The following is a 72089-nucleotide window of genomic DNA, read 5'->3' as shown; positions in this document are numbered from 1 at the left end:
GTGTGCTAGGTTGAAATTAAAATGGAAAATAGAATTTTTAGTGAACTTTGAATTTTCACGATATTACAGACTCTATTGTGCTAATTATTAACACTTCATGGAAATAATTTTATTTGGTAGTGTTGTCTTTAGTTTGGAAGTATTCAAGTTCTAATAATGGACTAACGGTGGACTTTTCCATCTGCAGGTTATATTGCATGGCCAGCAGAGGCAGTGTTGCAGAGGAGAATCTCTCTGCGTTGCTGAGACAAAAAAAAAAAAGAAATCAAACTCATCAGCCTTCTGCATGCCTCTATCAATTTATATGGTAAGTCAAACTCGCTTTTAATCGTTTTGCTCTCACTAAAAGAAGTTCATAACGTCTGATGGCTCTCAGGACCTTTTAGTTGGGTCTTCCGCATAATATAACTTTTCAAGACGGTAGCAATATTGGTTAACTGATAGGGTTGTGATAAAATGAAGATGTTAGAATCTGTTACTCGTAGTTTTTATTATTTCCATTAACTGTAGCATAAACCTTCCTCCCTTAACTTATCAGATCACTGAATTGCTATTGGTGTACCATAACCTAAAAGAATTCTAGTGAGAAGGGTTCGCTGTCACTCAGCTGGTAAAGAGATCTTTCTATCTACGTCCTCATATAGGTGCTAGAGTCGTGTAGAGAGTGGTAGCAAATGAGGCATAGGATTGAGAGAAGTGTGCTAGGTTGAAATTAAAATGGAAAATAGAATTGAGTGAACTTTGATTTTTCACAATATTACAGACTCTATTGTACTAATTATTAACGCTTTATGAAAATAATTTTATTTGGTAGTGTTGTCTTTAGTTTGGAAGTATTCAAGTTCTAATAATGGACTAACGGTGGACTTTTCTATCTGCAGGTTATATTGCATGGCCAGCAGAGGCAGTGTTGCAGAGGAGAATCTCTCTGCGTTGCTGAGACAAAAAAAAAAAGAAATCAAACTCATCAGCCTTCTGCATGCCTCTATCAATTTATATGGTAAGTCAAACTCGCTTTTAATCGTTTTGCTCTCACTAAAAGAAGTTCATAACGTCTGATGGCTCTCAGGACCTTTTAGTTGGGTCTTCCGCATAATATAACTTTTCAAGACGGTAGCAATATTGGTTAACTGATCGGGTTGTGATAAAATGAAGATGTTAGAATCTGTTACTCGTAGTTTTTATTATTTCCATTAACTGTAGCATAAACCTTCCTCTTTTAACTTATCAGATCACTGAATTGCTATTGGTGTACCATAACCTAAAAGAATTCTAGTGAGAAGGGTTCGCTGTCACTTAGCTGGTAAAGAGATCTTTCTATCTACGTCCTCATATAGGTGCTAGAGTCATGTAGAGAGTGGTAGCAAATGAGGCATAGGATTGAGAGAAGTGTGCTAGGTTGAAATTAAAATGGAAAATAGAATTTTTAGTGAACTTTGAATTTTCACAATATTACAGACTCTATTGTACTAATTATTAACACTTTATGGAAATAATTTTATTTGGTAGTGTTGTCTTTAGTTTGGAAGTATTCAAGTTCTAATAATGGACTAACGGTGGACTTTTCCATCTGCAGGTTATATTGCATGGCCAGCAGAGGCAGTGTTGCAGAGGAGAATCTCTCTGCGTTGCTGAGACAAAAAAAAAAAGAAATCAAACTCATCAGCCTTCTGCATGCCTCTATCAATTTATATGGTAAGTCAAACTCGCTTTTAATCGTTTTGCTCTCACTAAAAGAAGTTCATAACGTCTGATGGCTCTCAGGACCTTTTAGTTGGGTCTTCCGCATAATATAACTTTTCAAGACGGTAGCAATATTGGTTAACTGATAGGGTTGTGATAAAATGAAGATGTTAGAATCTGTTACTCGTAGTTTTTATTATTTCCATTAACTGTAGCATAAACCTTCCTCCCTTAACTTATCAGATCACTGAATTGCTATTGGTGCACCATAACCTAAAAGAATTCTAGTGAGAAGGGTTTGCTGTCACTTAGCTGGTAAAGAGATCTTTCTATCTACGTCCTCATATAGGTGCTAGAGTCATGTAGAGAGTGGTAGCAAATGAGGCATAGGATTGAGAGAAGTGTGCTAGGTTGAAATTAAAATGGAAAATAGAATTTTTAGTGAACTTTGAATTTTCACGATATTACAGACTCTATTGTGCTAATTATTAACACTTCATGGAAATAATTTTATTTGGTAGTGTTGTCTTTAGTTTGGAAGTATTCAAGTTCTAATAATGGACTAACGGTGGACTTTTCCATCTGCAGGTTATATTGCATGGCCAGCAGAGGCAGTGTTGCAGAGGAGAATCTCTCTGCGTTGCTGAGACAAAAAAAAAAAAGAAATCAAACTCATCAGCCTTCTGCATGCCTCTATCAATTTATATGGTAAGTCAAACTCGCTTTTAATCGTTTTGCTCTCACTAAAAGAAGTTCATAACGTCTGATGGCTCTCAGGACCTTTTAGTTGGGTCTTCCGCATAATATAACTTTTCAAGACGGTAGCAATATTGGTTAACTGATAGGGTTGTGATAAAATGAAGATGTTAGAATCTGTTACTCGTAGTTTTTATTATTTCCATTAACTGTAGCATAAACCTTCCTCCCTTAACTTATCAGATCACTGAATTGCTATTGGTGTACCATAACCTAAAAGAATTCTAGTGAGAAGGGTTCGCTGTCACTCAGCTGGTAAAGAGATCTTTCTATCTACGTCCTCATATAGGTGCTAGAGTCGTGTAGAGAGTGGTAGCAAATGAGGCATAGGATTGAGAGAAGTGTGCTAGGTTGAAATTAAAATGGAAAATAGAATTGAGTGAACTTTGATTTTTCACAATATTACAGACTCTATTGTACTAATTATTAACGCTTTATGAAAATAATTTTATTTGGTAGTGTTGTCTTTAGTTTGGAAGTATTCAAGTTCTAATAATGAACTAACGGTGGACTTTTCCATCTGCAGGTTATATTGCATGGCCAGCAGAGGCAGTGTTGCAGAGGAGAATCTCTCTGCGTTGCTGAGACAAAAAAAAAAAGAAATCAAACTCATCAGCCTTCTGCATGCCTCTATCAATTTATATGGTAAGTCAAACTCGCTTTTAATCGTTTTGCTCTCACTAAAAGAAGTTCATAACGTCTGATGGCTCTCAGGACCTTTTAGTTGGGTCTTCCGCATAATATAACTTTTCAAGACGGTAGCAATATTGGTTAACTGATCGGGTTGTGATAAAATGAAGATGTTAGATTCTGTTACTCGTAGTTTTTATTATTTCCATTAACTGTAGCATAAACCTTCCTCCCTTAACTTATCAGATCACTGAATTGCTATTGGTGTACCATAACCTAAAAGAATTCTAGTGAGAAGGGTTCGCTGTCACTTAGCTGGTAAAGAGATCTTTCTATCTACGTCCTCATATAGGTGCTAGAGTCATGTAGAGAGTGGTAGCAAATGAGGCATAGGATTGAGAGAAGTGTGCTAGGTTGAAATTAAAATGGAAAATAGAATTTTTAGTGAACTTTGAATTTTCACAATATTACAGACTCTATTGTACTAATTATTAACACTTTATGGAAATAATTTTATTTGGTAGTGTTGTCTTTAGTTTGGAAGTATTCAAGTTCTAATAATGGACTAACGGTGGACTTTTCCATCTGCAGGTTATATTGCATGGCCAGCAGAGGCAGTGTTGCAGAGGAGAATCTCTCTGAGTTGCAGAGGAGAATCTCTCTGCGTTGCTGAGACAAAAAAAAAAGAAATCAAACTCATCAGCCTTCTGCATGCCTCTATCAATTTATATGGTAAGTCAAACTCGCTTTTAATCGTTTTGCTCTCACTAAAAGATGTTCATAACGTCTGATGGCTCTCAGGACCTTTTAGTTGGGTCTTCCCCATAATATAACTTTTCAAGACGGTAGCAATATTGGTTAACTGATAGGGTTGTGATAAAATGAAGATGTTAGAATCTGTTACTCGTAGTTTTTATTATTTCCATTAACTGTAGCATAAACCTTCCTCCCTTAACTTATCAGATCACTGAATTGCTATTGGTGTACCATAACCTAAAAGAATTCTAGTGAGAAGGGTTCGCTGTCACTTAGCTGGTAAAGAGATCTTTCTATCTACGTCCTCATATAGGTGCTAGAGTCATGTAGAGAGTGGTAGCAAATGAGGCATAGGATTGAGAGAAGTGTGCTAGGTTGAAATTAAAATGGAAAATAGAATTTTTAGTGAACTTTGAATTTTCACAATATTACAGACTCTATTGTACTAATTATTAACACTTTATGGAAATAATTTTATTTGGTAGTGTTGTCTTTAGTTTGGAAGTATTCAAGTTCTAATAATGGACTAACGGTGGACTTTTCCATCTGCAGGTTATATTGCATGGCCAGCAGAGGCAGTGTTGCAGAGGAGAATCTCTCTGAGTTGCAGAGGAGAATCTCTCTGCGTTGCTGAGACAAAAAAAAAAGAAATCAAACTCATCAGCCTTCTGCATGCCTCTATCAATTTATATGGTAAGTCAAACTCGCTTTTAATCGTTTTGCTCTCACTAAAAGAAGTTCATAACGTCTGATGGCTCTCAGGACCTTTTAGTTGGGTCTTCCGCATAATGTAACTTTTCAAGACGGTAGCAATATTGGTTAACTGATAGGGTTGTGATAAAATGAAGATGTTAGAATCTGTTACTCGTAGTTTTTATTATTTCCATTAACTGTAGCATAAACCTTCCTCCCTTAACTTATCAGATCACTGAATTGCTATTGGTGTACCATAACCTAAAAGAATTCTAGTGAGAAGGGTTCGCTGTCACTTAGCTGGTAAAGAGATCTTTCTATCTACGTCCTCATATAGGTGCTAGAGTCATGTAGAGAGTGGTAGCAAATGAGGCATAGGATTGAGAGAAGTGTGCTAGGTTGAAATTAAAATGGAAAATAGAATTTTTAGTGAACTTTGAATTTTCACAATATTACAGACTCTATTGTACTAATTATTAACACTTTATGGAAATAATTTTATTTGGTAGTGTTGTCTTTAGTTTGGAAGTATTCAAGTTCTAATAATGGACTAAAGGTGGACTTTTCCATCTGCAGGTTATATTGCATGGCCAGCAGAGGCAGTGTTGCAGAGGAGAATCTCTCTGCGTTGCTGAGACAAAAAAAAAAAGAAATCAAACTCATCAGCCTTCTGCATGCCTCTATCAATTTATATGGTAAGTCAAACTCGCTTTTAATCGTTTTGCTCTCACTAAAAGATGTTCATAACGTCTGATGGCTCTCAGGACCTTTTAGTTGGGTCTTCCGCATAATATAACTTTTCAAGACGGTAGCAATATTGGTTAACTGATAGGGTTGTGATAAAATGAAGATGTTAGAATCTGTTACTCGTAGTTTTTATTATTTCCATTAACTGTAGCATAAACCTTCCTCCCTTAACTTATCAGATCACTGAATTGCTATTGGTGTACCATAACCTAAAAGAATTCTAGTGAGAAGGGTTCGCTGTCACTTAGCTGGTAAAGAGATCTTTCTATCTACGTCCTCATATAGGTGCTAGAGTCATGTAGAGAGTGGTAGCAAATGAGGCATAGGATTGAGAGAAGTGTGCTAGGTTGAAATTAAAATGGAAAATAGAATTTTTAGTGAACTTTGAATTTTCACAATATTACAGACTCTATTGTACTAATTATTAACACTTTATGGAAATAATTTTATTTGGTAGTGTTGTCTTTAGTTTGGAAGTATTCAAGTTCTAATAATGGACTAACGGTGGACTTTTCCATCTGCAGGTTATATTGCATGGCCAGCAGAGGCAGTGTTGCAGAGGAGAATCTCTCTGAGTTGCAGAGGAGAATCTCTCTGCGTTGCTGAGACAAAAAAAAAAAGAAATCAAACTCATCAGCCTTCTGCATGCCTCTATCAATTTATATGGTAAGTCAAACTCGCTTTTAATCGTTTTGCTCTCACTAAAAGAAGTTCATAACGTCTGATGGCTCTCAGGACCTTTTAGTTGGGTCTTCCGCATAATGTAACTTTTCAAGACGGTAGCAATATTGGTTAACTGATAGGGTTGTGATAAAATGAAGATGTTAGAATCTGTTACTCGTAGTTTTTATTATTTCCATTAACTGTAGCATAAACCTTCCTCCCTTAACTTATCAGATCACTGAATTGCTATTGGTGTACCATAACCTAAAAGAATTCTAGTGAGAAGGGTTCGCTGTCACTTAGCTGGTAAAGAGATCTTTCTATCTACGTCCTCATATAGGTGCTAGAGTCATGTAGAGAGTGGTAGCAAATGAGGCATAGGATTGAGAGAAGTGTGCTAGGTTGAAATTAAAATGGAAAATAGAATTTTTAGTGAACTTTGAATTTTCACAATATTACAGACTCTATTGTACTAATTATTAACACTTTATGGAAATAATTTTATTTGGTAGTGTTGTCTTTAGTTTGGAAGTATTCAAGTTCTAATAATGGACTAACGGTGGACTTTTCCATCTGCAGGTTATATTGCATGGCCAGCAGAGGCAGTGTTGCAGAGGAGAATCTCTCTGAGTTGCAGAGGAGAATCTCTCTGCGTTGCTGAGACAAAAAAAAAAAGAAATCAAACTCATCAGCCTTCTGCATGCCTCTATCAATTTACATGGTAAGTCAAACTCGCTTTTAATCGTTTTGCTCTCACTAAAAGAAGTTCATAACGTCTGATGGCTCTCAGGACCTTTTAGTTGGGTCTTCCGCATAATATAACTTTTCAAGACGGTAGCAATATTGGTTAACTGATAGGGTTGTGATAAAATGAAGATGTTAGAATCTGTTACTCGTAGTTTTTATTATTTCCATTAACTGTAGCATAAACCTTCCTCCCTTAACTTATCAGATCACTGAATTGCTATTGGTGTACCATAACCTAAAAGAATTCTAGTGAGAAGGGTTCGCTGTCACTTAGCTGGTAAAGAGATCTTTCTATCTACGTCCTCATATAGGTGCTAGAGTCATGTAGAGAGTGGTAGCAAATGAGGCATAGGATTGAGAGAAGTGTGCTAGGTTGAAATTAAAATGGAAAATAGAATTTTTAGTGAACTTTGAATTTTCACAATATTACAGACTCTATTGTGCTAATTATTAACACTTCATGGAAATAATTGTATTTGGTAGTGTTGTCTTTAGTTTGGAAGTATTCAAGTTCTAATAATGGACTAACGGTGGACTTTTCCTTCTGCAGGTTATATTGCATGGCCAGCAGAGGCAGTGTTGCAGAGGAGAATCTCTCTGCGTTGCTGAGACAAAAAAAAAAAGAAATCAAACTCATCAGCCTTCTGCATGCCTCTATCAATTTATATGGTAAGTCAAACTCGCTTTTAATCGTTTTGCTCTCACTAAAAGAAGTTCATAACGTCTGATGGCTCTCAGGACCTTTTAGTTGGGTCTTCCGCATAATATAACTTTTCAAGACGGTAGCAATATTGGTTAACTGATAGGGTTGTGATAAAATGAAGATGTTAGAATCTGTTACTCGTAGTTTTTATTATTTCCATTAACTGTAGCATAAACCTTCCTCCCTTAACTTATCAGATCACTGAATTGCTATTGGTGTACCATAACCTAAAAGAATTCTAGTGAGAAGGGTTCGCTGTCACTTAGCTGGTAAAGAGATCTTTCGATCTACGTCCTCATATAGGTGCTAGAGTCGTGTAGAGAGTGGTAGCAAATGAGGCATAGGATTGAGAGAAGTGTGCTAGGTTGAAATTAAAATGGAAAATAGAATTTTTAGTGAACTTTGAATTTTCACAATATTACAGACTCTATTGTACTAATTATTAACACTTTATGGAAATAATTTTATTTGGTAGTGTTGTCTTTAGTTTGGAAGTATTCAAGTTCTAATAATGGACTAACGGTGGACTTTTCCATCTGCAGGTTATATTGCATGGCCAGCAGAGGCAGTGTTGCAGAGGAGAATCTCTCTGCGTTGCTGAGACAAAAAAAAAAAGAAATCAAACTCATCAGCCTTCTGCATGCCTCTATCAATTTATATGGTAAGTCAAACTCGCTTTTAATCGTTTTGCTCTCACTAAAAGAAGTTCATAACGTCTGATGGCTCTCAGGACCTTTTAGTTGGGTCTTCCGCATAATGTAACTTTTCAAGACGGTAGCAATATTGGTTAACTGATAGGGTTGTGATAAAATGAAGATGTTAGAATCTGTTACTCGTAGTTTTTATTATTTCCATTAACTGTAGCATAAACCTTCCTCCCTTAACTTATCAGATCACTGAATTGCTATTGGTGTACCATAACCTAAAAGAATTCTAGTGAGAAGGGTTCGCTGTCACTTAGATGGTAAAGAGATCTTTCTATCTACGTCCTCATATAGGTGCTAGAGTCATGTAGAGAGTGGTAGCAAATGAGGCATAGGATTGAGAGAAGTGTGCTAGGTTGAAATTAAAATGGAAAATAGAATTTTTAGTGAACTTTGAATTTTCACAATATTACAGACTCTATTGTACTAATTATTAACACTTTATGGAAATAATTTTATTTGGTAGTGTTGTCTTTAGTTTGGAAGTATTCAAGTTCTAATAATGGACTAACGGTGGACTTTTCCATCTGCAGGTTATATTGCATGGCCAGCAGAGGCAGTGTTGCAGAGGAGAATCTCTCTGAGTTGCAGAGGAGAATCTCTCTGCGTTGCTGAGACAAAAAAAAAAAGAAATCAAACTCATCAGCCTTCTGCATGCCTCTATCAATTTATATGGTAAGTCAAACTCGCTTTTAATCGTTTTGCTCTCACTAAAAGAAGTTCATAACGTCTGATGGCTCTCAGGACCTTTTAGTTGGGTCTTCCGCATAATATAACTTTTCAAGACGGTAGCAATATTGGTTAACTGATAGGGTTGTGATAAAATGAAGATGTTAGAATCTGTTACTCGTAGTTTTTATTATTTCCATTAACTGTAGCATAAACCTTCCTCCCTTAACTTATCAGATCACTGAATTGCTATTGGTGTACCATAACCTAAAAGAATTCTAGTGAGAAGGGTTTGCTGTCACTTAGCTGGTAAAGAGATCTTTCTATCTACGTCCTCATATAGGTGCTAGAGTCATGTAGAGAGTGGTAGCAAATGAGGCATAGGATTGAGAGAAGTGTGCTAGGTTGAAATTAAAATGGAAAATAGAATTTTTAGTGAACTTTGAATTTTCACGATATTACAGACTCTATTGTGCTAATTATTAACACTTCATGGAAATAATTTTATTTGGTAGTGTTGTCTTTAGTTTGGAAGTATTCAAGTTCTAATAATGGACTAACGGTGGACTTTTCCATCTGCAGGTTATATTGCATGGCCAGCAGAGGCAGTGTTGCAGAGGAGAATCTCTCTGCGTTGCTGAGACAAAAAAAAAAAAGAAATCAAACTCATCAGCCTTCTGCATGCCTCTATCAATTTATATGGTAAGTCAAACTCGCTTTTAATCGTTTTGCTCTCACTAAAAGAAGTTCATAACGTCTGATGGCTCTCAGGACCTTTTAGTTGGGTCTTCCGCATAATATAACTTTTCAAGACGGTAGCAATATTGGTTAACTGATAGGGTTGTGATAAAATGAAGATGTTAGAATCTGTTACTCGTAGTTTTTATTATTTCCATTAACTGTAGCATAAACCTTCCTCCCTTAACTTATCAGATCACTGAATTGCTATTGGTGTACCATAACCTAAAAGAATTCTAGTGAGAAGGGTTCGCTGTCACTCAGCTGGTAAAGAGATCTTTCTATCTACGTCCTCATATAGGTGCTAGAGTCGTGTAGAGAGTGGTAGCAAATGAGGCATAGGATTGAGAGAAGTGTGCTAGGTTGAAATTAAAATGGAAAATAGAATTGAGTGAACTTTGATTTTTCACAATATTACAGACTCTATTGTACTAATTATTAACGCTTTATGAAAATAATTTTATTTGGTAGTGTTGTCTTTAGTTTGGAAGTATTCAAGTTCTAATAATGGACTAACGGTGGACTTTTCTATCTGCAGGTTATATTGCATGGCCAGCAGAGGCAGTGTTGCAGAGGAGAATCTCTCTGCGTTGCTGAGACAAAAAAAAAAAGAAATCAAACTCATCAGCCTTCTGCATGCCTCTATCAATTTATATGGTAAGTCAAACTCGCTTTTAATCGTTTTGCTCTCACTAAAAGAAGTTCATAACGTCTGATGGCTCTCAGGACCTTTTAGTTGGGTCTTCCGCATAATATAACTTTTCAAGACGGTAGCAATATTGGTTAACTGATCGGGTTGTGATAAAATGAAGATGTTAGATTCTGTTACTCGTAGTTTTTATTATTTCCATTAACTGTAGCATAAACCTTCCTCTTTTAACTTATCAGATCACTGAATTGCTATTGGTTTACCATAACCTAAAAGAATTCTAGTGAGAAGGGTTCGCTGTCACTTAGCTGGTAAAGAGATCTTTCTATCTACGTCCTCATATAGGTGCTAGAGTCATGTAGAGAGTGGTAGCAAATGAGGCATAGGATTGAGAGAAGTGTGCTAGGTTGAAATTAAAATGGAAAATAGAATTTTTAGTGAACTTTGAATTTTCACAATATTACAGACTCTATTGTACTAATTATTAACACTTTATGGAAATAATTTTATTTGGTAGTGTTGTCTTTAGTTTGGAAGTATTCAAGTTCTAATAATGGACTAACGGTGGACTTTTCCATCTGCAGGTTATATTGCATGGCCAGCAGAGGCAGTGTTGCAGAGGAGAATCTCTCTGCGTTGCTGAGACAAAAAAAAAAAGAAATCAAACTCATCAGCCTTCTGCATGCCTCTATCAATTTATATGGTAAGTCAAACTCGCTTTTAATCGTTTTGCTCTCACTAAAAGAAGTTCATAACGTCTGATGGCTCTCAGGACCTTTTAGTTGGGTCTTCCGCATAATATAACTTTTCAAGACGGTAGCAATATTGGTTAACTGATAGGGTTGTGATAAAATGAAGATGTTAGAATCTGTTACTCGTAGTTTTTATTATTTCCATTAACTGTAGCATAAACCTTCCTCCCTTAACTTATCAGATCACTGAATTGCTATTGGTGCACCATAACCTAAAAGAATTCTAGTGAGAAGGGTTTGCTGTCACTTAGCTGGTAAAGAGATCTTTCTATCTACGTCCTCATATAGGTGCTAGAGTCATGTAGAGAGTGGTAGCAAATGAGGCATAGGATTGAGAGAAGTGTGCTAGGTTGAAATTAAAATGGAAAATAGAATTTTTAGTGAACTTTGAATTTTCACGAAATTACAGACTCTATTGTGCTAATTATTAACACTTCATGGAAATAATTTTATTTGGTAGTGTTGTCTTTAGTTTGGAAGTATTCAAGTTCTAATAATGGACTAACGGTGGACTTTTCCATCTGCAGGTTATATTGCATGGCCAGCAGAGGCAGTGTTGCAGAGGAGAATCTCTCTGAGTTGCAGAGGAGAATCTCTCTGCGTTGCTGAGACAAAAAAAAAAAGAAATCAAACTCATCAGCCTTCTGCATGCCTCTATCAATTTACATGGTAAGTCAAACTCGCTTTTAATCGTTTTGCTCTCACTAAAAGAAGTTCATAACGTCTGATGGCTCTCAGGACCTTTTAGTTGGGTCTTCCGCATAATATAACTTTTCAAGACGGTAGCAATATTGGTTAACTGATAGGGTTGTGATAAAATGAAGATGTTAGAATCTGTTACTCGTAGTTTTTATTATTTCCATTAACTGTAGCATAAACCTTCCTCCCTTAACTTATCAGATCACTGAATTGCTATTGGTGTACCATAACCTAAAAGAATTCTAGTGAGAAGGGTTCGCTGTCACTTAGCTGGTAAAGAGATCTTTCTATCTACGTCCTCATATAGGTGCTAGAGTCATGTAGAGAGTGGTAGCAAATGAGGCATAGGATTGAGAGAAGTGTGCTAGGTTGAAATTAAAATGGAAAATAGAATTTTTAGTGAACTTTGAATTTTCACAATATTACAGACTCTATTGTGCTAATTATTAACACTTCATGGAAATAATTTTATTTGGTAGTGTTGTCTTTAGTTTGGAAGTATTCAAGTTCTAATAATGGACTAACGGTGGACTTTTCCTTCTGCAGGTTATATTGCATGGCCAGCAGAGGCAGTGTTGCAGAGGAGAATCTCTCTGCGTTGCTGAGACAAAAAAAAAAAGAAATCAAACTCATCAGCCTTCTGCATGCCTCTATCAATTTATATGGTAAGTCAAACTCGCTTTTAATCGTTTTGCTCTCACTAAAAGAAGTTCATAACGTCTGATGGCTCTCAGGACCTTTTAGTTGGGTCTTCCGCATAATATAACTTTTCAAGACGGTAGCAATATTGGTTAACTGATAGGGTTGTGATAAAATGAAGATGTTAGAATCTGTTACTCGTAGTTTTTATTATTTCCATTAACTGTAGCATAAACCTTCCTCCCTTAACTTATCAGATCACTGAATTGCTATTGGTGTACCATAACCTAAAAGAATTCTAGTGAGAAGGGTTCGCTGTCACTTAGCTGGTAAAGAGATCTTTCTATCTACGTCCTCATATAGGTGCTAGAGTCGTGTAGAGAGTGGTAGCAAATGAGGCATAGGATTGAGAGAAGTGTGCTAGGTTGAAATTAAAATGGAAAATAGAATTTTTAGTGAACTTTGAATTTTCACAATATTACAGACTCTATTGTACTAATTATTAACACTTTATGGAAATAATTTTATTTGGTAGTGTTGTCTTTAGTTTGGAAGTATTCAAGTTCTAATAATGGACTAACGGTGGACTTTTCCATCTGCAGGTTATATTGCATGGCCAGCAGAGGCAGTGTTGCAGAGGAGAATCTCTCTGCGTTGCTGAGACAAAAAAAAAAAGAAATCAAACTCATCAGCCTTCTGCATGCCTCTATCAATTTATATGGTAAGTCAAACTCGCTTTTAATCGTTTTGCTCTCACTAAAAGAAGTTCATAACGTCTGATGGCTCTCAGGACCTTTTAGTTGGGTCTTCCGCATAATGTAACTTTTCAAGACGGTAGCAATATTGGTTAACTGATAGGGTTGTGATAAAATGAAGATGTTAGAATCTGTTACTCGTAGTTTTTATTATTTCCATTAACTGTAGCATAAACCTTCCTCCCTTAACTTATCAGATCACTGAATTGCTATTGGTGTACCATAACCTAAAAGAATTCTAGTGAGAAGGGTTCGCTGTCACTTAGATGGTAAAGAGATCTTTCTATCTACGTCCTCATATAGGTGCTAGTCATGTAGAGAGTGGTAGCAAATGAGGCATAGGATTGAGAGAAGTGTGCTAGGTTGAAATTAAAATGGAAAATAGAATTTTTAGTGAACTTTGAATTTTCACAATATTACAGACTCTATTGTACTAATTATTAACACTTTATGGAAATAATTTTATTTGGTAGTGTTGTCTTTAGTTTGGAAGTATTCAAGTTCTAATAATGGACTAACGGTGGACTTTTCCATCTGCAGGTTATATTGCATGGCCAGCAGAGGCAGTGTTGCAGAGGAGAATCTCTCTGCGTTGCTGAGACAAAAAAAAAAAGAAATCAAACTCATCAGCCTTCTGCATGCCTCTATCAATTTATATGGTAAGTCAAACTCGCTTTTAATCGTTTTGCTCTCACTAAAAGAAGTTCATAACGTCTGATGGCTCTCAGGACCTTTTAGTTGGGTCTTCCGCATAATATAACTTTTCAAGACGGTAGCAGTATTGGTTAACTGATGGGGTTGTGATAAAATGAAGATGTTAGAATCTGTTACTCGTAGTTTTTATTATTTCCATTAACTGTAGCATAAACCTTCCTCCCTTAACTTATCAGATCACTGAATTGCTATTGGTGTACCATAACCTAAAAGAATTCTAGTGAGAAGGGTTCGCTGTCACTTAGCTGGTAAAGAGATCTTTCTATCTACGTCCTCATATAGGTGCTAGTCATGTAGAGAGTGGTAGCAAATGAGGCATAGGATTGAGAGAAGTGTGCTAGGTTGAAATTAAAATGGAAAATAGAATTTTTAGTGAACTTTGAATTTTCACAATATTACAGACTCTATTGTACTAATTATTAACACTTTATGGAAATAATTTTATTTGGTAGTGTTGTCTTTAGTTTGGAAGTATTCAAGTTCTAATAATGGACTAACGGTGGACTTTTCCATCTGTAGGTTATATTGCATGGCCAGCAGAGGCAGTGTTGCAGAGGAGAATCTCTCTGAGTTGCAGAGGAGAATCTCTCTGCGTTGCTGAGACAAAAAAAAAAAGAAATCAAACTCATCAGCCTTCTGCATGCCTCTATCAATTTATATGGTAAGTCAAACTCGCTTTTAATCGTTTTGCTCTCACTAAAAGAAGTTCATAACGTCTGATGGCTCTCAGGACCTTTTAGTTGGGTCTTCCGCATAATGTAACTTTTCAAGACGGTAGCAATATTGGTTAACTGATAGGGTTGTGATAAAATGAAGATGTTAGAATCTGTTACTCGTAGTTTTTATTATTTCCATTAACTGTAGCATAAACCTTCCTCCCTTAACTTATCAGATCACTGAATTGCTATTGGTGTACCATAACCTAAAAGAATTCTAGTGAGAAGGGTTCGCTGTCACTTAGATGGTAAAGAGATCTTTCTATCTACGTCCTCATATAGGTGCTAGAGTCATGTAGAGAGTGGTAGCAAATGAGGCATAGGATTGAGAGAAGTGTGCTAGGTTGAAATTAAAATGGAAAATAGAATTTTTAGTGAACTTTGAATTTTCACAATATTACAGACTCTATTGTACTAATTATTAACACTTTATGGAAATAATTTTATTTGGTAGTGTTGTCTTTAGTTTGGAAGTATTCAAGTTCTAATAATGGACTAACGGTGGACTTTTCCATCTGCAGGTTATATTGCATGGCCAGCAGAGGCAGTGTTGCAGAGGAGAATCTCTCTGCGTTGCTGAGACAAAAAAAAAAAAGAAATCAAACTCATCAGCCTTCTGCATGCCTCTATCAATTTATATGGTAAGTCAAACTCGCTTTTAATCGTTTTGCTCTCACTAAAAGAAGTTCATAACGTCTGATGGCTCTCAGGACCTTTTAGTTGGGTCTTCCGCATAATATAACTTTTCAAGACGGTAGCAATATTGGTTAACTGATAGGGTTGTGATAAAATGAAGATGTTAGAATCTGTTACTCGTAGTTTTTATTATTTCCATTAACTGTAGCATAAACCTTCCTCCCTTAACTTATCAGATCACTGAATTGCTATTGGTGTACCATAACCTAAAAGAATTCTAGTGAGAAGGGTTCGCTGTCACTCAGCTGGTAAAGAGATCTTTCTATCTACGTCCTCATATAGGTGCTAGAGTCGTGTAGAGAGTGGTAGCAAATGAGGCATAGGATTGAGAGAAGTGTGCTAGGTTGAAATTAAAATGGAAAATAGAATTGAGTGAACTTTGATTTTTCACAATATTACAGACTCTATTGTACTAATTATTAACGCTTTATGAAAATAATTTTATTTGGTAGTGTTGTCTTTAGTTTGGAAGTATTCAAGTTCTAATAATGGACTAACGGTGGACTTTTCTATCTGCAGGTTATATTGCATGGCCAGCAGAGGCAGTGTTGCAGAGGAGAATCTCTCTGCGTTGCTGAGACAAAAAAAAAAAGAAATCAAACTCATCAGCCTTCTGCATGCCTCTATCAATTTATATGGTAAGTCAAACTCGCTTTTAATCGTTTTGCTCTCACTAAAAGAAGTTCATAACGTCTGATGGCTCTCAGGACCTTTTAGTTGGGTCTTCCGCATAATATAACTTTTCAAGACGGTAGCAATATTGGTTAACTGATCGGGTTGTGATAAAATGAAGATGTTAGATTCTGTTACTCGTAGTTTTTATTATTTCCATTAACTGTAGCATAAACCTTCCTCTTTTAACTTATCAGATCACTGAATTGCTATTGGTGTACCATAACCTAAAAGAATTCTAGTGAGAAGGGTTCGCTGTCACTTAGCTGGTAAAGAGATCTTTCTATCTACGTCCTCATATAGGTGCTAGAGTCATGTAGAGAGTGGTAGCAAATGAGGCATAGGATTGAGAGAAGTGTGCTAGGTTGAAATTAAAATGGAAAATAGAATTTTTAGTGAACTTTGAATTTTCACAATATTACAGACTCTATTGTACTAATTATTAACACTTTATGGAAATAATTTTATTTGGTAGTGTTGTCTTTAGTTTGGAAGTATTCAAGTTCTAATAATGGACTAACGGTGGACTTTTCCATCTGCAGGTTATATTGCATGGCCAGCAGAGGCAGTGTTGCAGAGGAGAATCTCTCTGCGTTGCTGAGACAAAAAAAAAAAGAAATCAAACTCATCAGCCTTCTGCATGCCTCTATCAATTTATATGGTAAGTCAAACTCGCTTTTAATCGTTTTGCTCTCACTAAAAGAAGTTCATAACGTCTGATGGCTCTCAGGACCTTTTAGTTGGGTCTTCCGCATAATATAACTTTTCAAGACGGTAGCAATATTGGTTAACTGATAGGGTTGTGATAAAATGAAGATGTTAGAATCTGTTACTCGTAGTTTTTATTATTTCCATTAACTGTAGCATAAACCTTCCTCCCTTAACTTATCAGATCACTGAATTGCTATTGGTGCACCATAACCTAAAAGAATTCTAGTGAGAAGGGTTTGCTGTCACTTAGCTGGTAAAGAGATCTTTCTATCTACGTCCTCATATAGGTGCTAGAGTCATGTAGAGAGTGGTAGCAAATGAGGCATAGGATTGAGAGAAGTGTGCTAGGTTGAAATTAAAATGGAAAATAGAATTTTTAGTGAACTTTGAATTTTCACGATATTACAGACTCTATTGTGCTAATTATTAACACTTCATGGAAATAATTTTATTTGGTAGTGTTGTCTTTAGTTTGGAAGTATTCAAGTTCTAATAATGGACTAACGGTGGACTTTTCCATCTGCAGGTTATATTGCATGGCCAGCAGAGGCAGTGTTGCAGAGGAGAATCTCTCTGCGTTGCTGAGACAAAAAAAAAAAAGAAATCAAACTCATCAGCCTTCTGCATGCCTCTATCAATTTATATGGTAAGTCAAACTCGCTTTTAATCGTTTTGCTCTCACTAAAAGAAGTTCATAACGTCTGATGGCTCTCAGGACCTTTTAGTTGGGTCTTCCGCATAATATAACTTTTCAAGACGGTAGCAATATTGGTTAACTGATAGGGTTGTGATAAAATGAAGATGTTAGAATCTGTTACTCGTAGTTTTTATTATTTCCATTAACTGTAGCATAAACCTTCCTCCCTTAACTTATCAGATCACTGAATTGCTATTGGTGTACCATAACCTAAAAGAATTCTAGTGAGAAGGGTTCGCTGTCACTCAGCTGGTAAAGAGATCTTTCTATCTACGTCCTCATATAGGTGCTAGAGTCGTGTAGAGAGTGGTAGCAAATGAGGCATAGGATTGAGAGAAGTGTGCTAGGTTGAAATTAAAATGGAAAATAGAATTGAGTGAACTTTGATTTTTCACAATATTACAGACTCTATTGTACTAATTATTAACGCTTTATGAAAATAATTTTATTTGGTAGTGTTGTCTTTAGTTTGGAAGTATTCAAGTTCTAATAATGGACTAACGGTGGACTTTTCCATCTGCAGGTTATATTGCATGGCCAGCAGAGGCAGTGTTGCAGAGGAGAATCTCTCTGCGTTGCTGAGACAAAAAAAAAAAGAAATCAAACTCATCAGCCTTCTGCATGCCTCTATCAATTTATATGGTAAGTCAAACTCGCTTTTAATCGTTTTGCTCTCACTAAAAGAAGTTCATAACGTCTGATGGCTCTCAGGACCTTTTAGTTGGGTCTTCCGCATAATATAACTTTTCAAGACGGTAGCAATATTGGTTAACTGATCGGGTTGTGATAAAATGAAGATGTTAGATTCTGTTACTCGTAGTTTTTATTATTTCCATTAACTGTAGCATAAACCTTCCTCCCTTAACTTATCAGATCACTGAATTGCTATTGGTGTACCATAACCTAAAAGAATTCTAGTGAGAAGGGTTCGCTGTCACTTAGCTGGTAAAGAGATCTTTCTATCTACGTCCTCATATAGGTGCTAGAGTCGTGTAGAGAGTGGTAGCAAATGAGGCATAGGATTGAGAGAAGTGTGCTAGGTTGAAATTAAAATGGAAAATAGAATTTAGTGAACTTTGATTTTTCACAATATTACAGACTCTATTGTACTAATTATTAACGCTTTATGAAAATAATTTTATTTGGTAGTGTTGTCTTTAGTTTGGAAGTATTCAAGTTCTAATAATGGACTAACGGTGGACTTTTCCATCTGCAGGTTATATTGCATGGCCAGCAGAGGCAGTGTTGCAGAGGAGAATCTCTCTGCGTTGCTGAGACAAAAAAAAAAGAAATCAAACTCATCAGCCTTCTGCATGCCTCTATCAATTTATATGGTAAGTCAAACTCGCTTTTAATCGTTTTGCTCTCACTAAAAGATGTTCATAACGTCTGATGGCTCTCAGGACCTTTTAGTTGGGTCTTCCCCATAATATAACTTTTCAAGACGGTAGCAATATTGGTTAACTGATAGGGTTGTGATAAAATGAAGATGTTAGAATCTGTTACTCGTAGTTTTTATTATTTCCATTAACTGTAGCATAAACCTTCCTCCCTTAACTTATCAGATCACTGAATTGCTATTGGTGTACCATAACCTAAAAGAATTCTAGTGAGAAGGGTTCGCTGTCACTTAGCTGGTAAAGCGATCTTTCTATCTACGTCCTCATATAGGTGCTAGAGTCATGTAGAGAGTGGTAGCAAATGAGGCATAGGATTGAGAGAAGTGTGCTAGGTTGAAATTAAAATGGAAAATAGAATTTTTAGTGAACTTTGAATTTTCACAATATTACAGACTCTATTGTACTAATTATTAACACTTTATGGAAATAATTTTATTTGGTAGTGTTGTCTTTAGTTTGGAAGTATTCAAGTTCTAATAATGGACTAACGGTGGACTTTTCCATCTGCAGGTTATATTGCATGGCCAGCAGAGGCAGTGTTGCAGAGGAGAATCTCTCTGAGTTGCAGAGGAGAATCTCTCTGCGTTGCTGAGACAAAAAAAAAAGAAATCAAACTCATCAGCCTTCTGCATGCCTCTATCAATTTATATGGTAAGTCAAACTCGCTTTTAATCGTTTTGCTCTCACTAAAAGAAGTTCATAACGTCTGATGGCTCTCAGGACCTTTTAGTTGGGTCTTCCGCATAATGTAACTTTTCAAGACGGTAGCAATATTGGTTAACTGATAGGGTTGTGATAAAATGAAGATGTTAGAATCTGTTACTCGTAGTTTTTATTATTTCCATTAACTGTAGCATAAACCTTCCTCCCTTAACTTATCAGATCACTGAATTGCTATTGGTGTACCATAACCTAAAAGAATTCTAGTGAGAAGGGTTCGCTGTCACTTAGCTGGTAAAGAGATCTTTCTATCTACGTCCTCATATAGGTGCTAGAGTCATGTAGAGAGTGGTAGCAAATGAGGCATAGGATTGAGAGAAGTGTGCTAGGTTGAAATTAAAATGGAAAATAGAATTTTTAGTGAACTTTGAATTTTCACAATATTACAGACTCTATTGTACTAATTATTAACACTTTATGGAAATAATTTTATTTGGTAGTGTTGTCTTTAGTTTGGAAGTATTCAAGTTCTAATAATGGACTAAAGGTGGACTTTTCCATCTGCAGGTTATATTGCATGGCCAGCAGAGGCAGTGTTGCAGAGGAGAATCTCTCTGCGTTGCTGAGACAAAAAAAAAAAGAAATCAAACTCATCAGCCTTCTGCATGCCTCTATCAATTTATATGGTAAGTCAAACTCGCTTTTAATCGTTTTGCTCTCACTAAAAGATGTTCATAACGTCTGATGGCTCTCAGGACCTTTTAGTTGGGTCTTCCGCATAATATAACTTTTCAAGACGGTAGCAATATTGGTTAACTGATAGGGTTGTGATAAAATGAAGATGTTAGAATCTGTTACTCGTAGTTTTTATTATTTCCATTAACTGTAGCATAAACCTTCCTCCCTTAACTTATCAGATCACTGAATTGCTATTGGTGTACCATAACCTAAAAGAATTCTAGTGAGAAGGGTTCGCTGTCACTTAGCTGGTAAAGAGATCTTTCTATCTACGTCCTCATATAGGTGCTAGAGTCATGTAGAGAGTGGTAGCAAATGAGGCATAGGATTGAGAGAAGTGTGCTAGGTTGAAATTAAAATGGAAAATAGAATTTTTAGTGAACTTTGAATTTTCACAATATTACAGACTCTATTGTACTAATTATTAACACTTTATGGAAATAATTTTATTTGGTAGTGTTGTCTTTAGTTTGGAAGTATTCAAGTTCTAATAATGGACTAACGGTGGACTTTTCCATCTGCAGGTTATATTGCATGGCCAGCAGAGGCAGTGTTGCAGAGGAGAATCTCTCTGAGTTGCAGAGGAGAATCTCTCTGCGTTGCTGAGACAAAAAAAAAAAGAAATCAAACTCATCAGCCTTCTGCATGCCTCTATCAATTTATATGGTAAGTCAAACTCGCTTTTAATCGTTTTGCTCTCACTAAAAGAAGTTCATAACGTCTGATGGCTCTCAGGACCTTTTAGTTGGGTCTTCCGCATAATGTAACTTTTCAAGACGGTAGCAATATTGGTTAACTGATAGGGTTGTGATAAAATGAAGATGTTAGAATCTGTTACTCGTAGTTTTTATTATTTCCATTAACTGTAGCATAAACCTTCCTCCCTTAACTTATCAGATCACTGAATTGCTATTGGTGTACCATAACCTAAAAGAATTCTAGTGAGAAGGGTTCGCTGTCACTTAGCTGGTAAAGAGATCTTTCTATCTACGTCCTCATATAGGTGCTAGAGTCATGTAGAGAGTGGTAGCAAATGAGGCATAGGATTGAGAGAAGTGTGCTAGGTTGAAATTAAAATGGAAAATAGAATTTTTAGTGAACTTTGAATTTTCACAATATTACAGACTCTATTGTACTAATTATTAACACTTTATGGAAATAATTTTATTTGGTAGTGTTGTCTTTAGTTTGGAAGTATTCAAGTTCTAATAATGGACTAACGGTGGACTTTTCCATCTGCAGGTTATATTGCATGGCCAGCAGAGGCAGTGTTGCAGAGGAGAATCTCTCTGAGTTGCAGAGGAGAATCTCTCTGCGTTGCTGAGACAAAAAAAAAAAGAAATCAAACTCATCAGCCTTCTGCATGCCTCTATCAATTTACATGGTAAGTCAAACTCGCTTTTAATCGTTTTGCTCTCACTAAAAGAAGTTCATAACGTCTGATGGCTCTCAGGACCTTTTAGTTGGGTCTTCCGCATAATATAACTTTTCAAGACGGTAGCAATATTGGTTAACTGATAGGGTTGTGATAAAATGAAGATGTTAGAATCTGTTACTCGTAGTTTTTATTATTTCCATTAACTGTAGCATAAACCTTCCTCCCTTAACTTATCAGATCACTGAATTGCTATTGGTGTACCATAACCTAAAAGAATTCTAGTGAGAAGGGTTCGCTGTCACTTAGCTGGTAAAGAGATCTTTCTATCTACGTCCTCATATAGGTGCTAGAGTCATGTAGAGAGTGGTAGCAAATGAGGCATAGGATTGAGAGAAGTGTGCTAGGTTGAAATTAAAATGGAAAATAGAATTTTTAGTGAACTTTGAATTTTCACAATATTACAGACTCTATTGTGCTAATTATTAACACTTCATGGAAATAATTTTATTTGGTAGTGTTGTCTTTAGTTTGGAAGTATTCAAGTTCTAATAATGGACTAACGGTGGACTTTTCCATCTGCAGGTTATATTGCATGGCCAGCAGAGGCAGTGTTGCAGAGGAGAATCTCTCTGCGTTGCTGAGACAAAAAAAAAAAGAAATCAAACTCATCAGCCTTCTGCATGCCTCTATCAATTTATATGGTAAGTCAAACTCGCTTTTAATCGTTTTGCTCTCACTAAAAGAAGTTCATAACGTCTGATGGCTCTCAGGACCTTTTAGTTGGGTCTTCCGCATAATGTAACTTTTCAAGACGGTAGCAATATTGGTTAACTGATAGGGTTGTGATAAAATGAAGATGTTAGAATCTGTTACTCGTAGTTTTTATTATTTCCATTAACTGTAGCATAAACCTTCCTCCCTTAACTTATCAGATCACTGAATTGCTATTGGTGTACCATAACCTAAAAGAATTCTAGTGAGAAGGGTTCGCTGTCACTTAGATGGTAAAGAGATCTTTCTATCTACGTCCTCATATAGGTGCTAGAGTCATGTAGAGAGTGGTAGCAAATGAGGCATAGGATTGAGAGAAGTGTGCTAGGTTGAAATTAAAATGGAAAATAGAATTTTTAGTGAACTTTGAATTTTCACAATATTACAGACTCTATTGTACTAATTATTAACACTTTATGGAAATAATTTTATTTGGTAGTGTTGTCTTTAGTTTGGAAGTATTCAAGTTCTAATAATGGACTAACGGTGGACTTTTCCATCTGCAGGTTATATTGCATGGCCAGCAGAGGCAGTGTTGCAGAGGAGAATCTCTCTGAGTTGCAGAGGAGAATCTCTCTGCGTTGCTGAGACAAAAAAAAAAAGAAATCAAACTCATCAGCCTTCTGCATGCCTCTATCAATTTATATGGTAAGTCAAACTCGCTTTTAATCGTTTTGCTCTCACTAAAAGAAGTTCATAACGTCTGATGGCTCTCAGGACCTTTTAGTTGGGTCTTCCGCATAATATAACTTTTCAAGACGGTAGCAATATTGGTTAACTGATAGGGTTGTGATAAAATGAAGATGTTAGAATCTGTTACTCGTAGTTTTTATTATTTCCATTAACTGTAGCATAAACCTTCCTCCCTTAACTTATCAGATCACTGAATTGCTATTGGTGTACCATAACCTAAAAGAATTCTAGTGAGAAGGGTTTGCTGTCACTTAGCTGGTAAAGAGATCTTTCTATCTACGTCCTCATATAGGTGCTAGAGTCATGTAGAGAGTGGTAGCAAATGAGGCATAGGATTGAGAGAAGTGTGCTAGGTTGAAATTAAAATGGAAAATAGAATTTTTAGTGAACTTTGAATTTTCACGATATTACAGACTCTATTGTACTAATTATTAACACTTTATGGAAATAATTTTATTTGGTAGTGTTGTCTTTAGTTTGGAAGTATTCAAATTCTAATAATGGACTAACGGTGGACTTTTCCATCTGCAGGTTATATTGCATGGCCAGCAGAGGCAGTGTTGCAGAGGAGAATCTCTCTGCGTTGCTGAGACAAAAAAAAAAAGAAATCAAACTCATCAGCCTTCTGCATGCCTCTATCAATTTATATGGTAAGTCAAACTCGCTTTTAATCGTTTTGCTCTCACTAAAAGAAGTTCATAACGTCTGATGGCTCTCAGGACCTTTTAGTTGGGTCTTCCGCATAATATAACTTTTCAAGACGGTAGCAATATTGGTTAACTGATAGGGTTGTGATAAAATGAAGATGTTCGAATCTGTTACTCGTAGTTTTTATTATTTCCATTAACTGTAGCATAAACCTTCCTCCCTTAACTTATCAGATCACTGAATTGCTATTGGTGTACCATAACCTAAAAGAATTCTAGTGAGAAGGGTTTGCTGTCACTTAGCTGGTAAAGAGATCTTTCTATCTACGTCCTCATATAGGTGCTAGAGTCATGTAGAGAGTGGTAGCAAATGAGGCATAGGATTGAGAGAAGTGTGCTAGGTTGAAATTAAAATGGAAAATAGAATTTTTAGTGAACTTTGAATTTTCACGATATTACAGACTCTATTGTACTAATTATTAACACTTTATGGAAATAATTTTATTTGGTAGTGTTGTCTTTAGTTTGGAAGTATTCAAATTCTAATAATGGACTAACGGTGGACTTTTCCATCTGCAGGTTATATTGCATGGCCAGCAGAGGCAGTGTTGCAGAGGAGAATCTCTCTGCGTTGCTGAGACAAAAAAAAAAAGAAATCAAACTCATCAGCCTTCTGCATGCCTCTATCAATTTATATGGTAAGTCAAACTCGCTTTTAATCGTTTTGCTCTCACTAAAAGAAGTTCATAACGTCTGATGGCTCTCAGGACCTTTTAGTTGGGTCTTCCGCATAATATAACTTTTCAAGACGGTAGCAATATTGGTTAACTGATAGGGTTGTGATAAAATGAAGATGTTAGAATCTGTTACTCGTAGTTTTTATTATTTCCATTAACTGTAGCATAAACCTTCCTCCCTTAACTTATCAGATCACTGAATTGCTATTGGTGTACCATAACCTAAAAGAATTCTAGTGAGAAGGGTTTGCTGTGACTTAGCTGGTAAAGAGATCTTTCTGTCTACATCCTCATATAGGTGCTAGAGTCGTGTAGAGAGTGGTAGCAAATGAGGCATAGGATTGAGAGAAGTGTGCTAGGTTGAAATTAAAATGGAAAATAGAATTTTTAGTGAACTTTGATTTTTCACAATATTACAGACTCTATTGTACTAATTATTAAAGCTTTATGAAAATAATTTTATTTGGTAGTGTTGTCTTTAGTTAATAAGGCAGTGCCACGAGCCCCCACCTCGAGTAAACCGTAAGTATGCCATTGCCACACCAACGCTGTTTCTGTATTTTTTAGCTTGGTGGCGTGACGCCGGTCACTGTGGTGGTAGCTCCGTCGGCTTCACAAAAGTCCATGTTGCACTACTGCAGTGCCTGCCCTGGCCTAGTAGAGGCCCGTGACCGTCGATCGTACAAATTATAATATCCAAATGATCTTGTGGAAGGCCCCCAAACACTAAGATCACTCGCGCCTGTAAAAGACCAGTAAAGAGTTGTGCCGTCACGGGGTCCGCCCTTCAAAGTGGCACCATGAGGATTGTGCCAACCGCTGTGTAGTACACCAAGCTCACAGGAGGTGGTCCGTAGGAGGATTTACTGCTGCTGCGGAGGACGACACAGAACGGGTCAAGAGACAAACCTTTAACTTGACTGTGTCTCTCCTTACCCGAAGAAATTATTTCAATTTTACAGTAAGCTCTTTTATTTAGGGGGATCGGTGCTGTGGAGGTCTCTCTGGCTGGCACAGATTGCAGCCGGGTGAACAGCACGCAAAAATGATGTGCCACTACCGGCCAGTCAGGTAGAATAAAGCACTTCTAAGCGAAAACAGGTGCTGCTTAGCAGGCTCCAGAGACGTCTGTTCAGGCACACTCTTTAACTGCCGCCAGGCCTGCTGTTGGAACTTGTGCCCTCATGGCCCCCGTGCCCAGCCAACCGAAGAGTTCAGGCCCAAGACAAAACCAAGCGGTGAAGCGCTCAGTATGGAGCATACACTCCCCAGCGCCTGTTTACCAGCAGCAGTCAGGTGAATCATTCATGCATTCTCGGTCTACAGACTCTGTACTGATCTCTGCAGCATTTGATTAATTCTAGATCGCAATGTCAGTTAGTGCACACCATTCATTTCAGACTGAGCCTGGCAGTTAAGCGGTGAAGCGCTCAGTATGGAGCATACACTCCCCAGCGCCTGTTTACCAGCAGCAGTCAGGTGAATCATTCATGCATTCTCGGTCTACAGACTCTGTACTGATCTCTGCAGCATTTGATTAATTCTAGATCGCAATGTCAGTTAGTGCACACCATTCATTTCAGACTGAGCCTGGCAGTTTATTTCTTCACACACTGGACAAATTATATTTATGTTGTAACTGCGATCAATTGTCAGTCAATCTCCAGCGCAGAATAGCTGTAACCAGAGAGGAACAGAAGTTTGGCCTTCTTGGCTCAGTAGTGGCTAGTTACTTCTATATTGTAGTGCTACGAGGACCCAGCCTGCGACTGTAGGTACATGAATTTTCACATTGTTTAAAATTTTATTCCACACAGTATATACTATCCTACCACAACATTTACAGACATAGTTCATTATAAAGCAAGTGTAAACTTTCATTTCAGGGGTTTTGCTCCAGTTGCAGGATATTATTAGAACTTGTGGATAAGTTCTGATATTTAACTGTTTCCGTGCACCTCATTACATAGTTTTTCTCATCAGAAAGTGTTACTCTAAATGTCACACAGTTAGCAGTTAAATGTCATTCACAAGTCCACTAATACCTTCCATTTCTAGTGCTTCGCAGCAGTTTTAAAATCTTCTTAGACTTTCTCGTTGCTCAAATGGGTGTAATTTCTACTATATAGAGGGAACCATGGCAACCTGATACAGCAGGTTGCCAGTTGCCGATCCATGGCGAGATTATAGGAAAAGGTTGTTTTTAACACAAAAATGATTGATTACGCTTCCACCGTGAGGATGTGCTTTTATTGTTACTTTTACAGTGTCAGCATAATGCATTTATGCATACGTACCTATTGGGGATTAATAACACTCGCCAATAGTGCCCGCAATGCGCGTTATCGCCTTTTGTCTGTTTTTATGTAAAAATGGATGACCTCATTAATAATACAGAGGAGGTCGTTAAACGCCGATTTACGGCGATAATGTATGAAATGGTAGTAAAACATAATCATTATTAGGGTCATTTCATAATGAATTGCTTGTGTTTTTATCATATTGAACGATTATAATGTATAGCACTTGCATTGAAAACTGTGTAACAACCAATATGCATAAAATTACAAGATGGCGCCCACGATACGTGTGCTGCCATCCCTCGTTTGTTTCTTTGCCTGAAAGTATGACGTTAAAAGATGGTGCCTCTCAGTGCTAGTTGTGAAACACTGACGAAGGAGTTAATCCGAAATGCATCTGTTACTATAAAATAAAACCACCGCTGTGATTGAAAACCCCATGAGTGCTGGTATCCTTCCCGGAGTGGAAAGGGTTTTGGAGCTTAGATATATATATATATATATATATATATATATATATATATATATATATATATATATATGTTTCCCTAGTCTTCATTGCTTGATTTTGCTCGCGAATAAGTGTCACTCACAGTCGGTGAAATGTCACTCATAATTACTCTAAAATTATGAAAATGTCACACACAGCAATCTGAAACCTTGGCAGCTATGCAAATAGCTATTCTACACATGGTTTTAAGCAGCATCGAGGCAGAAAGGCCAAATCGGCTTGACGTTGGTTTGATTGATACTTTGAGAGGTCAGAGTCCAAACAGGCACAGTAGAAGATGTGTGATTTCATTTTGCATAGGCTCCCGTAGTATGTGTAAACTTAATTTAGGGCTGAGGAGCGGTTAACTTAAGGCCCTGCCAAGGGCTGGAATCTGGATTATTTAGTTCTGCATGCGGCAGGCAGCCTGTGCAGATTTGTTTTCAGATTGCCACGTCTTGCAATGATTTTAATTGTCTACATAGCCACTGACTAGCCCTTACAGTTAAATATAATCAATTCGCAGCGGGATGGTGAAGAGAACGTTCTCTTTACAAGACGAGCACAAAGCCATTTTATGAACATAAAACATTTGCAGCGACGTGAAAACACATCCAGTCCTATTTGTAAGGTCGCTTTTCATACTTGACTCCACTCCTAAAGCCGCGGGAAGGTCGTACAATCTGAGAAGATAACTTCGAGAATTACAAGTGTAAAGACATGTCAGCACCTGGAGGGTCACAATTTTGAGGCCTGGTGGGTGTCACAGCCTTTTGTGATCCTGCAGTTTAACAAGTTAATATTTTCATGTTAAAGTAATAACTGTTATTAACGTGATATGAAGCCAAATGGTAAATACTATTAAAATGTCATAAAGTACTGGTATTTCCTGCTCTGCATCAGGCACTCCCTCCTCTAGGAATACAGCACACAAAGATACCTTTAATGCAATTACAGTTGGAAAGTGGTCTCTCTTTGTCTTTCTCTGTCTCCCACACTTTTTTCACTAACTTTTTCTGCCCCTCCCTCTCTTTCCCTGCCCCTCTGACTCTGTTTTTGCTCTCTATTGCTTCTTGTTTTTTCCCTCTCTTTCTTAGTACCCTTTTGTCTCTTACATGCTCCATCTTGATGCTTCCTTATATTTTTCGTTTTCCGTCGAAGCCTTTCCTTCTCTCTTTTATTACATGCTTGTCATTCTCAGAACACCAAAGTGTGACAGCATTTTGAGTAATCAAGCACTGACTTATATTTCGTTTTGATGTGAAAGACGATGTTGATGGAAACGGTGTGGCTCTTTCTGCAAGTCATTATATTGAAAGCATGGCAACGTGTTTTTGTCCAAACTGGCACGCATTATGTCACTTAAAAAAAAAAGATAGATTTTTAATCTAAAGTTTGTATACATCATCCCAGAGGAAGGATATCCATAAAAAATTGCAGTAGCTTTCTCTTCCTAGATAGATAGATAGATAGTTGTTTCTCAACCTATGAGTTTATTCTCATGTTCATGTTAGAACGTGAAAACCTTTATCTCGGTTTTCTTACAATACCATAATCCTTGCAAATCATTTTGAAACAAAAGGTACTTGCGGGTTATTGTAGGGAGTGCAAAAACGGGTGTTAACAGTCTATTTTGTACTACCTTTGCATAAGAACCCAAGAGCCGAGCACAACCTGGGCTTACTCTGGTTTGGCAGTTGCCTTTACCATCAACTATTGCTTTTTTAAAAGACTGTACTAGAGAAGAATTGTTGCCCATAGCTTTAGTAAATGCACTCATGCTTTTAAACGCAGTGTTGTTCTAGCATATCAGTCAGTGTGCCTGACAAGCCTGTCCAACTCTTTTTAAATATAGAACACCCATTGGAGGCAACTTTCAAACTCACAAATCTGAAGATATTTAATCGTATGCAGGCAAGTACGCCCTCACGCATTCTTTTTTATGGTATAATCCAAGTGAGCTTCAGAAACAGTTTTGAAAAACTCAGACATCACTATTTCATTGTTCATTACTTTCAGTTACTTTTAACAGTGCGAGTTGCGGATGTAGGTGAAGCCAATAGACTAAGTGGGTGGAGCCGGTGGAGGAAGTGGGTGGAGCTGGAGAAAAGTAGGTGTGGCCTCCGACAAACATTTGAGCACCTGGACTTCATATTTTACAAATTAAGCACTGCATATAATGAAGGTGAAACAGTACCAATTGCATACAAATCACATTTGTACACAAATGCTGAGATGTGCAGAAAAGATTCTAACAGCAGTACAGACTGCTGTAGTGAGAGAAAGAGCACTAGCTCCGGGGAAACGAATAAAAGTAGTGACTCCAGTTCCAGCCTTAGGGACGCTTGCCTTTGTCGCAGTCTCTAACGCTAAAGCTTTACATCTGAGATGGATACAATGGGCTAATTTTTTCACTGCATCAGATGTAGAATACAGGTACGACCCAAATTAAATCCACAAGCATTCCTGCAATACGAACAAGAATATCCTCTACCAAACAAAATAATGCCTCAAGATCAGTATGAATATATAATTTACACTGGCGGATCTGCTCAACCGGCCATAGGGAGTAAGCAACAATTTAGCGCAGCATGTGCTATCGTTAAAGGTCGCAAGCGGGTTGGGAAGTTCCATCCAAGTTGCACAAAAATACAGTCTCTAGGAGACTGCATGGCACAGTTGGCAGAATTAAAAGCACTGATACTTGCATTAGTAAATACAGATCGAGCATTCCCCACACTAATTGTGTGTGATTCCTTTTACTGTGTGCAGTCTTACCATGAATACTTGCAATACTGGGTTCAAAATGGGTTCAGACACAAAAGGTGGAACAATTAAGCATAAAATGCTATGGGAACAGGTAGTGGAGTTAAAATCTGGACTACCGAGGGCTCACGTGATACATACAGCGGGATGACGTTCACGTTGAAGGGAATTCATTGGCTGATGAAGTCGCAAAGGAGGCTGCACGCACAGCTTCCGTAGCTGCAATCACTCATTCTAAAATGAGAATAGACGGTGAGATTATGGTGGCTGTCATTGCTTCATGCAAGAACAGCAAAGCACTACCAAAAAAGTTTCCACTTAAGTACTCCTACAAATTAGATGCCAATAACATTCCATTTGCTCAGATTCCTGGAGTAGGGGATAGAGTAATTCCAAACATGGATCATAGGTTAGGTTTATTCCTAACAGCACAGGAAGGGATAGGTTCTGCACATGCAGGAGTTACGGCAACTGTTTCTTTGTTAAAACAATGCTATTGATGGCCTGGGTTAACAAAGCAGACCAAAGACTTCATCTTAAAGTGCAATATCTGTCAACAGACAAATGGGGCCACCATAGCTCGCACAGCACAGATCCCATTATTAGATAGAATTAGGCTTTCAGTTTGCGAGCGTCCTGCTTGAGATTCCTATGGCCCTAACGCTCGGCTGATGCTCGAACTGTCATCAAAGATTTGTGAGTCTTTATAGGGACATACACAATTGGCACATTACATTCTGACCAGGGACCTGCGTTTAGCTCTCGGGCTCACAAGGAGGCCATGCGAGAATTGGGTGTAGCATTGTGGTACTCCTCTCCATACCATCCAGAGGGAAATTCGGTTGTGGAGAGAAAAAACAGAGACTTAAAGCAATCTTTGACAGCTAGAGTATAAGGCACGGGTGAGAGTTGGGTAAAACACCTGTATGGAGTACAGACAGCCCTTAACAGCATGCCAAGAAGTTCTCTGGGGGTATGTTACTCCATATGAGGTCCTATTTGGGACGAGAATGTGGGTACGTGATCTTGATTGTGAAGAGGCAGGGGCAGATGAAAAGCCTTTTAACATCATTTGGCGGTTTTACAGGATTTAAATGAATCCAGGACACAACAAAGTAATGTCCCCCTGAAGCAGACCCCCCCCCCCCCCCCGGGTTAAGTCAAATCAGTCATGGCAAGACCTGTCTGGATCCCAAAAGTCGGGGATCTGGTCAGAGAGAAAATAGCTGACAAGAAAGAATTTGGGTCATCCTACAGAAAACCTGTACCAGTCCTGGCCATTGAAGGGACAAGAACTGTACTTCTGCCGCCTCTTGCCGGAAAAAAGGAGAAAAGATTTGTCTCAATCGACCTAATCAAACCACACTATGTTGCCGACACTAAGTAGGCCTCATGGACTCCAATGTAGCAGATGCCCTCCTCTCGCTACAATTCAATAAGTTCAAACGAAAGACTCATCACGTTCGAAGAGCCTCCTGTACGGAATGAAGGACTGTGCAACATTGCTATGGAACTCGTTCTTCTTGAACCTGAAGTTCAACTTCAAAATCAAACTCACAATAACAAGCATATTGCTATAAGACCAATTACAGATGTCTATGTCAACATGCTCGAAGAGCTAAATACTATTTCAACAAATCCCGATGCAATTCCAACAATTGATCGAACAGCTTTTGGCTACTTCATAAACTTTGATAAGTTTTCTTTGGGTCCAAGTGAACCTGAAACGACGCCAGCCCAAAAATCATGCAAAGTTAAAGACTTTCTGAACTTCCTCAAAGACTTACCTGGAATCACTTTGGGTAGAACTATGGGTAATCACTGGGGTACTTTTCTTTCTTTTCTAGTTAGGCTTAGTAATAATTTTTAACATGCTTACTGATAGACATTACATTCAGCAAAACTCTGCAGCCCAAAAGGTCAACTTAATGAAGGACTGTGCAACATTGCTATGGAACTCGTTCTTCTTGAACCTGAAGTTCAACTTCAAAATCAAACTCACAATAACAAGCATATTGCCTGTTTACCAGCAGCAGTCAGGTGAATCATTCATGCATTCTCGGTCTACAGACTCTGTACTGATCTCTGCAGCATTTGATTAATTCTAGATCGCAATGTCAGTTAGTGCACACCATTCATTTCAGACTGAGCCTGGCAGTTAAGCGGTGAAGCGCTCAGTATGGAGCATACACTCCCCAGCGCCTGTTTACCAGCAGCAGTCAGGTGAATCATTCATGCATTCTCGGTCTACAGACTCTGTACTGATCTCTGCAGCATTTGATTAATTCTAGATCGCAATGTCAGTTAGTGCACACCATTCATTTCAGACTGAGCCTGGCAGTTTATTTCTTCACACACTGGACAAATTATATTTATGTTGTAACTGCGATCAATTGTCAGTCAATCTCCAGCGCAGAATAGCTGTAACCAGAGAGGAACAGAAGTTTGGCCTTCTTGGCTCAGTAGTGGCTAGTTACTTCTATATTGTAGTGCTACGAGGACCCAGCCTGCGACTGTAGGTACATGAATTTTCACATTGTTTAAAATTTTATTACACACAGTATATACTATCCTACCACAACATTTACAGACATAGTTCATTATAAAGCAAGTGTAAACTTTCATTTCAGGGGTTTTGCTCCAGTTGCAGGATATTATTAGAACTTGTGGATAAGTTCTGATATTTAACTGTTTCCGTGCACCTCATTACATAGTTTTTCTCATCAGAAAGTGTTACTCTAAATGTCACACAGTTAGCAGTTAAATGTCATTCACAAGTCCACTAATACCTTCCATTTCTAGTGCTTCGCAGCAGTTTTAAAATCTTCTTAGACTTTCTCGTTGCTCAAATGGGTGTAATTTCTACTATATAGAGGGAACCATGGCAACCTGATACAGCAGGTTGCCAGTTGCCGATCCACGGCGAGATTATAGGAAAAGGTTGTTTTTAACACAAAAATGATTGATTACGCTTCCACCGTGAGGATGTGCTTTTATTGTTACTTTTACAGTGTCAGCATAATGCATACGTACCTATTGGGGATTAATAACACTCGCCAATAGTGCCCGCAATGCGCGTTATCGCCTTTTGTCTGTTTTTATGTAAAAATGGATGACCTCATTAATAATACAGAGGAGGTCGTTAAACGCCGATTTACGGCGATAATGTATGAAATGGTAGTAAAACATAATCATTATTAGGGTCATTTCATAATGAATTGCTTGTGTTTTTATCATATTGAACGATTATAATGTATAGCACTTGCATTGAAAACTGTGTAACAACCAATATGCATAACATTACAAGATGGCGCCCACGATACGTGTGCTGCCATCCCTCGTTTGTTTCTATGCCTGAAAGTATGACGTTAAAAGATGGTGCCTCTCAGTGCTAGTTGTGAAACACTGACGAAGGAGTTAATCCGAAATGCATCTGTTACTATAAAATAAAACCACCGCTGTGATTGAAAACCCCATGAGTGCTGGTATCCTTCCCGGAGTGGAAAGGGTTTTGGAGCTTAGATATATATATATATATATATATATATATATATATATATATATATATATATATATATATATATATATATATATATATATATATTCACTGAAAAAACCATGGGTTTCACACACGTTATAGTTAGGAATTAGCATTTAAAAAACCTTAGAAATTCAGTGAAAAAACCATAGGTTTCACACATGTTATAGTTAGCTGGACATTTTATTCGTAAAAAACCAATGAAATTGCCCCGTTATAGTTAGTTCAGCTAACTATAACTCGCGCGCCCGCAATGCACTGCTGATGACGTCACATATTACATCACTCATGACATGGTCAGTGACATCACTCATGACATCACTGATGACATCTCAAATGACATCACTGATGACCTCACTGATGACATCATCCAGTGAATGTGTGTTTTTCTGAAAATTAAATATGTTTTATATATGTATATCTCAAGGTCAATGGAAGAATAAATGGGTATATAAGTGTCTAAATGGATGCTTTGTTTTTGAAAAATTTATTGTGTAACTGACTGATTAAGTGTATCATAGTGAATACATGGCTTACTGTGTAATGTTTAAATATGAAAATATCTGTGTCAGTCTCTCACTTTGTGTATAAGTGGTTGCATGGGTTGGTGAGTAGCTACATGGGTGTCTATATAGGTTATTAGTTGTTTTTTGAGTATCAGTCTGAGTGTCTGTATGGTTCGGTGGGGGGTATTATGTAGTGCATAGGTGCATGAATGAATGATTCACTCTTTGTGTGTGTTGAACACAGCATGTGTGCAGGACTGTATGGGTGGATGAGTGTGTGTATGGGTGTGTTAGTGAGTGAATGACTGTCTCAATAGTGTCTTTATGAGTAACTACATATGTTTAAAACTAGTATATGTGACTAATTGGTGTATATATGTGAGTATATGTGAGAGATTGAAAGAGTTCCTGTATGAATAAGTATGTGTTTCTATAAGTGATTGTTTAAAAGACTAAGTATGTGTAAGTTTCTGTAGAAGTAAGTGTGGTGGTGTGTGTATAACTGTATATGCTAGTAAATGTATGTTTGATTCTTTATTAGCATGAGTGACTATGTGTGTGAGTAACTCTGTGGATGAGTGGCATTGTGTAACAGGATGTATAGGTGTATGAGTACATGTGTTGAGTGAGTACATGTATGAGTGACTGTATTGGACTGTTGGTGAATGAGTGGATGTTTATGTGGATCTTAGAATTACTGAATAGGTTGTTGTAACTGGTATTGGTATGTCCATTGTTTTGAAAATTTTAGTCTCTATTTTTGAATGTGTGTATCAAAGGTTATATTAGGGTGAGAGGAGGTCTGCCACTCTATCACAAGGATGATGTCATCAGTGAGGTCATCAGTGATGTCATTTGAGATGTCATCAGTGATGTCATGAGTGATGTCACTGACCATGTCATGAGTGATGTAATATGTGACGTCATCAGCAGTGCATTGCGGGCGCGCGAGTTATAGTTAGCTGAACTAACTATAACGGGGCAATTTCATTGGTTTTTTACGAATAAAATGTCCAGCTAACTATAACATGTGTGAAACCTATGGTTTTTTCACTGAATTTCTAAGGTTTTTTAAATGCTAATTCCTAACTATAACGTGTGTGAAACCCATGGTTTTTTCAGTGAATTTGTACGGTTTTTTAAATGCTAATTCCTAACTATAACGTGTTTGAAACCCATGGTTTTTTCAGTGAATTTGCAAGGTTTTTTAAATGCTAATTTTTTTTTTATTCTTCAATTTTTTCTAACATATTTTTAATTTAATTTTCTTACCTTTTATAAAGACTATGCTTAAATTTTTAAAATTCTTTAATATGTTTTTTTTATATATTTTTTAAAATAAACATGTAAAATTTATTTCCAGTTTTTTTTTTTTTTTTTATTTTTTTTTAGTACGCGTACCGTAAGCTCACGGTAAGCGTACGGTTTACGCAACGTCCGTAATCTTTCTACGCTGCTTGCGTATAGTTACGCACTTTGCGTAGCCGCGCGTACTGCGCGTGGGACGCGTGCGCGCTTACGCCACGCGCGCACGTTACGCGGAAGTGTCGGGGAGTGACTGTTATGCGCATGCGCGCAAGCGCGTGTCTTTTTTACGCGCATGCGTACTTTTTGCCGTAAGCGTACCGTAAGCGTATCGTAAGCGTACGGTAGGTCATGTGATCATGAAACACAACTTTTGATTGGTTGAAACTACTTTCAGTTCTAGAACTCTCCTACACCACACCCATTCCCCTCATTTCTGCTTGTGATCCCTTGGGAGAAGGAGCTGGTTTGTCTTTGGGATACGATGGCAGAACAGCAGAGCCCTTCTGAGAGTGAGGCTAGCACCAGCAGCACTGTCTTGAGGCAGAGAGCGAGGAAACAAAAGCCTTCTTATGTTTGGGATTATTTTACTTTTCCTGAAGGCCAGCAAAAGGTGAATGCACCCTTAGTTACTTGCAGGCTGTGTCAGCGTGTACTTTCTAGAGGTAATCCTGACAGGAAGTATTCCTTTGGGAATCACACCATGAAGAGACACCTCCAGGATGTACACAGAAGGACACATGGTCATCTTTTTGGAGGTAACTCTTCAGAAAGACGAGCCAGTACATCCACAGCAGCTCAGCCTGGACCATCATCTGCAGGGCTGACTCCTTCTTCTGCAGGTCAGGTGAGCCCTTCATCTGTGGGGGGAGAATCTCCTTTTGCTGGCCCTCTGGAAATTAACCCTCGGTTTGCGAGGGTTGAAGTACGGTGCGCCACTTGTCACGATCTAATTACTTATAGGGAGACCAGTGTTTCCCTGGTGAACAGTAAAATAGATCAGCACACTTGTCGTACCGTCTAATATTCCCAATCTTTCTTTCCTCTGTCCCTGCATGAACACAACGGTTCTTTTAAGAGCCAACCTTATCTTTCATCTTTTTTTTACATATGTTTTTAAAAACTTTTTTTAATTTTTTTTTACCGTACGCGTACGGTGCGCGTACTTTTTTTTTTTTTTTTTTTTAAAAACACTAAAAATCATTTATGACATTACATTGACCTTGAGAGACTACAATTATTATTATTGACTTACCATACTCACTGAAAAAATATTTATTCATTTCTTTTTTTAAAAAATAGTTTTAAAAATGTTTGTAGTTTTCGTAAATTTTCTATATCTATCTGGAAAAAAAGGAAAAAGTATTAATATTTTAAAAACTTTTTATAATACAGTACACATATTTACATTTTTTCCCAAAAAATATTTTTGCCTTATTTTTGCTGTTTTCAGAATATATTGCATTTCACTATAAATTGTGAAAGCAATTGCATTCATCATTTTACAGCGGGCAAAAAAAAATACCAATCACAAAGATTGTATTAAAAAAGCCCTGATTCTTTTTTTACTTAAACTTAACATTATAGAAATGCATAATATTGTAAAAAAATATCATCTAATACCAATACTTATTCCTTTAAAATACCGTCTGATATGTTTGTTTCAGAAGTATAATCACAATATTATATCTCAAATAACTCCAAAAAACATCTGATTTCATTTCCTTTAGGCCAAATAGTAATTTTAAATTTTTGTTTGGATTAAATTACCAACGGTAATCCAATAAAATTCTAAAGTTTAATTTGTCCAGATCTCACAGATTCTCTGTAACATTTTGGTTCATGAAAATTTTTTGATTAATTTATTTAGTCCACAATAGAATTGGTTACTTTTCCACATGGCCAAATAGTAATTTTTGAAATCATTTTTGAAAAAATTTCCAATGGCAGTCCAATAACATTCCAAAATATAAAATGTGCAGAAGTTACCGATAATCTCAAAATTATTGGTTTTTCAAAATTTCATTAAAAATTAAAAAAGTCCACATTACAATTGGTTATCTTTCCATTAGGCCAAATGATAATTTAAAAAAAAATTTTTTTACAAAATTGCAATGGTAATCCAGTAAAATGGTAAAATTGTTTTGTCCAGATCTTGCCAAGTCTCTCTAAAATTTAGGTTTCAGGAAGATTAGATATGAATTTGCTAAATCAAAAGGCAAACGTTGTTTGAAAATCAATTGAGAATCATTACACAGTGTCCAGCCTTTTTCACATTTAAGATAAACTGTGTAATGTCCAGAAGTAACAGTAGGTCCATCATGGAAAATTATTGCAACAGTTACAAAAGTTTTTCCTGAAATTGATAATTGCTGTCCTGTAAACTTCTTTATTAAAGTATCCAATTTTGAACCATCAGCTCTACATCGTTGCATCATTAAAATTACATACTGTCCGTATTCCTTTAAAATTAATGTTGACAACATGTCAGAATTACACTCACCACATTTCATGCTATGATTAGCATCTTTAACTAATTTTGCAAAAGTGACTGTTTTACTCTCTGGCAATGTCAAATAAATAAACCTTTCATTATCAACAATAGAGCCACTTATATTATAACAATTATCACAACTATGTTCCCATTTATAAGAGAGACCAAAAAAAATGTCAATGGGAACTCCTTCTTCTTCCACTACCTGAAGAAAATACATCAAAAATTCATGTGCATCTTGCTGTTCATTTTGAGAAAACTGTGTTCGTCCTGAACATACATCTAAAAGTTTTCTAATGTCAGTAGCACTTTCTATTTGAGTTTTATCTTTACTCCGCTTTTGAAAAAGGAGACTCAGCTCTGAACAGAATCTTTTTCCCTGATTTACTATTATCTGCTCTTGCAAACTTTCCAGATAAAATGCAACATTCAGCACTACATTTGCGTAGCAGTTGACACCAGAGCTATTTTCAAAATGACATCCTACAACCTGTTCTTCATTTTCCTTTTTCTTTTTGCTTGCAATTACATCACTCCTCTTTTTTTTCCTCTTCTCTACATCTTCACTACAGATATTCTCATTTTTCCTTTTACGAGAAACTACACGTTTCTCCAACACAGGATACTGACCTAAATGAGGAGCATAGCTTCTTCTTAATCTATTATACTCCTTTACACAATTTGTATCAGCACTAACTTTTGATTCTTCAAAGTCTATCATGAATAAACCTGATAATGTTTTGACTCGTGACGAAGCAACATATGCCATACCTTCTTTGAACACAGTTGAACCAATGTTCACAAATGCACAATCTACAGTCAATCCTTGAGACTTGTGAATAGTTACAGCATATGCTAGAGAAAACGGAAACTGCTTCCTACGTACATATAAGTCTTTCACAAGCATAAAACGAACTGTACAACGACAAATATCTTTAACTTCATCTATCTGATCAAATTTTATTTTTAAACATTCAATTCCTTCTTTTTTCTGATAATTAATAAAACCCACAACTCTTCCCATCGCTCCATTAACTAAACCTTTCTCAACATCCAAATTTCTCCTTAAAAACACTCTACAGTTCATGCAAACATATAGATTTTTTTCTAATCCAGCTGTTTTGGAGATGTTCTTCTCTAGTGAGTCCAATTTATTTTTCAGTTTGCCTGTTACTGTGACAGTAATTCTTCCATCCTCAATTTTGTCCACTGCTTCCAATTTCCTGATCTCTTCCTTTTCCAATTTCAAAAGCTCCTCATTGAATATTGAGCATTCACGTAGAGTTGGCATTAAGCAGATGACACTTTTGTTTTCTGCAATATTCTTGTATATTTTCTCTGCAACTATTTCTTCCTTTGGAAATAAATTATGTAGCAGCCGACTCTGTAATGCTTTTTTGCCAACTTCTGTGAGTAGTCCAATTCTGATATCTTTCAGAATACTTCCATATTCTTCATCGTTTGCTTGCCTCATATTAGTTGTAAGTTCCTTGTACTCAAAGAAGGACCAAATATTTGTATTTCCGATGCTTCCCAATGACTTCTTCGTGTCTTCATGTGTCACAGTATTAAACACTGGTTGTCCTTTAACTGGAGTAAGTTGCAAAAGATCTCCAAAAACTATGACGTGTTTTCCACCAAATAACACGTCATAGTCTGTCTTCAAAATTTGCTGCATTCTTAAATGCACAAAGGCAAGCATTAAGTTTGATACCATGCTCACCTCATCAATAATGAGAACTTGCATCTTCTTCAATACTCGTGAAACTTCCAAGGATGCTTCTCCAGTTAGCTTGTTGAATTGTATTTTGTTCTCATGCTCCACTGGTAACATTAGCAAACGATGTAAGGTGATTCCTTTTATGTTATATGCTGCTAACCCAGTTGGAGCAGTAACCACACAAGACAAAGTAGAATCCGTTTTTTGCTTTAGGTAGCTTCTGATGACTTTAATTAGGAAACTTTTTCCAGTGCCAGCTTGTCCGCTTACATACATCCTGATTGGATGAAATGATGTGCATGAGCACTCTTTTTTTACATGTAGAAATCCGTGATCAATTTTGTTTTTGATCTCTTCATAAATTTGTTGCTGCTCTTGATTCAGTTGTCTTTCCAAATTTTCTAAGTCTATAAATTGTTCTTGAGCTTGATTCATAGCCGTTTCCACTTCATTCATGGCTATTGATGCTTCATTTTCAACGATTGGTTGTCCTAGGGGATCTTGACTGTGTGTTCCTGAACTTTGGCTGTCCTGAGAACTGTCTCTAGCTATTTCTGCTGCAATTGTAGTTTCCTGTTCAATTTCTTCATTTAACATTTGCAGATAAGTTGTGAATGTATTGCATTGTATGCTGTCTTTGCAAGCATTAAATGAATCCTCATAGCTTTGAAATTCTCCCAGTAGTTCATCCTCTGTACGCCATGGTTTAAACAACTGTAAAAGAGCCAAGTAGTAAAATTCTTTCTTGTCGGTAGTGTCGCAACTCAGCTTCCGGTGATTTATCAAACTTCCTTTGGTTTGCTTCACCAAACATCCTTCTTCACCAACAACTTTATATTTTCCATTATTAATGTCTTCTGCAGCTTTCCGTGAATAAATGTAGTTCTGCAACACTTCATAGAGACACATGTTCTCCAGATGATGACTTCTCTTGGGATAATATGTGTCCAACATGTTTGTTTTCAATATATCTGTACTTTCTGGGTCATTCTCGGCCAAATATTCAATTTCTCCAACAGATTTCAGTACCCGATTTCTCATTGCTGCAAGGCCTAAACTTGCCCAAATTATTCTTCTTGACTTCGAGTAGAGACTTGCAGAAGATAACCTATCTGAACATTCGTAGGATCCAATTTCTCGATGCGATAACATCTTCAAACTGAAACTGTACAGCTTCTTACTGACAGTCTTCTCGTGAGAAATCTCTTCCCACATTTCCTTCAATTCTGTTTTTTCTGATTTCGTAATGTAAGACGTTACATATCGTGCAACAGCAATGGAATTGTCAGCTACATACTGTATATCCATGTTAGCGTTCCACATGGATAAAATGACTGGGTTGTAGTCATTTATATTTTTTGATTCTTCTTTTCTTTTAAGGTTGTAGGTATTCTTAGGTGATTTTCTTGTGATAGTATGTCTCACAGCTGACATAAAACTGTTTACTCTTCCATTTGAAAGAACAGGTCTAGGAAATCCAAATCGACATTTAGAGTAGTATTTTTCTTTGCTCTTGTATTTCCGTCGACAGTATTTTCCACACCGATGACTTTGGAAACGTAAAACTTGCTCCTTTAACTTGTTCTCTTCTGTGCTTTTTGGTATACCACATGTTGCATATTCTTCAATGTAAGATAACACTGCTTCATCAGTATCTGTTCCAAACTTTGGGGCATCCTTGATCCACAACAGCATATGAATATGAGGAGCACCTCTTGCCTGGTACTCTTTTCTCCAAAAGAAATCCACTACTTCTCCAAGGGGTGGATTTTTTTTATTGCAGATGAAGGACATCATAGCCTCAAATCTATGATTGAAATATCTGCAAACATTAACCGGATCCAATGAGCACAGTTCTCCTGCTGTCTTGTATTCGATGTTTTTAATGTTTGAATTGGCCTCTCGTAGAAAATCCAGTAAATCATCCCAAGCGTACTCGGCACAGCTTAGGGTAAGGAACCATGTTGGTGTTCCTAAATTGCGTAACATGCATTTTAGTTCACCATGGCGTCGGTACCAATATTCATTTGTCCCACGCTGACAAGCCATCAGATTGATCAGTTGTGTTTCCAAATGATCATCTCGGTGCTGCACTTTCTCCATAAAATCCTTAGCAGACACATTTTGTAAATGTACTCCACTTTTTAAAATGTGATTTACTGCATAAGACAGTGCAGACAAGTCGCTTTCAAATAAAAGATGGAACAAATAAGGAATACTTTGTCGAAATCTGGGATCTTCAGCATATAGTCTTGTAGTCCGATACTCTGAAGCTGGAATCTGTTCTGGACGTTCATCGTATCGTCCTCCTTTTCCCGTAGGAAACAGCTGGGGAAAACATCGAGCTTCCAAGCTCTCCTCCCATACACTCACGGGAGTTCCTTTTGCTTTCTTCATCTGAAAGAGATCAATATTGTCTCCCATAACTTCTTTCGAATGAAGAGGATGTATGCTAAAATGTTCATAAATTTCTTCTTCCTTTGTCTTGTCCACTTTTTCAATTTGTCCAGTTGGTGTTTCTGTGTCTTCTTGAAAATCTTCGTCTTCTTCTTCTTCTTCTATATAAATTGCTTCATACCATTTGTTATTTTTTTTCAAATACAAATTTGCTCTTTGTACTTTCCGCACATCTACCAGCTCCTGCCAAATCTTCTTATTCTTTGTAGGTACACCATTAACCAGAATAATTAATGGTTCAGTTTCCAAAGTATCCGCATCAATAGTTTCCATATTTTTTTTCAAATCCAAGGGCAAATACACCACTCTACCTTTTAAACCTCTCAGTAAATCTGAAGGAGGTAATTTACCAGTTTTGGGCTCCATACGTACTATGGTCTGGAACGGATGAACACATTGAATGAGTATAGACTCATATGTATTTAATTCAGAAAGTTCAGCAGGAATAGCATCCAATTCTAAATTATTATGTACAGCTCTGGTCGGCATTCTATTTTCCTCTAACTTGTTGTAACAGTATTTACAAATACGCTGATCTTCACCCAATTCAAAACAATTTTCAAGAAATATATATGTGGCAAAATCCTTCCACTTATAATTATCTTCATTTTCACTCTTTCTGTAGAGATCAACATTCCTAGTTTGTTTTCTATAATGAGTTCTGCGGCAACAAATACAAGTAACATTTGGTCTTTCATTAGAGACTATTGCAAATTTTGTTATGTGATCATTAAATGTCTTACTTACAGAAGGTTCTACATTCTCTTCCACTTCTTCCTCATTTACTGTGTCCTTCTCTGCACTGTTTTGTTCAGGACCAAAGTAACAAAACTGAATTTCATCAACAACCTTCTCTACATCTGATACCGTTCCTCGGAACAGAGCCCTATTCAATTCATTTAACTTTATTGCTGGACTTTTGGCAAAATACAACCGTCTCACAAACTTTCTCATTTCAGTATGATGAACAGCCAGCATCCTAAAATGATGGAAAACACTATTGCACACTTTTCTAGATAGACAAGCCAGAGAATGACCCTGCAAACCAGTATTCTCTCTCACTCTGCATGGATCCAGACTTTGAAGCACCTTAATCTTCTGTTTTACACTTTTTTTGCTATATTCTCTTAGAAACTCTCGAAATCTGTCAATAGATTCCTGACGCACAGTGCAAATACTACTACAATTCCAAGTGTACACCGGGGCTTTAGGACGTCTCCCCATTGCCTCATCTGCCATCACTTGTACCTCATCTCTTGGAACCATTATCTCCTTCTCCATTATGCAACCATTTTTTACTTCGTATGAACGACCTCTGGTGTCAACTGCATGCAGCAAACTATTACTTTGAAAATAGCTCTCTTCATTAAAAAAAGGTTCACTACTTGAACTATGCATCCACTTTCCTAAAAACACTTTACAAAAGTTTGTTCTGTTCACTACTCTTTTGCTTTTGCTTTGTGATTTCAGTACATTAACCATTTTATCTAATGTACGCATCCTATTCAAAATTAAAATGAATAGTTTCCTTTTTAATTCTAATGCTTTTGCTGCAATGGCTTCAATTTCTTTTTTTCTCTTATAAAATTTAGCCTTTTGCTTATATTTCTTCACATCCTTTATCAAATTGGACATAACTCTTCTCTGAAACATTTTTCTACGTATCTCTTTAAACGCTGTTTTTCTGTTTATGTAAAACTTTTCAGTTGCAGAAGGTATATTTGCATTAACTAAATTCTCAATTTTTTGCTGTTCTCTTCGTTTTGTTACATTCTTTCCAGGACAGACATTTTGTACATTTTTCTTTGTTTTGAATATTTTTTTAAGAAATTGTTTTTTCTGCTTACCAGAAGATTTTTTCTTTTTCCCAACATGAGCATCTTCTACTAACTTTGGTCCTCCAGTTGTCTTCAAATATAGTTTTTTTTTTAGCGTTTTTTGAACTCTAGATTTTGTAGGCATCTTAAATTTTGTTCACTGTTCTTCAGCAATACCTGAAAAAAACTAAAAAAAAATCCTTTATTGTATTTAAATATATTACTACATTTCTTTTCACAATAGTCACAAAACGAAATTTCTTTGCCAATTTGAATGCACACAAACTGCTCTTTTTTTTGGGCAAGTGAAAATCACTTTTACAAACTGTCACATTATGAAACCACTTTTCAGATTTTTTAAAAAGCCCATGTCCAGAGTGCTACACTCCAGCAAGGGCAACCAGCCTTAGTGAAGCTGAATGTATTTGCATTACAGACTGAAACCTGAAAACCCCACTCGCTTGTAAATACTGTGCATGACTATACATGGCAAGCACATGGGTGTGTGCTAAGACTCTGCTTCTTCCCCCAAAAATTCGCTCCCCCTTTCCATCTAATGCAACTGTGAAATCACCAGAGCAAGACGCAATAAATCTCTGCCTATAATTCCTCTATGCACACAGAGTCATGTTTTCACATTAGTCCCAAAACGAAATTTCTTTGCCAATTTGAAAGCACACTTACTGCTCTTTTTTTTTTCGGCGCAAGTGAAAATCACTTTTTACAATTGGAAATCACTTTTACAGACTGACACATTATGAAACCACTTTTTTTGATTTATTTAAATGCACATGTCCAAGCTGTTTTTTCAGACCACCACCATGTGTATTCTCGGTGACTGCCTACACTCCAGCAAGGGCAACCAGCCTTAGTGATGCTGAATGTATTTGCATTACAGACTGAAACCTGAAAACCCCACTCGCTTGTAAATACTGTGCATGACTATACATGGCAAGCACATGGGTGTGTGCTAAGACTCTGCTTCTTCCCCCAAAAATTCGCTCCCCCTTTCCATCTAATGCAACTGTGAAATCACCAGAGCAAGACGCAATAAATCTCTGCCTACAATTCCTCTCTGCACACAGAGTCATGTTTTCACATTAGTCCCAAAACGAAATTTCTTTGCCAATTTGAAAGCACACTTACTGCTCTTTTTTTTTCCGGGCCAAGTGAAAAACACTTTTACAGACTGACACATTATGAAACCTTTTTTTTAAATTTATTTAAATGCACATGTCCAAGCTGTTTTTTCAGACCACCACCATGTGTATTCTCGGTGACTGCCTACACTCCAGCAAGGGCAACCAGCCTTAGTGATGCTGAATGTATTTGCATTACAGACTGAAACCTGAAAACCCCACTCGCTTGTAAATACTGTGCATGACTATACATGGCAAGCACATGGGTGTGTGCTAAGACTCTGCTTCTTCCCCCAAAAATTCGCTCCCCCTTTCCATCTAATGCAACTGTGAAATCACCAGAGCAAGACGCAATAAATCTCTGCCTATAATTCCTCTCTGCACACAGAGTCATGTTTTCACATTAGTCCCAAAACGAAATTTCTTTGCCAATTTGAAAGCACACTTACTGCTCTTTTTTTTTTCCGGGCCAAGTGAAAATCACTTTTACAGACTGACACATTATGAAACCTTTTTTTTTAATTTATTTAAATGCACATGTCCAAACTGTTTTTTCAGACCACCACCATGTGTATTCTCGGTGACTGCCTACACTCCAGCAAGGGCAACCAGCCTTAGTGATGCTGAATGTATTTGCATTACAGACTGAAACCTGAAAACCCCACTCGCTTGTAAATACTGTGCATGACTATACATGGCAAGCACATGGGTGTGTGCTAAGACTCTGCTTCTTCCCCCAAAAATTCGCTCCCCCTTTCCATCTAATGCAACTGTGAAATCACCAGAGCAAGACGCAATAAATCTCTGCCTATAGTTCCTCTATGCACACAGAGTCATGTTTTCACATTAGTCCCAAAACGAAATTTCTTTGCCAATTTGAAAGCACACTTACTGCTCTTTTTTTTTTCGGGGCAAGTGTAAATCACTTTTACAGACTGACACATTATGAAACCACCATGTGTAACTACAACAAAAACAATTCCCATTTCTATTATTCATTTCTTAAGTTACCACATACATCCCCTCTCAAACTGTAAACTCACCTTTAAAATTAGTTAGTTGTGAAAGAAATGTGACACTCAAACAGCAGATTATCAGAGCCAGGATCTCTGTTGTGTTCACCTCTCTCCTCTCAGCAGAACCAGATAATGGCAAACTTTCCCTCTTTTTTTCCACACATATACTTGTAAGTTTCAAATCTCAGTGCTTCCCCCTTTTTTTCAAATGTAATCACACATTTCTATTGGTTGAAAACCAACCCTTTTCCAAAAGTACCCTTCCCCCAACTTGACTTCTGCCTAGTACCCTTCCCCCAACTTGACTTCTGCCTGCTACCATAGCAACAGCTCATGGAACACTGCTGTGTGGAGTTAGGTCAGAAGTTCGCCACACAATGTTTCAATTCCACAGAGCAAGAGTGCTTGACTTTTCAAACCTTACAGCAAATCCATAGTACTGTTCTTTGGTTACACATTTTTTTGTACCAATACAAAACATGCTTCTATTAATTTACACATACAGCCTAGTTTTTTTTCTAGAATGGTATGAAACAGCCAATCAGTTCTTTTTGTTTTGTTAAAAATATGTATGCCTCCATTTCCAAACTGTCTTTCTTTTCATATTGCCATTCTACTGAAAGACACCTCCTGAGTGCATCCAGTTCTCCTTTGAAGATGTTCACAGTGTGGATTGTAGGGCACAGCTATGTCTTCTGGAGTGAAAAGTTTGCAGAGAAAACAGGTATGGTGAGAGACCTTGCTTTGCCAAATGTAGACATTAAATGGATTGGTCAGAGAGGGTTAAAGTGGCACCAATTGATGCCATTGGTGAAATCCTTCATTCAAATCCAACACCCTGACCTCATAATAGTGCACTGTGGTGGCAATGACCTAGGCACTTTGACTGGGGTAGGTCTGGAAATGCTTATGAAGGACACCTTTGCACAACTGTTTACACTTTTCCCTAAAACTGCCTTTGTGTTTTCCAACATATGCCAAAGGCAAAAATGGAACTGGTCCAATCATTTCTGTCCGCAGATTGACAAAGCAAGAAAGCACGTCAACAAATCTGTTTCTGCTTTCCTCCGTGACTATGGTATGGGTGCCATTTACCACAACAACTTGCGTTATGACATGCAAGACATTTATAGAGGAGATGGTGGGCACTTCAATGATGAAGGGAACAGAGTCTTCCTCTTGAACCTTAGACTCTGCATCGGTACTTACTTGTAGGTACCACTAAAAAAATGACTTCATAAACACAACAGCTCTTTTTAGAGCTCCCTAATTTCTAAACTCTTAATTCGTCATTTCATTTATTCATTTTTATTTTTTTTAACCGTACGCTTACCGTAAGCTTACCGTACGCGTACCCCGTGATTTTTTAAAAAATCAATAAATGTTTTTTTTGTACTTTTCTGTCCTTCTTTGACCCCCTTACAAATGTTAGGGGGTCTGTAACTCTCCTCCTTGCCCCCTTTTCTTGTTTTCTCTCTTTTTTTTTCAGAGTGAAACACAGAAAATGGCGGCCGCCGCTTCCTGGTTTCGGCCGATTCGAATGTTTACTAAGATCTAAGAGCCAATCAGAATCGCGCTCGCGCACGCCACCGTACGCTTACGGTAAGCGTACGGTAAGCGTACCGTAAGCGGGCTCAGATATATATATTGATTTAAACGCTATTTTCTCAGAATCTACTGAACAGATTTACACCAAACCTACAAAAGGCACTTCCTTGACCTAGGGACTACCTCTCTGCCAAATTTTGAGTAATTCTGTTCAGCCGTTCGGGCTGTAGCTCGTTCTAAAGTCCTATGGAAAAATGCATGGGAAAAACGCGTTTTGGGACCCCCCTTTTATCTCAGCCCCCGCTTGACGGATCCCCCCGAGACTTTCAGGGTAGGAGCGGAGCGTAGCGCCCCACCTATTTTGAGAAATTCGCGAGGATTCGTCGACCGGCGCCAAAGTTATTCAAAATAGAATGTTGAGGTTTTCCTATGGAAACGTGGTCCTAACTATAACTACCTACTGGCGACCGCCAGTAGGTAATATATATATATATATATATATATATGTTTCCCTAGTCTTCATTGCTTGATTTTGCTCGCGAATAAGTGTCACTCACAGTCGGTGAAATGTCACTCATAATTACTCTAAAATTATGAAAATGTCACACACAGCAATCTGAAACCTTGGCAGCTATGCAAATAGCTATTCTACACATGGTTTTAAGCAGCATCGAGGCAGAAAGGCCAAATCGGCTTGACGTTGGTTTGATTGATACTTTGAGAGGTCAGAGTCCAAACAGGCACAGTAGAAGATGTGTGATTTCATTTTGCATAGGCTCCCGTAGTATGTGTAAACTTAATTTAGGGCTGAGGAGCGGTTAACTTAAGGCCCTGCCAAGGGCTGGAATCTGGATTATTTAGTTCTGCATGCGGCAGGCAGCCTGTGCAGATTTGTTTTCAGATTGCCACGTCTTGCAATGATTTTAATTGTCTACATAGCCACTGACTAGCCCTTACAGTTAAATATAATCAATTCGCAGCGGGATGGTGAAGAGAACGTTCTCTTTACAAGACGAGCACAAAGCCATTTTATGAACATAAAACATTTGCAGCGACGTGAAAACACATCCAGTCCTATTTGTAAGGTCGCTTTTCATACTTGACTCCACTCCTAAAGCCGCGGGAAGGTCGTACAATCTGAGAAGATAACTTCGAGAATTACAAGTGTAAAGACATGTCAGCACCTGGAGGGTCACAATTTTGAGGCCTGGTGGGTGTCACAGCCTTTTGTGATCCTGCAGTTTAACAAGTTAATATTTTCATGTTAAAGTAATAACTGTTATTAACGTGATATGAAGCCAAATGGTAAATACTATTAAAATGTCATAAAGTACTGGTATTTCCTGCTCTGCATCAGGCACTCCCTCCTCTAGGAATACAGCACACAAAGATACCTTTAATGCAATTACAGTTGGAAAGTGGACTCTCTTTGTCTTTCTCTGTCTCCCACACTTTTTTCACTAACTTTTTCTGCCCCTCCCTCTCTTTCCCTGCCCCTCTGACTCTGTTTTTGCTCTCTATTGCTTCTTGTTTTTTCCCTCTCTTTCTTAGTACCCTTTTGTCTCTTACATGCTCCATCTTGATGCTTCCTTATATTTTTCGTTTTCCGTCGAAGCCTTTCCTTCTCTCTTTTATTACATGCTTGTCATTCTCAGAACACCAAAGTGTGACAGCATTTTGAGTAATCAAGCACTGACTTATATTTCGTTTTGATGTGAAAGACGATGTTGATGGAAACGGTGTGGCTCTTTCTGCAAGTCATTATATTGAAAGCATGGCAACGTGTTTTTGTCCAAACTGGCACGCATTATGTCACTTAAAAAAAAAAGATAGATTTTTAATCTAAAGTTTGTATACATCATCCCAGAGGAAGGATATCCATAAAAAATTGCAGTAGCTTTCTCTTCCTAGATAGATAGATAGATAGTTGTTTCTCAACCTATGAGTTTATTCTCATGTTCATGTTAGAACGTGAAAACCTTTATCTCGGTTTTCTTACAATACCATAATCCTTGCAAATCATTTTGAAACAAAAGGTACTTGCGGGTTATTGTAGGGAGTGCAAAAACGGGTGTTAACAGTCTATTTTGTACTACCTTTGCATAAGAACCCAAGAGCCGAGCACAACCTGGGCTTACTCTGGTTTGGCAGTTGCCTTTACCATCAACTATTGCTTTTTTAAAAGACTGTACTAGAGAAGAATTCTTGCCCATAGCTTTAGTAAATGCACTCATGCTTTTAAACGCAGTGTTGTTCTAGCATATCAGTCAGTGTGCCTGACAAGCCTGTCCAACTCTTTTTAAATATAGAACACCCATTGGAGGCAACTTTCAAACTCACAAATCTGAAGATATTTAATCGTATGCAGGCAAGTACGCCCTCACGCATTCTTTTTTATGGTATAATCCAAGTGAGCTTCAGAAACAGTTTTGAAAAACTCAGACATCACTATTTCATTGTTCATTACTTTCAGTTACTTTTAACAGTGCGAGTTGCGGATGTAGGTGAAGCCAATAGACTAAGTGGGTGGAGCCGGTGGAGGAAGTGGGTGGAGCTGGAGAAAAGTAGGTGTGGCCTCCGACAAACATTTGAGCACCTGGACTTCATATTTTACAAATTAAGCACTGCATATAATGAAGGTGAAACAGTACCAATTGCATACAAATCACATTTGTACACAAATGCTGAGATGTGCAGAAAAGATTCTAACAGCAGTACAGACTGCTGTAGTGAGAGAAAGAGCACTAGCTCAGGGGAAACGAATAAAAGTAGTGACTCCAGTTCCAGCCTTAGGGACGCTTGCCTTTGTCGCAGTCTCTAACGCTAAAGCTTTACATCTGAGATGGATACAATGGGCTAATTTTTTCACTGCATCAGATGTAGAATACAGGTACGACCCAAATTAAATCCACAAGCATTCCTGCAATACGAACAAGAATATCCTCTACCAAACAAAATAATGCCTCAAGATCAGTATGAATATATAATTTACACTGGCGGATCTGCTCAACCGGCCATAGGGAGTAAGCAACAATTTAGCGCAGCATGTGCTATCGTTAAAGGTCGCAAGCGGGTTGGGAAGTTCCATCCAAGTTGCACAAAAATACAGTCTCTAGGAGACTGCATGGCACAGTTGGCAGAATTAAAAGCACTGATACTTGCATTAGTAAATACAGATCGAGCATTCCCCACACTAATTGTGTGTGATTCCTTTTACTGTGTGCAGTCTTACCATGAATACTTGCAATACTGGGTTCAAAATGGGTTCAAAGACACAAAAGGTGGAACAATTAAGCATAAAATGCTATGGGAACAGGTAGTGGAGTTAAAATCTGGACTACCGAGGGCTCACGTGATACATACAGCGGGATGACGTTCACGTTGAAGGGAATTCATTGGCTGATGAAGTCGCAAAGGAGGCTGCACGCACAGCTTCCGTAGCTGCAATCACTCATTCTAAAATGAGAATAGACGGTGAGATTATGGTGGCTGTCATTGCTTCATGCAAGAACAGCAAAGCACTACCAAAAAAGTTTCCACTTAAGTACTCCTACAAATTAGATGCCAATAACATTCCATTTGCTCAGATTCCTGGAGTAGGGGATAGAGTAATTCCAAACATGGATCATAGGTTAGGTTTATTCCTAACAGCACAGGAAGGGATAGGTTCTGCACATGCAGGAGTTACGGCAACTGTTTCTTTGTTAAAACAATGCTATTGATGGCCTGGGTTAACAAAGCAGACCAAAGACTTCATCTTAAAGTGCAATATCTGTCAACAGACAAATGGGGCCACCATAGCTCGCACAGCACAGATCCCATTATTAGATAGAATTAGGCTTTCAGTTTGCGAGCGTCCTGCTTGAGATTCCTATGGCCCTAACGCTCGGCTGATGCTCGAACTGTCATCAAAGATTTGTGAGTCTTTATAGGGACATACACAATTGGCACATTACATTCTGACCAGGGACCTGCGTTTAGCTCTCGGGCTCACAAGGAGGCCATGCGAGAATTGGGTGTAGCATTGTGGTACTCCTCTCCATACCATCCAGAGGGAAATTCGGTTGTGGAGAGAAAAAACAGAGACTTAAAGCAATCTTTGACAGCTAGAGTATAAGGCACGGGTGAGAGTTGGGTAAAACACCTGTATGGAGTACAGACAGCCCTTAACAGCATGCCAAGAAGTTCTCTGGGGGTATGTTACTCCATATGAGGTCCTATTTGGGACGAGAATGTGGGTACGTGATCTTGATTGTGAAGAGGCAGGGGCAGATGAAAAGCCTTTTAACATCATTTGGCGGTTTTACAGGATTTAAATGAATCCAGGACACAACAAAGTAATGTCCCCCTGAAGCAGACCCCCCCCCCCCCCCCCCCGGGTTAAGTCAAATCAGTCATGGCAAGACCTGTCTGGATCCCAAAAGTCGGGGATCTGGTCAGAGAGAAAATAGCTGACAAGAAAGAATTTGGGTCATCCTACAGAAAACCTGTACCAGTCCTGGCCATTGAAGGGACAAGAACTGTACTTCTGCCGCCTCTTGCCGGAAAAAAGGAGAAAAGATTTGTCTCAATCGACCTAATCAAACCACACTATGTTGCCGACACTAAGTAGGCCTCATGGACTCCAATGTAGCAGATGCCCTCCTCTCGCTACAATTCAATAAGTTCAAACGAAAGACTCATCACGTTCGAAGAGCCTCCTGTACGGAATGAAGGACTGTGCAACATTGCTATGGAACTCGTTCTTCTTGAACCTGAAGTTCAACTTCAAAATCAAACTCACAATAACAAGCATATTGCTATAAGACCAATTACAGATGTCTATGTCAACATGCTCGAAGAGCTAAATACTATTTCAACAAATCCCGATGCAATTCCAACAATTGATCGAACAGCTTTTGGCTACTTCATAAACTTTGATAAGTTTTCTTTGGGTCCAAGTGAACCTGAAACGACGCCAGCCCAAAAATCATGCAAAGTTAAAGACTTTCTGAACTTCCTCAAAGACTTACCTGGAATCACTTTGGGTAGAACTATGGGTAATCACTGGGGTACTTTTCTTTCTTTTCTAGTTAGGCTTAGTAATAATTTTTAACATGCTTACTGATAGACATTACATTCAGCAAAACTCTGCAGCCCAAAAGGTCAACTTAATGAAGGACTGTGCAACATTGCTATGGAACTCGTTCTTCTTGAACCTGAAGTTCAACTTCAAAATCAAACTCACAATAACAAGCATATTGCTATAAGACTAATTACAGATGTCTATGTCAACATGCTCGAAGAGCTAAATACTATTTCAACAAATCCCGATGCAATTCCAACAATTGATCGAACAGCTTTTGGCTACTTCATAAACTTTGATAAGTTTTCTTTGGGTCCAAGTGAACCTGAAACGACGCCAGCCCAAAAATCATGCAAAGTTAAAGACTTTCTGAACTTCCTCAAAGACTTACCTGGAATCACTTTGGGTAGAACTATGGGTAATCACTGGGGTACTTTTCTTTCTTTTCTAGTTAGGCTTAGTAATAATTTTTAACATGCTTACTGATAGACATTACATTCAGCAAAACTCTGCAGCCCAAAAGGTCAACTTAATTTTAAAACCACACCAATCATCTCATCGAGTCATCAGTGAACATTACAGTAGTTCCTATTCCTGATGGTATAGTTTGGGACAATGTTGATTTTGATGTATTTGGCCTGACATAACTTTTAAAGATTCCACATTTATTTAAAATATCAATAAGTGATATCATTACCTCAAGTACATTTTCCGATGATTGGATTTTGAAACTGTAAATAACATGTTCTCTGATTTAGAAAAATCTGCATTTTCTAATAGTGAAACATTGGAAGGCACATCATATTTTGAATCTATGTATTGTTTTCAACATTATGGTCATCATTTTTTGCATGAATCTGCTAATCCTAGAAATGTATTCACAAACCACCAGTGGAAACATTGTCCAACACCGCCAAATGGCAGTTCAAAAACATTTACACAAGTTTCCATAATTTTCAGGGTTTAACATCTCTGACCCAGCCTCATATTATTATAAGATTGCACCAAAATCAGCACAGAAAAATATGCTAAAAAACTCCAAGCACATTTACTCTGCATCCTTTATTGCCCAGTTGTCCGAACAAGGTTTCAACTTATGGAAAGACACAATTGACTTAAAATCAGTCTGGGGTACTAGAGAATGGCAAGTGCAGGAAACGAAAGCTTTATTTAGAGCATGTCTCATCCTTCAACAGATCATGTTTTTGAACAAGACAGTGCAACAGATTTCTTGCCTTGGACTAGCCAAGAACAAAGACTTGAACACACCTCAGCTGCCAACACGATCACGGACCGAGGGATATGGAACATCACAAAAAGAGGTTACATCAGATGACGTCATACAATATATTAGATCGTACCCCGATTGGAAGAAATGGTTGATTTGGCCCACAGACACCAATAGTTTTCAGGAAAGATTCATGGGTAAAACAGAAGGGTTTAGTATCCATAGGCCAGATCCACGTTAAGTGCAAAGACAACATCCAGGGGTAGTGACATCCTACAGTGTTGGGAAGTTGTGCCTTGATTGGCTAAAAACCTCAACACTCACACAGGTGAAACAATACTTATCCTTGCTCACACAACATGTAGATCTTAGGGATTTTTTATTGGGTCCCAGGAAACTACGTCAAATGTTTCATATATGCAGGCATTTATGCTGCCTACAATGAAATATAGAAAATATCACATCAAGAGGTCGCAGAGAGATTACGGGAAATAGACTGTAGGTCTAGAAAAATCTCTAGCAGTGGTAGACAATGGGTTAACAATATTGACGTCTAGGATATATTCCTCGGGCAACATTGTATCTTCTGCGATAGACATTCTAGAACAAGATTTGGCCATATTACAACACGAGCAATCTCAATTACGTTCTATCATGTCGTTAAGCTGGACGCTGCAATCTTTGCATGCAAGCTATGTGCCTTGGCGTTTTATCAACAGTTTGTCTGTTTTCTGAATACAATCTAACAGATAAACAGATAGAAATGGCACAAAGGGTAGCAAAATATACAATGCTGCGTATCGAAGAACTGGATAGTTTTTTATAATTTTTAATTTATTTATTTTTATTCAATTTTCCAAAACAAACATTAACAATACAACACATACCCCTTTACAAAAGACATTTTAAACACTTGTGTAAAAAGAATAAAAAAGGACATAAACTCAATTACTGAAATGTTCTCAATTCTCCCAGCATTGAACGACGCATTCTAACCAAAAAATAAAAACCATATAATAAAACCCAAAAATAAACAAATTTAAAAAATATACAACAAACATCTGTTTATACAACTTAATCGTGAGTTACAAAGTCGTACCAGAATAATGTCGCTTCACCCAGGTCAAGAGCCTGTCCTCCCGCCAGTGCCCCCGGCATCACTAACCAAGCCCCTCACACAGCATCGGTTATCCTGGCCATTAGGAAGGCACGTAACGGTTTCCAGATATCTCTCGGTCTTGACATTGTTGGCAATTCTTCCGCGTACACTTCCATATTCTCCTTGCAGTAAACCAGGTCTTTTAACCACTGTTCTACTTTTGGACTGTGTTCCCCCCCCCCAAACAACTGCCACTCTGCGTGCAGCTATCATTAATGCCAATCGTATCAATCTCCCAGTCTCACTCCTGAGGTGAGGCGCACAGCAAAGTAAGCAAACAAGCGGGGCACACTGTAATTCCACCGCCGTCATACTCACCAAGTTCCGTACCACCCCTTCCCAGAACTCATTCACCTTTCGGCATCCCCAAGCTAAATGTAAAAAATCTGCTCCTCCCTGACCACATCGCACACAACAATCGGATTTATGTATCCCAAAGCTATGCAGACGTGCAGGTGTGTAATATACTAAATGTATATATTTAAAATGTATAATGCGCAAGTTACCGTTCATACTTAGCGCCCCTGTCAATTCACATATATGCCTCCAGCTCTTTTCTGCAGCTGGCTCACTGAGACACGCATTCCACCTCTCCCAACTTATATCTGGTTCAGGCATACACTCTTCTTTAATCAGTCTATAAAGTCTGGAAACCAGTTTTTTGTTAGTAGGAGTGGTGAGGGCAAATAGTAATGATAAAAGTGCAGAAGGTTCTAAAGGGTAAGTGGTATAATGCAGTTTGGACGCATGTCGCAATCTATGCAGCGCAAAACGGAATAATAATGTCTGATTGCTAATGTATTGTAGATCGTCCGATGTAATACACAAAACTTTCGGATATATGTCCTGCATTCGTTGAAGACCCGCTTCGCGAAGTAGGCGCATTGACAGTGCTTCATGGGTCACTGACATCGCAGCATGGTGCTCAATGTACATGGCTGGTGTATATATTGGTAACTTTTGCGCCAGTCGCCCAATTGCCTGCCAGGCTGCTATGGTCGCATCTACAGCATTTTTTTCTGTTTTCGGAGTGCCTCTCGCTCGGTGAGTAATTATGCTGTGCAACGGAACCGAAGAAGCATCTCCTTCTTCCACCGCAACATGCAGAGTATATGCATGTGGCCTTAGCCAGTAATACACATATTTGGCCTGCACACTTAGGTAGTAAACGTAAAAGTCTGGTGCTTCGAACCCCCCTCTGTCATACCCACCAGTGAGAGTCAACCACTTCACACGGGTGGTCTTGCCGCCCCAAACTAGCCGTAGCAACATGCGCCGAACATTACAAAAAAACTCCTTCATAAGCACCACTGGAATATTATCGAACAGATATAGAAACCGCGGTAGTACCACCATTTTATTCAAAGCAATACGATCCGCCAGTGACAGCGGCAGTGAGAGCCATACCTCCACCTGCTGCTGCAGATTAACACACGCTCTGCCGTAGTTTTCGCGTATCACAATATTGAGATCTCTATGAATCCACACCCCTAAATATTTAACCTGGTCTGTAGACCATACCAGTGGAAATTCTACATCTGGCTGCGAGGTGGACTCTGTCAGTGGAATAATAATAGATTTGTCCCAATTGATAGAAAGACCTGATAGGCGACTGAATTTAATATATTCGCTGAGTAATTGGGATAGGTATCGGGACGGCTCGCGAAAGAAGAGCACCATGTCGTCCGCGTATAGCCAGATAGCTACCGGCCAGTAGTTAAAATTGAGCGCCGTCTCTCTATGCCGCTGCCTAATAACACCCGCCAATGGCTCCAAATAAATCGCAAAGAGCAACGGGGACAACGGGCATCCCTGAAGTGTGCCCCTCCTTATGCTGAAAGGTCCAGAAGTCAAACCTCCAACCCTCGCCGACGGTTCTGCATAAAGTACCGCTATCCACTGTAGAAATAATGGTGGGAATCCCATCCGCTGCAGAACAAAAAACTTGTATTTCCATTCCACCGAATCGAACGCTTTCGCAGCGTCTAGCAGTACAGCCGCAGCTGACATACTCGGCTCAAGTATGTGGAACATGGAAAAAATAGTGCGAAGATTATGCGACGTGGACCTCTCGGGTATAAAGCCTGACTGATCAGGCAACACCAGCCGCGGCATCAGGGGCGGTAGCCTGGTCGCTAGAATTTTAGCCAATATCTTCGCATCTATGTTGATCAGGGTTTGTCTTTTTTGAGCAGAGTAATTATCAGTGCTTGTCGCATTGTCGGCGGTAACCTCCTGACCTCATGTGCCTCAGCATACATTTCAAGTAAGTGAGGTGCAATTAGATCCGCATATCTCTTACAAAACTCCGCCGTGAGACCATCTGGCCTCGGTGCCTTACCGTTAGGTAATGCCGAAATTGCTGATTTTACATCCTGCTCATCTATAGGCTGACAGAGATATTCCCTGTGTGCGTCCGAAAGCCAGGCACACACCACATCCTCCATCTCGGCCTCCGTCGCATCGCCCCTGGAGGTGTATAGGTCTGCATAGAAACACTTAAATTGCTCTGTAATGGCCAACGGATGGTGATATACCCCCCCGTCTCCGTCTGTTATCATATCTATAAGCGTTTGCTCTTGGCGATCCTTGATCTTGTTCGCCAGTATGCGCCCCAGCCTGCCACCCTCCCCATACCGTCGCGCCACGTGTCTGAATTAAAGTACCTCTCCCGCAGTTTCAGCCAATGTCTCATCAGTGAGTAGCTCATTTATGTGAGCTAGTGTGCTTGTCGCGTGTGATGTGGCATAATTGCATTCTAGGTCCCGCAGGACGTTCGCCTTGTTTTGTAGTTGTGTCCGTATGTCCCGTAGTATGCCTCCAGCAGTACTAATACACACTCCCCTAATCATGACCTTAAAAGCCTCCCACAGCGTTGAGGCTTCGTCAACTGTGAGGGAGGCCATCGAACAATACTTCGCATTAAATAAGGGCACAGTTTTGTCATATATCGGGTCTAGTAGCGCCTCTGAATGTAGCCGACATGTGAATGGGCGATGTATAGCTGATGGGATCTCCATGTCTAACTGTACAGGATTATGATCTGACCGCATGCGTGGCAGATGCACTACCTCATGCACCCAACTCATGGCCTCATCGCCCACCAGCCAGTAGTCCAACCTTGACCAGCTACCGTGCAAAGGCGTTGCATGTGTGCCTTCTCTCACTAGGGGGTTCCTTGCACGCCACACATCACTCAAGCCAAACTCTTCAACGGCACAAGCTATGTTCCTGGTTGCCCGGGGTGCGATGGGTCAGTGGGTTAGACTTATCTAGGTCTGGGTTTAAATATGTATTCAGGTTGCCGCCCCATAGCACAGTGGCTTCCGGCCAACCCCTCAGTGCACCATACATCCGGGAAAAACATACCGGGTCGTCCACAATGGGACCGTTAATTATAGTAACCGGCGAGCCCCTTAGCTTCCCCTGTACCATCGCACACCTGCCCTCTTCATCCACATGCATACGGCTGGTTGAAACTCAACACCTCTTTTAACCAAAATCATCGTGCCCCTTACATAGGATGAGAATGAAGCCGCTACTTTAAAGCCCGCCCACCTCACTGCAATACCCCGTTCCGTGTGTTTTGCCAAGTGCATCTCTTGTAGTAGGGCTGTGTGTACCGAATGCCTATTTACATAGGACAGGGCTTGCCTTACTTTTTTAGGTGAATTGAGGCCCCTCACATTCCATGTCAGCAGACAAATCATGTCACCCATTGCTACCTCTAGCTAGATTTGACCAGACCAGTAACACCTCGAGCTACGGAGGGACGTAATTAGCCCCACACCCAGGAATGTCTTCACGTTTTACATACCGTATTCCAATCGACTTCACTGCAACATGTATAACAATAAAAGCAAAAATTCAACACAAATAAACACACCTCTCACCCACCACCCTCCTCCCACTCCAACCTCCCAATTAGGTTGAAAACAGCCCCCCACCCACCCATCCCCCCAATGAACCATATAACTCAACATTTGGGGAATACCCACTAGGGCAAGAGGATCGGCAGCGATTACTCAAACCGAGGTGTGGGCGCCAGATTGAAACTATGGAATTCGCCTGTGCACAGTAACAGCGAGCATCATGTGAAGAAAAAAAAAATCAGTTTGTGACCCGTGGTTCAGTATCTGTCCAGTGCAAAGGTACTTAACATCCCATGAACCTGTGAAAGCATATGCAGGATAATGTCTCCCGCCCCCTGCTAACTCGCCTCGGAGGCATAAGCCAATGTTGCATCGCAACAATCGCTACAGGGGTTCAATGAGGAGAGAGAAAACCAGAAAAAGAGAAAATTTGAAATAAAAATATAATCAAAGCCCAAACCCCTGACCATGGAACCCAGCAAAAGATATTGTATCAGAATTAGTCCGCCTCCTCCAGTCCCGATGTTGCTGCCGTATTCTCCCCCCGCTCTGACGAGGTCTAGATTTACAAATATGCTTTGCAAATTTCAGGGCTGATTTTAAGTCAGTGAAGAAGTGCGCTTGACCATCATGCGTTATTTTCAGTTCAGCTGTGTATAACACAGCATAAGGCATTGAGGCGGTTTGCAATAGTTTTTTCGCTGGTATAAACTCTTTCCTAGCTGCCTGCACCATTTGGGTATAGTCCAGAAAAAAGGACAGCGTGTCTCGCTTATATGTGACTGGTGCCCTGGCCCTAGCCTCTCGCAGTATAGTGTCTCCATCAGCATAGTTCAGGAGGCGTGCAATGATCGGTCGCGGTGGCGCACCTGGCTTAGGTCTAGGGCCTAGAGAGCGGTGCGCCCTCTCCACTATCATCACCATAGACAACACTGCGCCAAACAGATCTCGTAGCATCCCGTCTATAAAGGTCTCCATCCTGGAAATAGCGGTGGACTTCGGCAGACCAATAATGCGGAGCTTATTGCACCTAGAGCGCGCATCCAAGTTCTGGTTCTTTGCTCTTATGATTTCCAAAACCTTCTCTATCTGCAAGATCTGAGTCCTGTTCTCGGCTTGGGAATCTTGCGTATCAGACACGCAGTTCCAGGAGTATAGTTCTAGTGTCCTCCTCCACGTCGTCTGATGACCCTGAGGCATTTTGCGATCCGGCCTGATCGTCCATTGTTTGAGAACAAGCGCAGCATGCGTGCCACAAAGTGCAGCTTGGGCTGTTTAGGATCAGACTTTCCCATATTGAATACGATAGCAACAGTGTACTATGCACAGTCCAGTTTAGCTGTCTAGCACGCCTCCAACCTCATCAATCCTTCCAGCACAAGGCCCTCTCGGCGCGCCCCTATTCAGCTGATCAAGAAGCGTCACATTCAGAGGGAGATGCCTGCCTCAGGGTACTGCAAGCAGTGCACACTGTCCATTCTGCATTCCGTGTGCCAACCAGGACTCACAGCGTTGCAAACTGCATGACCGGGCACCAGGCCAGGTCCGGGCGCCCAACCACAGCCGTCAGCAGAGCAAAGGTACACCTCAGTGTGATGCTGTCAGATATACATGGGCCCAGTCTCCACTATCACAGGACGTTCGCAGCGTAGCTCGCCGGCTGCACCCTCAGGAGGCTTACAGGCTAAATGGACCTTTACAAAGATTCAGGGTAGTGACCCAACGCTCAGCAGCCCAGGATCCCACACGGCACCCCGCACCTACCAGTCTGCCCCAACAGGCCAATTAGAGCACTGGGACTCCCCGGCGAGAACCCCCCGCCACAGAGCCCCAGGCCCCACACCAAACGCCCGGGGAATGTAACGGCCCCGCGCCACAGCAGACTGGGCAGGCCCAGCCCCACCAGCCCCCACAGCGCAGAAGTACTGAGAGTGCCTGACAAGGCCGCGCCGCCCAACCAACGGCCGGCCAAGCCGCTATCCCACACCCCACTCACTGTGCCTTCAGGTCATCTCCAGCTTCTCCCTGCTCCTCGATGGGCCCGTCAGTAGTGTCAGGATGAGCCCTCCAGCAGCCTCACTGCAGCTTAGGAAACCACTTCGCTTCCCGCCTTTCTCCTCGCTCTCTGCCGCATCAATGAAATCCGCAAGGCCGCCGGTCCCGTCCCGAAGAGAGCACACGCGCGGCAGCTCCGGAATCAGGCACCAGTCATGGCAGCCCGCCAGCAGGATCGTAAGTCCAAAAGCACGCGCCCGGGGGTCCGCCAGTCAACAAATGGGCAGTGCCCCACCGCCACAGCCACCGGCCACCGGCCACCACAACAACGGGGCAGAAGCCTCCAGGCAGACGGGTCCGACAATCCCTGGCGTGCCACTCCTCCTTAGTATGCTGACCCTCGCTGCGGCAGCAAATCACGTCAGGCCAGCCTCCTCTCCATGCGGGCAGACATGTGCAGCCCCACTGTTCAAATCAGCGTGGGTGCCATTTTCTACGCTGGCCGCACCGGTGTCAAGGTTGTTCCTCCGAGCGATGTCGCTAATGCCGTCGGGGACAAGATTTTCCCTACTCACGTGCTCGGTCCATGCGACCTGACCCACCGGGTCCGAGCCGTGCACAGGCGATTTATAGGATGGTATTGAGCAGATGAAAATCTGGCTGACTGAGCTCCCTCATGAGGCAGCCATTCTGCCTTGCGCCGAAGCCACGCCCCCGAAGAACTGGATAGGTTACCATTTACAGTGGCGGAATCACCGTCCACGGAATGGCTAATCCATGGCCACATAACTCTACCGGTCACTACTTTTCAGTTTCAGTATTGCCTTGAACAAAAGCAGGCAGGCAGATATGAAAAAATGGGTAAGGAATACATTAAGGAATCATGGGAATTACCATACAGATTTCGATGCTGGAGTGGGGATCGAGAAGTGTTTTTTTAGCGGTACAAACTGCGAGAGTGCTTTAAGTAGATCACTCATATGTAAGTATATATTGCTGCACGGGGCTTGTAATGGCTCTGTAGCGAACTTGTCCTGTCATCTGAAGGTTTCCCAGCTGCAGGGATTACCCCAGCATTCAGGCTACTTTCAAATGGGAGCTACTTGATGCTGAACGATCAAGGCTGCTGCGGAATGCTTCCGCGCATCGCATATCTGGTAACCATGAGCTCCAGGGTTACTTGTTGTATGCAAGTATTGTGTCCACCAACACATACAGTCAGGGAGGCGCCATTATGGCCTTCACTGAATGTTTCTTTAATACAGTTTGATACTCTTAAGTAGAATGAAAGCTATGCTTCTACAGAAGTCTGTGCACTTAACCTCCACTCGAGACTTTTGATCTCCTGATCGCAATGTCTTCAGCAGAGATACAGGCGCTAATTCATAGCAACGGCCCTCACCATTTTGCAGAAATGGTAAATCGTATCTTTAATATGTCTGATACGAGTGGCATTGTTAACCTATTTAAGACCATTGGTTCTGGACTTATAAGCAGCTTTCAGACAGTACTTGGAGTTATACCAAACTTCATACACTCCGTATTCAGAAGCATCTTTGGAGGACTTCCGCTAATCCTGTTTCTAATAGCAGGTATCCTGATTGTCTTCTATCTGCTACACAATGAACGTGCTAGTCACCAAGGAGATGGAAAAAGCACTCCTGGAGCGGAAATACTGTGATTGCATGGTACATCATCTAGGCACGCCTCGTCTAACAGAACTAAATGCATCTTGGTTCTTGTCGTTACGACCAGTCTGGATGGACTGCATCTTACCTATCCTCCGATGCCTGTTTTGCGGAGAAGAATGCGTGTTAGACCTTTGTTTGACACTCCCATCATATGCGCAACCAGACGTGAATGCTCTACTGGACCCGATAACGGCCCATGTTCTGCAATGTCTCCAGCGTATTCCAATGTTGATGGCGGCATTCCTTGAGCCACCACAGGTAGTAACTGCACCTGTTGGTATGGACACCAGCTCCTCCACTGCCTCCCAGGCTTTGGACGGCGCACAGGCTGCGCCAGCACCGGCTGTGGACAGCGTGGAACATCATCTGTGCTCAATTGATGTTCTCTGCGGGGTGCTACAGGGGCTGTCTACTGCGGAAGCAAGCAACGGAAATGTTGAGTCTACCAGCCAGGACACATAAACATTTGCCTCCTTTTGGCTCATCGTGTGCTGGGAAGAAATTCGCCGTTTCTTAAAACAAGCTCAAATTTGGAACTCAAAAACAAAATTGACATTCCTTTAATTTATACAATGGCTTTCTAATGCTTATAGTGCTTCGGACTATAAATACGAACATTTCAAAGCTAGGGCTTGCATTATTTTTTAACATTTTAATTTTTTAGAAATGTTTAGAAGTTTTCAAACATTTTAGCAAATTCAATGTTTTTAACACTTTCTTTGAGCATGTGTACCACTATCTAATTAGATTAGTTATACGTTACTTAGTTAGATAGGTCGTCAAGTCGGAAGATGAGTAGTTGTTATATTCCCTATAGGTACCCTATATAGGCTCAGGTAACATTATAACCTTTAACCTATATCCTTCCCTACGTTACATACATATTGGTTCTTGAGGACTGACCTTTTACCCAGATATGACACTGCATTTAGAACGCAGGTGTTTCCTAGTTCGATTATCATACATTATACATGAGGCTTCTTGGAAGCACAGCAGGACTAACAACAGTGTTACCATCTCCTGTATAATATCTATGTATAAATTTCAGGCCTGATGTCATCCTTTAGGCCGACACAGTAACACAGCAAGGTAGGACCCCTGGGGAGACCTATGGGTATAAATACACCATGTCTTGTTTAGAAAGACAGAGGAGACTGTGACTTCCCGGCTGACACACTGACCAGAGACGCTGAGGTTCCTGCATGCAGATGCTCCAGTTAGCAGTGGTCTAACATCCCTCGCAGGGTGTCCAACTTGAGACCAGGACGGGGTCCCATATTCTCTCATTCTCAGGTAATGGGGTGGACTAGATCCTAGAGGGACTCTTGTACCTAGCATCTATGTAGGTGTTATGCCATCTAGTTATGGAGACATCGTAGGAGTATGTACGCACTTTTATGATGTGTTTTAAATACTTGTATGTATTTACCATCTTGCAATAATCATAGAGCTATACCATCCCTTTACTTTTGTAGTATTGCTAATCATATATCTCTACTACTGTCTACTGGTTGTTGCAGCTCATCTCTTCTACACTAGAATAACAACTGCGCAATAAATCCTTATTGAAACGCCCAGACTGTTTATTCTGTGTATCTCTCAGACAAACTAAATGAGCACGTGTGACTGAGCGAAGAGGAGTATATTGTTTCCACGATCCTGGGGGATCAGGGTTGTCATGTTCTGAGGTTGCCAGAAACCATTCTCTCCCCGTTAAGAGGAGATTCTAGTGGCACTGTGAGCTAGCTGATGCAAAACAGGCTAACGTATCCGGTGGGGATATCAGTCTGCCACCAAACCCAGTTTATGTGATCCAGAAACGCGCAGATCCTGTATAGGGTATATAGGAACTACACGACAGAAGGCTCGCAGACTTTGAAATTGGCAGGGTGTATTTGAAGTAGTTCAGTATTTTCTCACTGTATGTACTCAAGCTTTTGCTCTTTCACCATTTGTTTCTTCTACCCATGAGGTTCCCAACGTTGTTCCACAGGGCTCACCATTGAGACCTACTTTAGCTAATGTATATGTTTCAGTGCTTGTTAGCCTTATTTGTCAACTAAGTCCATCCTTTGCAAGTGATTTCAATATAAGATACAATGTGTGTCAAAAAGTGTTTTGGAGTTGGAACTTTCATCCCCTCAAACAAGACTGTGCCTATCTGATGGGCAAGGAGGATCTTTCAAAACCAGAAGCACTATTTGGGAAAAGAAGAAGTAAAAAAATAAAGGGCTGTGAGAGAAACAGAAGTGGGAAATATAATTAAGCTCTCCTCTTCAGCGGTCATATTAAAGGCCCCTTCAATCAATCAAGCAGTATTTATAAAGCGCGACTTGTCACCCGTGAGGGTATCCAACAGTGAGGACTGCTGCAAAGGAGGGTCAACTGAACAGCCAGGTCTTGAGTCCTTTCCTGAATTCAAGCAGAGAGGATGATGTCCATCGGTGAAGGGGAAGTTTGTTCCAGGATTTTGGGGTGAGATTTAGGACGCCCACTGATGGTACATTCAGGAAACGAAGTCCTGTAGTGCTGGATCAGTGCAGGCATTGGAAATGCACATACACTTTAAACTTTAGTGCCAGGAGCACTGAGCAGGCCTTGTGAACTTATTACCTGATTTTACTGAGATGGAGCATGGACTACATCTCCCAGGCTTCTCTGCTTCTTCCTGCATCATCCTCTGGTGCCTGGAGGTGCATAAACTAATGAACTATAGAGGAATTAGGCCCAATGGGACTAGGAACAGGTAGGGCCATAATTTCAACAAGCAAAAAAATGATTACCCGAACCTATACCTTACTTCCAGCATATTTTTTAGTGCTTGGGCTGCGATTCGCTCTTAATATATTTAGAAATTGGTTCTGACTTCTTCCTTAAGCCCTTTTTGACTGAGGTACCTTCGTACCTGAGAGATACTACTGATTTCATCATAAAAATTGAGGACTCGGAATTCAATGAAGAAACGCAACTACTGGTTTCATTTGATGTGACATCACTGTACACACAAATACCTCAAGAAGAGGCTCTTCAGGTAATTGAATTTTACCTTGAAAAGAGACAAAGATCCCACAGGGTACTAACTGGATTCATTGTCCAGCTTACTGAGATCGCCCTGAAGAGAAACTACTTCAAATTTGAAGAGCAGTTTTATATTCAGGTGAAAGGATCTGCTATGTGCTGTCCATTTGCTCCCGAAATGGCAGTCCTGTTTATGGCACAATACGAAGAAAGATTCATTTATGGCAACAATCCTTTTAAAGAGCATGTGCAGCAATGGCTGTGCTACATCGATGATATCTGGTGGGTGTGGGATGGGACTGTTGAGGAATTATTAAGGTTTCACGAGTGGCTGAATATGCGATATGACATTTTTCTTCACATATAGCCAAACTGACCTGACTTTCTTGGATGTCCAGGTATATGTCTGAGAACGGAAGTTAATCACTTCTCTCTATAGAAAACATAACATAAAGTATTTGTAAAGCGCACGTTCACCACTACGGGTATCTTGGCGCTGAATAACAGATGTTTGTTGTTACCCAGCTCAATGGTACTCATTTTATCGCCCTCAGATGGATGAAAGGCTGAGTGGACCCACCAGGATTTGAACCTGTGACCATGAGGTTGAACACAGGCTCCTGCAATAGACGCATTAGTCCACTGAGCCAACAGACCCAGTTAGGCACTGACATAAACACAATTCTACACCATAAGAGTGCGCACCCACGGAGTCTTCAGGAGAATCTCCCTTTTGGTTAGTTACTCAGGATAAGGAGAAATTGCTCTAACAGAACTGATTTTGAAACCCACACTACGGTCTTTTGTAAGGAAATGGCAGCCAGAGGATCTCCAAACAAACAATCTTCTATTCCAACGAGCTGGAATGCTCGCCGAGTTTTTGAGTTTTTGTCATTTAAACTAGTCAGGGTGTAGACAAAACACAGATTAATCATTTACAAAAACACTCCCCTTTTTTAGAATTTCGCTGCACGATGTGAGCGTCCAACTGGTGGGAGGTTTCGGCGAGTAACGCTTCCCAAGAGGTAAGCTGCCGCCGTAAATGGAGCCAGTTATTAAATGTATACACTCTTGAATAGCGCGCAGACTTAATATTGCCATTTCTTTCCCGCAGTATCATATGATGTCAAAAACACGGAGAGCGCTACGAAAAGGTTTAGAGAGCGGCAGTACAAGGTACGGCCACTCGTGGCAAATACACTATCCCTTAATATCATTTAAATTGCGTTAGAACTACAGGGACTTCTCTGTTTTTATCTTTCAGAAATTCCAAAGCTAATTGCAGTGAAGCCGTGGTACATTAAAATAGGGGCCATTCGGTAACATTGCAGGGTTACATGACAGAGTCATCAGCTGGAGATGTTAAAATACCTCCTGGCCAGGTACAATTAATAATCTCAGCTCGTTAAATCCTTGACATTTTCAAGGAGTCTATGGAGTTGGAGTTATAGTAGTGTTTTGTTCATCACTGTTGTAGATAAGTCATCTTTGCACACAGGATTGAAGTCCAGTGCGAATTTAGACATTCCAGAAGCCCTGATGAGAGTCCTTGCATCGTGAGGACTAGGACTTGAAATGCGTTGGCATTTTGTTTCACTGAGGAACCCAAATTAAATATTCACAGATTTTGAGGGATTTTCACTGCTCCCCATTTCTGTTACATTCTGTTCCCTTTGATGTACAAAGACGATTATGAAAGATTAATGAATTATACATTATGAAATCTTGTTTTAAGTTCTAACAAGTATCAACTGTTGTTGTTTTGTGGTTTATTGCCTTGTTTTGTGTAATGTTTAAATGTGTATTATTTACTATGTGAAGTGAATTGTTGAATGTTTTTTCTTTGATTGGATGTAATTCTTTATTGATACGACCACATGCCTTTCATTGTTTTTACCGCAAATTTATAAAGAGAATCTTTAGAAAAGAAAACAGGTTAAGAAAAACCAGATTAAACAAATGCAATGTTTGTTTATCACTTCAGCACTAAAAAGTATGCTGGAAGTAACGTGTAGGTTTGGGTAATCATGTTTTTTGCTTGTTGGAGGTGCATAAAGGCAGTTGCAAGACCCCGCTGTGTGGGACCCGTTTTCACTGAGCTGGGGCACGGGTGGATAAACATGACAGCCTAACTGATAAGCAAGAGAGGTCACTTGAGCCCATCAGAAAAGGTGTAATATCTAGCCCACAGACTACCTTCATGACAGCGAAGCAAATTATAGAGCTATATTGTAAGGAGTGCCGAACAAAGGTAGACTCAAAGACCCAAGTAGAAGTCACCACGGCTACCTCACAATCCATCCATCCTGTATCAAGGTGGGACAACTTAAGGATGGGTGATAATCAATCCGCCCTTAGGGACACTTCTCCTAAAATTAATAAATATCGCAACCCATTGCAGAATCAAAATAGGAATCTCCCTGAGTTGGAACGTCTGGACCACCTGCCAGCAGCCACCCCCTACAAAGTTGTGTTAGCTTACGTACCGAGAATAGCAGATCAGGAAACAAAACCTTGGGTTGCCTTGAGAAATAAAGCCCTCCACTGGATACGTACTAAAACGGGCCTAACTCATGACCATTTTAAAATCTGAAAAGAGTGCCTAAGAGTGCATGGTATTGTTTCCTACCGATCCAGCACAATCATCTTGCAAGATTTTATGTCGTTTAAATCACTGCACCTAGTAGAAACATTATCAGAAGAACGATCAGCCAGACGATCACCAGTAATGGTATTAATTTATTGCCATTGGGTTATTTCTATCAGCCACCGACTAATATAAGACCAAGAATTCATCATGGGGATCCAGTTGAAAATTTACACTATGCATATAACATTCCTGTCAATGATCGGTTTGATAGCCTTCCAACATTAGATGAGATAGATTGACATAAATCGACAGACATGTGTAGAGCACTAGGTAAGGTTCATATCTTTGTCATAGCCCTAGAAACATCAGAGCTCTGTGTGGAGACAGGGACAATTCCAGGTAAAGGATGAACAGCAGACATGCCACTAAGAACTTCACCACCCCCATAATATAGGCCCTGATATTTTACTGATTAATCCTGTCGAAAGGAAAGATGGAGGAATTGATCTAATTGCAGATATTTTACCCACAACTTTTCCCCACCCCAAAAGGGAAAATGAAAATAACTACAAAGGTAATAATTACAGAATTGATCAATGTAGTGTATTATGCTGGAATGTTGCAGGTTTATGGAAAAAAGTAACAAATCCCCTCTGGCTGCACTTTATAGAGAAATATAATATCCTGTGCTTTCAGGAGACATGGGCAGAGGAGCCAGTACACATCAGTGGGTACAAGACCTGTCACACTGCAGCAATACCCTCGGCACATGGGAGATCATAGGGAGGCTGACCACATATGTGTCAATATTATATGAATGTGAATAAGATTACCCTGGCAAACTCTGAAATCTATCACCAAATTATTACTATTGAAACTGATAAACATTACTGTATAGTTGTGATAATTTTTTTAAATAATGCTTCGCTGGACAAAATCCTGGGGGTCTTGAGAAAAATGAGTATAGATCTTAATAATACTTCACGGAACTATAAAAGATATGTGTGTCCTCTGGGGCAGAGGTTTGAATACTGGGCTGTGTACGTTTAATGGGGGTAAAAACTGTGGCATTTTATCTGATGACAAAAATAATTACACTGTTTCCACATTTGAATTATGGGGACTGTCTAGATGAGATTTTGATCATGTTTGATTTAGGTTTTGATAATGACTTATGCACTCCCTCGGTGACTTTTGATATCTGAAAGAAACACGTTAGTTAGATTCCTCACCTTAGAATATCCCCAGGCATCAGGCTGGATCCGGAAAGATTTTTGTAGCAATACCCCTTGCGCGTCGCTAGGCGTCGTCTGCGGCTCCTCGTCCGTCATTGGTGTCGTGCGCCGGAATGACGTTGTCGGAGTACTTAGACGCTGCCCTCACGCGCTGACGTCAGTTCTTTTTTTTCCGCGCCAGACAGCGCCGATCCGGGAAGAGCTTACCCCTTAGTCAATTTTTGACTAAACTTTTTTGACTCTTTTTGGTCTTCTGTCGACTCGACTCTGGTGCCGGTAGGATGCCCGGGTTTAAAGCCTGTGACTCCTGTCATCGACTGATGTCGGTGACGGACCACCATCGCCGGTGCCTTTGCTACCTGGGGGCCGACCACGATGCGGAGTCGTGCCCCGATTGTCAGGCCTTGACCTCGAAGGCTAGGTGGGAGTGGTACCGTAAGCTTCTCGAGCTTCGGCACTGGGCTCCGTGCCGCTCATGGTCCCGGTCCAGGAGGAGGTCCAAGGACCGGTCGCGGAGCCGCAGTCACCATCATCGCTCGTCGGGCTCGAAGTCTTCGGGTAAGTCAAAGCGATCAAAGAAGTCCAAGAGGCGACACCGCTCTTCGGACTCCCCTCGCCGGTTACGCGACTCGGCCGAGGGTCAGGGTGGTCCCACCCCCGCGGCTCCGTCGGAGCCGCAGGAGCCGCGTCCGTCCCCATACCCGCCGGTCCCTGGGACTGACACGACTCCGGCAGAGGTCAGTGCCTTCCTCCCGGCCATGAGGGGCCTGGCTCCGCCGTCGATGCCTGCTGGCGTGCCTTCGGGCCCCGCGGGCTCGACTGGGCGACCTCGCGTGCCGGTGGCTCCGGCGCCGTCGACGACTTCGGTCCCGACGCCGCAGGTCCCCGAGGGATTCAGGCCTGGATCTCTGGCGGTGCCGGTCGACCGAACGACGCCTCCTCTGCCGACACCGGTTCCGCCCCCGTCGCCGTCTCCGGACGACGCCGTTTCCCGGTTTAGCCCCTGTCCGGGCCCGGCGCCGGTGCGGCGCCGCTTGACGCCGATGAATGACCGTTTCATCTACCGCCCGGCTCCAATCATTCCTCCTGTTTATCAGGAATCGGATGACGGGGGCGACTGGGAGGGGTCTGAGGACCCTATGGCCATACAGGGCCAACTTTCACAAGACTGGGCAGACGAACTGGGGGATGCCAGTGGTCTGGGCACTTCCCCGGACGCTGGTTTCATCTATCCTCCGACTGTGGCCTCGGAGGAAGGTGCAGCTTTTTCAGTGGTGCTGCGTAAGGCGGCCGCAGCCCTGGGGCTCGAGCTGCCTGCTGTGGCCGTGAGGACTAACATCCTCACAGAGGTGCTTCAACCGTCAGCAAGCTCCACAGAGCCTCTTCTGCAGTTCAATGAGGCCCTCATCGACGTTCTGCAGGGCACTTGGTCCAAGCCCTCCACAGTTCCTCCTGTGGATCGGAATGTGGCCCGGTGCCACCGCCCTGCTCCGGCCGACCCCAGTTTCCTGTCCCAACACCCCACCCCGAGAGTCTGGTTATCCAGGCCTCCACTTCCCAATCCTCCTTCCCGTCCGCCCCTCCGGATCGGGAATCCAAGAGGCTAGAACAGTTCGGAAAGAAGCTGTTCTCTTCCCTGAGTTTGGGCCTGCGGTCTTTGAAGACCGCTTGCCTCTTGGACCGTTTCTCCCACTCTCTGTGGGATACGGTGGAGGACGTGCTGCCCCTGTGTCCGGAGGAGGCACGGACACGTCTCTCCCAGGTGCTTGCTGACGGGCGAGATGCAGCACTACATGCCATACGTTGTGGACTAGACCACACCGACTCGCTGGGTAGGGCAATTTCCACCACGGAGGCGCTCCGGCGCCACGCCTGGCTGCGGTCCACGTCTTTTTAGGGGGATGTCCAGAGTTCCCTCATGGATATGCCCTTTGATGGCACTCGCCTTTTTGGTGAGAAGGCGGATAGTGCGCTGGCTCGTTTTAAGGACTCCCGGGCTACGGCCAGGTCCTTGGGTCTCTCTGCCCCACGGCCGCAAACTTCCACCTTTCGTGGCCAAGGAAGGGGCGCCTCCTCACATCCGCCTAGCCACGGGCTGCAGACCCAACCTGCACGCTGTCGCGGACATGGATTCTGCCGTGGCGGTACTGGAGGACAACGTGTTGGTCAGTCCACATCCACCCCGGCAGCATCCGCCTCAAAGCCCTCCTAGTCCGAGCTTTCAGGCCCATTCCACGCCAGTGAGCGGCAGAGTTTGCCATCACCTGCTCCACTGGCGATCCATCACTTCGGACAGGTGGGTGCTGCAAATCGTCTGAAGGGGCTACTCCCTCCCCTTCGAGTCGACCCCTCCAGCCATGCCACCGCAGTGCCACCGTATATCGGAGGATCACTTGAATCTTCTGCGGGAGCAAGTTATGGCCCTCTTGGCCAAAGAGGCCGTTGAAAGCGTTCCTGGTCCAGAAGTAGGCCGTGGTTGCTAGTCCCACTACTTTCTGGTTCCCATAAGGGCAAAGGGGGCCTACGCCCTATCTTTGACCTCAGGAGCGTCAACACCTTCCTCCGGAAGGAGCGGTTCAAGATGCTCACCTTAGCTCAGGTTCTGGCTGCCCTCAACCCTGGAGACTGGATGGTAGCGTTGGACTTGCAGGACGCCTATTTTCACATCCCAGTCCTGCCGGCCCACCGGCGTTACCTGCGGTTCACGGTGGGTCAGGAGCACTTTCAGTTCACCGTGCTCCCCTGCGGCCTCACCAGTGCCCCTCGGGTGTTCACGAAAGTGATGGCGGTGGTCGCAGCTCATCTGCGCAGATCGGGGGTTCCAGTATTCCCCTATCTCGATGACTGGCTGTTGCTGGGGCGAGCCCGCCTTCAAGTCGTCGCACACCTCCAGACTACGGCCGACCTCCTGCATTTGCTGGGGTTCT

This window comes from Triturus cristatus, chromosome 12, assembly GCF_964204655.1.
Source record: "Triturus cristatus chromosome 12, aTriCri1.1, whole genome shotgun sequence".
Taxonomy (NCBI): domain Eukaryota; kingdom Metazoa; phylum Chordata; class Amphibia; order Caudata; family Salamandridae; genus Triturus; species Triturus cristatus.
This window is presented reverse-complemented; position numbering follows the sequence as displayed.